Below are 72,089 nucleotides of genomic sequence, written 5' to 3'. Positions count from 1 at the left end.
GATTTTTTTTTTCTTTTTCTTTTGAAAGTTAGATTTTGGAATTTTGCTCAGTTCTACAAACCTCCACCATGGGGCTGTGCAAATGTTTAATGAGGAAAAAAATAAAAATTTTCAATTTCTTAAAAAATGAAAGGCAATGCATTGTGCAAAAAATTTGTTTTTTCAATTTCTACAAACCTCTTAAATTTTTCAATTTTTCTATTTCTTAGTTGAAGTTATAGAGTGGGTTCACAGATATAATGAAATATATGTGGGAAGTACTGCATTGTGCAAAATGCTTGTATGATCGTCTATTTTTACTGCATGCAATTTGAAAACTTTAGTAGAGGCATATTCATTTTCTCTAATGCATTTTTTAAGAGAATTATCCCCTTTACTATATTTTAATTTTTATTTAAAGTTTGCGATTATTCACATTACACATTTTATCACGTTTATGCTTGGTGGAGTGGGTCTGATTATTGATATGATTATTTTTGTTATTGTGTTTTGCTCATGTCATCATTATTAGTTGATAATTGAGAAGCTGTTGTTCAACTTTTTTTTGTTTTTGGTGGCCTGATAGTGGATATGTTCCTTAAACCGCCAATGGGCCTATATATTACAAATAGAGGTTTCTTGCGTTTGTTGATGATGTGGTTTGAATTTTAAACAGCTGCTTGTCGCTCAATCCTTAAACTTTTGTGGCTCTCTTGCATTATTGATTAATCAGATTTTAAAATCATAATATTTATAGATGCTAGTGCTAGTGGTTCATTATGCTTTCCATTTGAATCTTGGATCTATTTTCATTGATATGGTTCATTTGTTGCATCAGCTTAATGGATTAAATATCTTTGATTTAGCCAAGATATTTACCAAAGTTCATCAAGCATCACAACCGTAACCATTGATCTGGTCGTTAGCAATTTCCCTGCAGCCACAATTGATTTGTTGTTTTATTCAAGTTTATATATATTTTCTGACCCAATATCTTTGATGACTCTTTGAAACATTAAATAGATTGTAGAAATATAGTTCCCTTAGAGAGACGAACATTAAGGTTTACCAAAGTTTTCTGTGTGATGCTCATCCACCCATCTACCATGATTCACAAGCCATGTTTCTCCAGCTACTCTCAAAGGAGTGCATGCCTGCACTAATTTTACTAACACTCTTCTTTGAATATAGAAACCCCATATCTATTAAATGAAATAGTGTTGTCAAGAATGGACCAAACCAGCCGGGTCCGATTGGTCAAATTGCCGACTATAGGTTCGTTTGGTCCAAAACAAGACCCAGGTTTCATTGAAAACTAGCCAAAACCCATGTTTGAGAAATCGGCCTTGGCGGTTTGATTGTTGGACCAGCAAAACAAGCTCAGATAACTTTTAGTTTTATACATTTCATGTTTTTAAACTATTATTCCTGTTTCTTTTTAAATTTTTTTAAATATCCTGTCCAACTAATGCAAATACTAGTTGGAAGGTTTTGGCCGCAGTAACCCAAACAGGTTGGGTCCGATTGGTCAAATTGCCGCATTGGTTGGTTTGGTCTAAAACAAGAACCAGGTATCGTTGAAAACCAGCCAAAACCTTTGTTTGACCAATCGGACTTGGTAGTTTTGATTGTTGGGCCAGCAAAACAAGGTCAAACAACTTCTTATGTTATATTTTTAATGTTTTTAAACTATTCTTCTTGTTTCTTTTTTAAACTTTTTAAAAATACTGTCCAATCAGTGTAACTGTTAGTTGGAATGTTTTGACCAGATTAGACCCCTGGCCAATTTGGTGGCCAGTGCGGTTCTAATGACACCAATATGAAGGTTCTTCATATTCTGGACACTTTATGTTATGGATGACTGCTTGAATTACTTCAAATGGTTTGATTGTTTTACCATCATCTATGGAAAGTTCCACACTTATGTTGGTAAAAAGTTACATCAATCTTTCGTTAATTAATAACTTATTGTGAATAATCTTCAGACTTGTTTAATTATTGGTATTGATTTCATGTGTGTCCATTGTTGTACTTAATCCCATAGGTCAAAATGTTACTTCTTTTTCAGAGATCTTTTTAAAGAAGACGTTGTTTGACGTTGATCAAGAGCAAAGATCGAGGTCACATAATTCCTATTAATATAAACTAACTCAACACTGGCATTAAATTGTTTAATGCCATATTTATGTGGACATCTAAAGGATGTTTGGTGCTCTGCATCTGTCTAACAAAAAATCATGCCTGTGCTGGCTTTGAACAATCATAACTGTCGTTTTAATTAAGCTCCCAAATAGGACGGGCGACACAATGGATGGCTTGTTGCCATCTCAAAGCTATTCGGGGAAGAATTTTTTGGTGTTCTAGGTTTCTTGGATGATGCAAGTTTCTGAATGTGTTAGTTTGCTGTTGATCTGCTTATTGGTGAACAAGAAGGATCTCGTCTTAATCTCAGTTGTATTGCAAAAGGTTGTCCCGGGAGGAAGAGAAAAACAAACTACATTTCAGTTGAAATCGCTAGGGGACAGAGGTTCCCTCGTTGTTACTTCATTTGTTTTTGTTCATCCTTAATTGAGGTTCAGAATTTTCTTTTCTTTCATTTTATTCTAATTTGAAAACGAAGGCAGATTTCACGATTTCAACTACCCGGTTGTCTAACTTGGAGTCCTGCAAAATGGCTTGGAGAGTAGTCATCTCCTTTATAGGTCATATAAGCAGGATGGAGAGTAAGCACTTCCTCATTCACATCTTATTAGTATTAGACTCAACCTTGAGGGAAGGAAGATAGATAATGATTGGAACATCAGTTGTTACATAAGTGCACTCTCTGGGTTTGCATGGGTGTTATTTCATTGCGTTCAAGATCCTTAATGTAGTATTGTTTATGTTTCAGGCAAATCATCTCAGGTATACATTAAATAAGTTGGCTTCTCAGTTCAGTCTTAGTTTGGAATGACATGAAAATTTTACCTTATTTATTTCTACAGGCAGCAACCAACGTGCTCTATTCAGATGTCAGAAGGTCCACTTGGTACAGTGAAGCTGGAAAAAGATGAGACCTTCCCTGTGAAGGAGCAGGGACATGATGATCCTCTCATTTCAGTTGCCCAGAGTCAATCGGATCAAACTCCTACAGAACCACTGCAAGATCTGGCCAGAGACAATGAGAGAGAAAAAGAGATGGGGAAGGGCAAAGCGAAGGTGAAAGAGGAGAAAGAGAAAGAGGGGGATATGGAGAAAGGGAAAGAGGAGGAGAAGGAGGAGAAGAAGGAAGAAAAAGAAAAAGAGAAAGAGAGAGAGTCCTCTCCTTCTGATGCGCAAAATCAATTGGTAGTTTATCAGCCTGCGGAGGCAGATGAATCCGATGATAATTTCTCAGACACATATGATGCACCTCCAGAACCTCAGTTCCTAAACAATCGTCGTGTTCGGACTCGAAAGGTTTTGCCCTCTATAGGAGCATTTACTGTCCAATGTGCTACATGCCTAAAATGGCGACTGATTCCCTCTAAGGAGCAGTACGAAGCTATTCGATGTCGAATTTTGGAGGATCCTTGGGTATGTGAGAGAGCTCGAGAGTGGCGCCCAGACGTGTCTTGTCGTGATCCACCTGATATCCGTCAAGATGGAACCAGGCTTTGGGCAATCGATAAACCCAATATCCAACAGCCTCCCCCTGGCTGGGAAAGGATCCTCCGGATCAGAGGTGAAGGCAGCAGCAAGTTTGCGGATGTGTATGTATCTCCAATTTGAGGCCTTGAATTATTGCATTGTGAGCAAATTTGTCTTTTTGTCGTGATTTTCTTTTTCTTTTTTGTCATCTACTCTGTGGTTATTATGGATTGTGTGCTTTTTCCTTATGTTTTAACAGTCTTGACTTGGCATTGTGTATCAAGACTTGGAAATTATTGGATTGCAAGTAAATTGACTCATCACAAACACTTAAACTAGGATTACCATATTGTTGGGTTAGGGCGTAGTTTAATTTACTCAACTAGTCTTGCTTGACGCGAAAATTTGTAGCTACGTTTTATTATTTGGGAAGCAACACATCATCTAGGCCACGAATTAGACTTTATGCAAATTCCATTTGAATTTTTTCATAAATCATTTTTGACCAAAACAGGAAAAGATGCATGTTAGTGGACATCTGCATGTTGGCGATTGTGCCTTGAGCTCCAGCAAAGATCAACCAATTCCTTTATCTTAACTAAAATCTTCATTGATGGCAAAAGCCAATTCATATGCTGTAAAGGAAACTCGCTTGGCGTGGAATCTTAACTAAATAGGAAGGTTATCTATTAATTTGAAATTCAAATGAAATTTGGTCAAATTTCGAGTAGTGTGGCCTTTTCCTCCTTTAATTTATAAAAAATTACTTATGCTCGGAAATAGATTTGACAAACGTACTTTCCTTAATCCAAGCATTTGTTTCTGGCCTCTTTCAAGCATCGTTTAAGAATCCTAATTTTCCGAATCTCAGTATATACTTTAGTGCTTATGGAAAATCTGACCTCCCCCTCCCCCTCCCCCTTCCGCTATCCTCATGTTTGTAGATTCTTGATGAGATTTTTAACATGCCTTTTGATTCAAATATTTTCCTTTTTTCCACACAAAAGTAGGTTTAACTGGCTCAACATGTTATTTATGTTGGTGAAAAGGCATAGTACTTGCTCATTCAAGGAATAATTTATTTTCAGCTAATAATAAAAGTTTTATTTTTCTGACGAGTAGGCAAGTATATAGCAGGAAAGTATAACTTTGTATTCGTCACATCTGGATGTTACCATTCCAGAAAGTGCTAATATTTTGACTATTAGAATAGTCAATTAATATGTTGATATATATGGTTATTATGTGGTGAACCACATTCCATTGTCCGATCATACAGTGGCGATCATTCTATATTTTGGTGATAAATTGACGCAAATTATATTGTTGATCATAAATTTACACACATTCTATCCTTAAATCATCATATAGTGATAGACATTCTATCGTTCTCTTATAGTGCCCCAATTCACTATATTGTTTTCCCTCAAATCCTAAAGCCGTGTGTTTTTTCCTTCAACCGTTCCAAAGTATTATGATGATTCATCTAACAATCACCATGGAGTCGTACTATGATTATCTTTGTAAGTTAGACGAGTGCCTGTGGAGGGAAAGTAAAAAATAAATCCAATTGAGCCAGGGAAAACCCTATTCCATAGGTCCCATCATTGTCCAATGAAATGAGAGATTATGCACTGTTTTGGTCATGTCTATTTTGGTAAATATTGCTGTCCTCTCCATCTCTAATCCATCAGTTTGTCGGACAGTGATCCCTATGGACTGTATTTTTTAATATATTTCTTCATATTATAGTACACATATCCCCATTAGAGAGGAGCTAGTAGAAATGTCACTGCATTTGAAGCTTCAAGGTAACTTATTGCTCCCCATGTCCGTAGGTATTGGAACATGCTAGTGGTTTTAGGCTTTTAGCCTATCCTGTGGTGTATCTTCCACATAAGCTCCTTTCATTAAGATTGGCGTTTATATAGGACAGTTATTAAGCCCGTCAGCTTCGGCTTAGTGGTAGACAATCCGGTTGAGGGAGATCATGGGTTTGAAACCTTGAAGTTTGTCCTAGGAACAGCCAAACAAGCTGACATGGGTTCAGACTTGGACTTGATTGGTCAAGGTGTTGACAGTTCCAATAATATCTCCTAAGTTTGAACCCCACTGCTGAACTACCCTGAAAAGAAGGGAAGGTACAAACATTTTATGACACTTACATGATATCATTTTGGGTCAATTTAGCCTTAATTATGTGGATATTTTATTTGGATCAAATGTACTAATGTATTTAATTTCACTAAATCTCCTTGACTGTGGATTATCAACGTTGATAATTGGTTAGTGGTTTCTGATGAATTATCCATGTTGATACTATGTGATATGGATGTGGTAGGGGATACCTAGGATACTTCACTAACTTCGCATCCTATTGTATCAATATATGTATACATTTATGCATCCTCGTTATGTGCCAAAGAGTGTGTGGTCATATGCCAAAAAATATGTTAACTATGCAATCATAAATTTACTAGTGAATACGGCATAAATATTGTGCATTGGTGTATTGTGCATATATATATCATAGTTTGATAAGTATGCGCATGTGCTATATCGTATTATTTTAAGATGACCTATTTATCTATATGCTGAAGAATATGTCATATATGTAGTCATAAAATTTACTAGTGAATAAATTGTGGGTTGGTGCACATTTATGTGCTTGAATTATACTTTGATTTGCACATGTATATGTATATGTGTTTGTTCTTTTCACATGTGCATGTGTGTTTCTTCAATCTTTCTGTCGGGGTGCTTTATTCATGTCAACATTGGTAATGAATACTCTTTAAGGGAAATTTATCCAGTGACATCTGAATGCGGAACTTACTTTGTTCTTTTTTTAAGATGTATTTTGTTCCTTTCTAAAGAAAAAAACATTTTGTGATATTAATTAACATGATTTACATGATCTTTGTGATATTGCTTTATCATTATTATCACTGTTATTAGTAAAGGGGGGTAACTAAACCCGCAACTGGTGCCACCTTTTTTGGTTTTCTCATTTGTGTTCGCTATTTTTTGGTTTTTTCGGGTTCCTCACCAGTACTTTTGGGAATATAGAGCGACTGACTTGGGGGACACCATTTTTGCTTTCTGCACACATTTCCTCACAAATCTATAAATGTCAACCTTCATTCTTAGAAATAAGAAAATGTTTAGGGTTTGGTATTTAAACCAACAAAAGTGAGAGGTGTTAAAACAAATCGCCTCATCCTAATACTTATTACTGGACTTTACTCCAGATTTTTGAGAATGTCTTATGGGATTTGTCTGTGATGTAAGAACGTTCTTGGTTTTAGCCTCATCCATTATATTTTTCCTTGGATTTGGGTGGTGGGTGGTAGGTGGTAGGTGGTAGGTACAAAAAAAAGACCATCCTTTTATAGGGTAGTTAAATAGCTGGGATTCGAACTTTGGCTGTTCAGTTGAGGGCCCATTACACCGTAGTCGCTAAGCAAAGTATCTGAATCCCTCTCATGGTTTACAGTACCAATTGTTTAAATATTTAATGAGATTATATTGTGTGTAACGCGTGTGTATTGCCTTAATGCCAAGTGCTTGTAGACACCCCACACCTGTGTCAAATGTAAGGTAAGCACATATTTATGCATGTTGGCCTTCAGCCCATGACCATATCTGGACTGTCATGAAATGCCTAGTTGTATCCTTAATGTATATCAATCCATGCTTCTGTCGATTTCCATAGTGAGGTACTGCAGCTTATGATTCTGACGTCAAAGGGCTCTTGGTTAGTGGTTAGAGATTTTAGGCCACAGCACAATGTCCAAGGCTCAAATCCCTCTGCTAACCTACTCAGAAAGAAAATTCACTCTATTATTCATCGTCTTTGTTAGTGGATGTAGCACATTTCCCTGAGAGTGATGCTGCATTAGATATTTTAAAAGTGTTGTCCTGCATATGATCAATTCGTGTAGCTATCATCTTAAGGTATCAAATGTCATTCCTAGCAGATTTTTGCTGGATATGTTATATTATGAGTAGCTTCTCTTGAAATACGCTACTTCCTTTTTGTGGTCTACTTAAGCTTTAAGGGGATCATAAGATGATTCCTTAAATTAGAAACATGCTTATTTTTCTCATGGGAATGCTCTCCATTTTAGTCACCCTTTGCTTTATGGCTACTGGGTCAGCATTCATGCATATATGCTCATACACGATGACTGAAACTGGTTTAATTGGTGCCATTCTTGTTACTATTTTTAACTTGGACAAAGGACATCGACATGAACTATGTTTGTTCTCTCTCTATTCTCTCTCATTTATTTATTTATTTATTTTAGGGTGATACCCCTTTCTGTCTGGAATAATTTTGTACCCTGCAGCCCTGCTATTCTCATTGGCTCGGCAACAGAGATGCGGGTTTTTCTTCCTTATCTTCAGTCAGTTCTCTGGCTGTGCATGGTTGCACACACGTCTTTAAAAGAGAGAGAGAGAGAGAGAGAGAGAGAGAGAGAGAGAGGAAGAAAGTTTTTTTTCTACTTTTGTGTGCAGCACGATAAAACGGGTTTCTAATTTAACTCATTCCTTTCAGGTACTACTCCACACCGACAGGCTCTAAAGTGCGCTCTTTGTGCGATATTCAGAAGTATGCTCTAATATGACATTCTTTGTTAATAGAAGACAATAAAAAGAGTATCTTTTGTTGCTATCTTTAATCCTTGGCAGTAATTTTATTGATCAAAGAACAAATAGAATAGAGACTATTGATGGAAAGGTATCAATTGAAAGAACGCATATATTGATGGAAAGATTATTGTTTGGTGGATTTTGTGATGCAGGTATTTGGCAGCACATCCTCAGTTTGTTGAAGGTGTTAGTATGTCACAGTTTTCATTTCGAGTCCCGAAGCCTTTGCAAGAAGGATATGTCAGAAAGCGGTCTCGTGCTCCCAAACCTGTGCCTATTATGCATGCGCCTTTGAGAGATGATAACAGGCTCCCGCCTCCACTTGAGCCCACTAATGATGGTATGTGAAGAAACCTCTATTTTGTTACCAAGTTTGGCCTGGTTATTGGTGATTGGAAATAAAATTTTCAAAAGAATGGGGAGATTGGACTATATTAGGGATTCCAGCTGAAGTTCATGATCTATCTGCTATGTTTTTTTTTGGGGTGGGGAGCGGGGGTGAGAAGAGAGAGGTGGGCAGGTTTTTTAGGGAGAGAAAGGGGTGGAAAGGCAGATTCATATGTCACACTGCTTAACCTTTATTATTGGACTGGGGTTTTCTAATCTGAAATTATGCCAGATGTAAGGATGTAAAACATATTCGAAGCCATAGATGTGTATATGTATGCATGTGCCCTTATGATTTTCTTTGTATGTTTGCATTCTTGTGTCATTGTGTGCATAAATAGTAACTAGTACATAAAGAACTTTATTAAACGTTAACCGAATATCCTTGTACAGAAAATACTACACCTGCAGATCATTTCTTTCTTATATCCATTTTTATGTTATTTTGACTCGTTATCGTGCTTTATGTGTAATCATGTATGTGTTATTATGACTTACAACTGATTATGTACTATGTTCTCATGGCTGGTTGACATGCTTTATTTTTTCAATTGACATACTTTATGCATATCTTTTGGGAAACTTATCAAAATACACCTATGAGATTAACTATTTAACATGTTACCCATGTGTTTTGTATTAATTTCAAACTGCCCATCAAAATACAAATGATTTTGACTTGGAATATTAGAAAAAATGGTAAAATGTTAAATAGTTGAAATGTGAGGTGTATTTTGATAAGTTTCCCATGTCTTTTTTGCCACAACTCATTTTATATGCCTGATCTTGGACAGTGTTGCCTCAACCTCAACCTCTTGCATGGGCAAGCCCAATGCCACTATCAGCCGTTGGGCAAAATGGTTCCCCTCCCCGTTCTAACTTCTGGGAACCCTCGACTTCATTTATTCAACGCCCATCAAAACGCCAGGTGCCACCTTCAGCTTTTCAACAGCCGGGTTTCAACACTTAGGACACTAAACCAATGCAACCATTGAAGACTATAGTTCAAACACAGGGTTGAAGCCCAAGCAGAGCAACATATATATACATCTTCCTTTTTTGGGTCTTGTTTCTGCTTTTAAATTCTGTTTTGGTAGTTCTTTGGTTTTTCATGTGTTTTTTTAAAGTGTCATATGGTGGGATTTTTGGGTATATGTGGGGGACTTGTTGTGGACTTATGTCTCCATAATTTTACATGGTGGGTGGACTTCAATATAGTTTTGGAAATTCTTGGTGGATGGCTCTTGCCTTGTATTAGCTGAGAGCCTTCCCTTGGTGTCAGTAGATGTGTGCAAGGTTTTGTTGTATCAGACTTGATAAGCATAACCCCTTTCTTCATTTGATCTTTTGATCCTTTTCTATTATGTTTTGTGGTGGCCTCTTGTGATACATCTCTCTCCCCTCTCGGGCAGTGATTTCATGCAATGGTTGTTTCGTATGCAATGGTTGTTTCGTATGCAAGGACACTTTTAGAAAACCTGTTTGTGGTATTTGTATGATCTAAAATTTTGTACATATATTCATCATCTCAATAATAAATCCAAAAAAAAAGAGAGTTCAATTTGAACTTTAGATATGGTCAAAATGAGTCCATTTAAAAACAAATCTAGACCATTCATTTGGTGAAGTTTAAGATCTTAGCCTTTACAAACTCAAAATCATCTAATGACGATAAAGCTATCCAAAAAAATTGGAAATGAAAATATTATTCTAAGGTTTAGATTTAAGCATCTTATCAAAATGAACTGTTTATGTTAATTGGGTCAAAAACATACTTTCTAGGTCGTGTTTGCAATTATTTTTTTTTTGTAATTGTTCATTAGAATGAGAAAGGTTTAAATTTCAAATTTTGGATCAAACAATGGCCATAACATGGTTTTTAATGGTTGTATCATATTACTATATACATGTAATCATATATATATATATATATATATATAGAAAAGATCTTGTGCGCCCAGGTGTGTACTGCTACAGTAAACGCCTATGGCCCAGATTGAATTTGGGTCGATCTGACGATCATGGATGTCCGATGGTGTTTGAATTTTAATTTTTTTTTCTAAAAGTTCAAATTACTTGAAATTTTAGATGTGTGTTTTTAAAAAATAGGAGAATCTACGAAAAATATTAAAAAAATAATTTTTAATGAAATAATTTGACTAAAATACCTTTGAAAAGTATTGAGTGGTATTTTGGCCAATAATGTTTTTGCGAATTATTTTTTGTTATATTTCTATTAGGTGCGCCTTGATGAGAAGAACACACGTCTAAAAGTTTAAGTGATTTGGATTTGTAGAAAAAAATATTAAAATTCAAATACTATCGGATATCTGTAAGCATCAAATTGGTCACATAATGGCTCAGATTCAATCTGGGCCATTCGCTTATGGGCATACAGCAGTGACTCCCATACATATATATATATATATATATATATATATATATATATATATATATATATATATATATATATATATATATACAAGACATATTTGCATTGTTTAATTTATAAGGAGTAGCTATTGTTTCATACAGAACTATTTGTGTCTGAGAAGTTTATTCTTCTTTCTCATTAGCTATTTGTGTTTGAGAAGTTGATTCTTCTTTCTCATTAGGAGTTTTAAATGATGATCTTGTAATTTTAGACTATTTTCAAGAGGATGGATAGAAGTAATCTGTTTTCCTTCTGGTGTATTAAAAATAGTAAATTGGGATTCAAGTGTTTGAAGATTAAATTCTGGTATAGGAATGGAGTGTTGATTTAAGATGTCTTTTAACCATGTGAAGAAACATGTACTTTTGTTTCCTTGTTTACGGAATTTGTTATATTTTTATGAAATAAAGATATTAATTTTGGTTTAAAAGTATCAAGATACCATTATCTTATACATGTATTTTCAATGGATAAATAATCATTAATTATAAATTGGTTATCGAAATTTTCTTCGATTTGTAAGACTTGGAGGAATTCAGATTCATCAGGCTCTTGTTGAGCCTGTTTATATTGAGGAATAATAATATTATCTGATGTTCGTATCAATCCATCAATTTGTGGTCTATTAGGAGTACTAAGTTTGGATGGAAGGGTCATTAGATGTGGACTATGATTATATGTGGTAACCGATTGTCTTGGTGGTTCCAAATTTGGAACACATTTGGACAGAGATATATTGGCTACTGTGTCTGCTATAGAAGTAGTAGCACTATTATTTGTAAATTGGATTTCAATATTTCCATCTGTATGTTCTATTATTTTATCTGGAATATTTTGTATAGATGTTTGGGATGGTTGGTTTTCATTATGAATAGACTATGATTCTGGTAAGATAATATCTGACCAGGATATTGTCTTTGGTATGATGGTATTGGATTTTTCTATATTGGTTTGGAAAAAGATAGTTTGTCCTCGTGTATCTACTTGAAGTACATTGGGACATAGTATCGTCATAACTTTATAATAAATGCGATAGACAATGGCTATATTTTGGGAACCTACCATCATGTCAAATCCCTGGGTTTTTAGATTTAAAGATAAAACATTTAAAATATTCGGATCTGTAAGTGATACAGAATAATTAGGAAAATAATTAAAATAAATAGGTCCACTACATAAACTGGATTCAACCATTCTAAGTAATGAGTCGGAAAATCTATTATGCCTGGTGTCACGTAGGCATACTAAGATAGAATTATTAAGTCTTAAACGAGTTAAGGGTTTAACTGCAATTTGAATTAAACCTATATACAAATATTTATAATTTTTTGTTTTATGGACTTGTAATATCTTGTTAGATAATAATTGGAAATCCTCTTGGTTACTTGTAACAGATAGGGTTTGTTCTACTGTTTTGATGGCATATCCTATCTTCAGATCAAAAGTACCCTTTTTGTACACATCAGATATTGGAACTTTTGGTATGTTCCAATTTTGAATTTAGGCTTCTATATCGTTTATAATAATTTCTTCTTTATTTTTAATTCTTAGAGTACTACTAGTTGAGCTAGTTGCTTTATCTGATAGATTCTTTATAAATTTTTCCATTATTAGGTTGCGGATGAGTGTTATTTGGACTGTACTCTGTGACTACCTCTTATGTCTCTTTGACCTCAGCGGCTCTCCTGGCCTTAACGGTCTTTAGACTGGGTGTCTGAGCGTCTCTAACCTTAATGCTCGGACCAACTTTATCTAATGGATTAATTTATTAAGTTTCGTTTGATACAGTAACTAGTGTCAACTATTAATGCTTTAAACAGGGTGTGGCTCTGATACCAATTTCGACGCAAGATCTACCCTAACTAAACTACCGTAAATATGTAAAGATGACAGAGTTATAAGCTATTAATTGTTGCAGAAGTGTAACATAATAAAGAAAAGCAATTATGATAACAAGAGCAGAAAGCCAAGATATATCGAATACAATCCAAGAAGTATGCGTATAGTCACGAATTTTAAATGTAGAAACAAGTTTGAACTGCATAATACCTTTATTACAAAGATGAAAGTAGAATAACAGTACTACTTACTGATTGCATATATTCAATGACTATTACTTAGACAGGAATTGAAACAAGGATTCATGACACTCTTATTAAATTCGAATTTCTTGATAAACCAAAAATCAAAGAAATCAATACGGTTAAAAATCATATCAAACAAAAAGAAGACTTTTTAGGATCATTACAACTTGAAATCAAACATAAGATTGTTATTGAAAAACTCCAAGCTGAAGATATGATACAAAAAATACAACAACTCAAAAGTCTTATTGAACAAGAAATATGACATGAATTGCCAACTGCTTTATGGAATAGAAAACAACACATTGTGGGATTACCATATGAACCTGATTTTAATGAAACAAAAATCCCAACAAAAGCTAGACCTATCCAAATGAATACTGAACTACTCCAAACATGTCATAATGAAATTAAAGAACTACTTCAAAAAAAGCTTATTCGTCCAAACTTATCTCCATGGAGATGCTCTGCTTTTTATGTCAATAAAAATGCCGAACAATAACATGGAGTTCCACGATTAGTCATAAATTATAAACCTCTCAATAAAGTCTTACAATGGATTGGATATCCTATTCCCAATAAAAAAGATTTATTAGATCGATTAGTACATGTTGTTATCTTCTCAAAATTTGATTTAAAATTAGGATTTTAGCAAATACAGATAAAAGAAGAAGATAAATATAAAACAGCTTTTAATGTTCCGTTCGGACAATATGAATGGAATGTCATGTCTTTCGGCCTAAAAAATGCTCCATCTGAATTCCAGAAAATCATGAATGATGTATTTAATCCTTACTACAAATTTATGATTGTTTACATTGATGATGTTTTAGTCTTTTCTGATTCCTTAGATCAACATTTCAAACATCTTTATACTTTTATCAATAATATCAAACATGCTGGGTTAATAGTTTCTGCAAAGAAACTCAATCTATTCCAGACCAAAATCCGATTTCTCGGACATAACATTAATCAAGGGACAATTATCCCAATTGATAGATCAATTTTATTTGCTGATAAATTCCCCGATAAAATTCTAGATAAAACCGAATTGCAAAGATTTATAGGATGTCTTAATTATATTAGTAATTTCTATCAAAATCTTGCCATAGATGCCAAACCTTTATATGATAGGTTAAAAAAGAATCCTCCACCATGGACGGAGATCCATACTTTGGCTGTTCAACGTCTTAAACTAAAAGCCAAAGAATTACCTTGCTTAACACTATCTAATCGTACTGCATTTAAAATCATTGAATGTGATGCCTCCGAATTAAGTCTAGGCGGTATACTAAAACAACAATGTGATTCAACCGAACAATTAATTCGTTTTACTTCAAAAGCATGGAATCCTACCCAAAAGAATTATTCCATTGTGAAAAAAGAATTACTTGCCATAATACATTGTGTCACTAAATTTCAAAGTGATGTTCTGAATCAACATTTACTCATCAAAACTGACTGTAAAGCTGCTAAGGATATTCTGCAAAAGGATGTTCAAAATCTTGTTTCTAAACAAATCTTTGCCCGCTAGCAAACTATTTTATCTGCTTTTGATTTTTCTATTGAACATCTTCACGGCTCTGGTAATTCCTTACCTGATTTCCTTACCCGTGAATTTTTGCAAGGGGGGCCGTACATTACCACCACTACTTGAGCCAGACAATATTCCTTACGGTTTACAATTGTTTTTGCACAATACCAATATGAATATGAATACATCTCAAAGTAAATCTCATGGTAAACAACGAATGGACTTAGTACCCTGTACTGTACCTGGGTCTCTTATGCTCAGTTCTCCTTCTTTACCACTTACACCCATGTCACCTATGAGATCGACAAATGTGCCAGAATTCTTTATCCAGACTCCTCCGTAAAGTCCAATACATACTCCTAGTCCTGCATTCACTCCAGCTACTTACCCAAATAGACAAACCTCCTATGCTCCAAAATCAGTTTATATTGAGACTGCATTTCTAGCCGATATACCAATATGCGATAAGCATATCAACATCGACCCAAATAAATTAGCTCCCTTGTATCTAGCCAACCACTTGAACCCTTTGAATGGTGCCAAAACCCGTGAATCGTATGAAGCAGTCCTAATGGAAACTGGTTTAGTTTCCATTGTGCATTTTTACCAAGGTAATACTAAATTATATGCATATTCTAAATTACAAATTAAAAAGTGATTATCATATGAAGATTGTGGATGTAACCCCACGCAAGGCAAAAAATTATCCAATCCTGAGTTTCAATATAAATACTATAAGTATGCTGAGTACATTGAGGCCTGGCACAAGGTCTTTGCATATCAAAATCCCAATAATACTCATTCCTGGTATATCCAGTTCAAATTCCCTATTCTAGAACGGTTCCCCAGTTGGTTTCGACATTGGTTCCTGCTATGGGGATCACATACTCAGATTTTACCAGACACATTTCAAGCCTTCCAAGACAAATTTGCTATACATAATACTTGTACTGCCTAGGATGATTATCATTTGTATTTTATGACCATTTACCAAATCCCATGGATTCTTAAATGGGATTATACCCTTTCTGAAAATAATACAAATAATTTTGAATACATCCCTCGACTTGGTAAAACCATTAAAATAAAATGGTAGGATATCTACAGTACCGATCCCTCCACATTCACACTCAAACGAATATCCCCTCCATGTGAAGCACTTCATCCTCAAGACAATAATACTGTCAGTCTTCCTACTTTTTCTACATATCTAAAGAAAATGCGTCTCTCACACCCCAATGCCACATTAGAAGAACTCGAATAACACCTTCTTTATATCTTTGCAGCACCAAATATAGGACCAACTACTTCAGAAGAAACTGTACAGTCAGGCAACCCACTTCTCGAAGATTTCAGCCAAAACCCCGATGCATAGCCCGGCCCAATCGAAAAGGTTGATCTGATATGATCGAATAAAGTTGATATGACTACCTCCACAGTAAAGATTCCCCTTTTCTCTACTTTTGCTGATGACAATACACCTTCACAGTGAAGATTCCCCTTTTCCTCTACTTTTGCTGATATGACTAATTTGGAGTCACATCAAGGCTACAGTATAGATTCCCTTTGCATACGTGTCTCGCCACTCGACCTCCACCAACGCACGAAAGATGCTCTATCCCTCTCACCGACGCACGGCCCCATCCTGAGCCATCCACGCGTCCTTCTTCGTGACCCATGCCGTGACAAGACGTCCCATCTCACCCACGCAGTTTCCTTCTTCACCAAGGCATCCCTTCTCTGCCACACAACTTCCTTCTCCGCTAAGGCATCCAGATTCTTCCTCGCCTATAAATACCTCCTCCCTTCTCCAGAAACGGCAGACTTGGCCAAGGATACCACAGCAGCAGCATCAGAAGCTCATATTCCCTCATAGCTCTCATATTTTCTCAATCTCATATTCTTCTCCTTTCTTCTATTTTGTTTTTTCTCTCTTCTTCTGTAGATAGTAGGTTAGTTTATACAGTTGCTATCCAGTCGTCTGTACATCGTCAAAAGTCAGTAACTTCTGTATTTCTTTATGATTTCATAATGTGTAATTGTAATATATCTACCTTACTTTCCTATTATCCCTCTGAATGGAAACAGTTTGCAAGTCTCTGTATATGCAATCAGTAAGTAGTACTGTTATTCTACTTTCATCTTTGTAATAAAGGTATTATGCAGTTCAAACTTGTTTTTACATTTAAAATTCGTGACTATACGCATACTTCTTGGATTGTATTCGATATATCTTGACTTTCTGCTCTTGTTATCGTAATTGCTTTTCTTTATTATGTTACACTTCTGCAACAATTAATAGCTTATAACTCTGTCATCTTTACATATTTACGGTAGTTTAGTTAGGGTAGATCTTACGTCGAAATTATAAATATATATATATATATAAGGAGTAGATTCTGTACGCCCACTAGTTGACCGCTACAGTAAACGTCAATGACCCAAATTGAATCAGGGCCGATCTAGCGGTCATGACCTTTTTTCGTGTTTGAATTTTAATTTTTTTTCTATAAATTCAAATCATTTAAAATTTTAGTTGTATATTCTTCTCATCAAGGCGTACCTAATAAAAATATATAAAAAAAAAATACATAAAATAAAATTGACCAAAATACCCCTGAAGCTTTACAGGGGTATTTTGGTTAATGTTTTTCATGTAAAATATTTTTGTTTTTGTTTTTCGAAAATGCACCTATTTTTTATATATACACGCTCCAAATGATAATTTTTCTAGAGATATGTATCAAATTTAATGATGATCCTTTAGGGTCCTACACACATAAGTGTAAGTAGCGTCTCATAGGATCATTACTCGATTATTATTTATCATAAAAAAAAATTAAATGTTATATTAATTATCTCACCAATAGTTATTGACATAATAATTATCTCACTCTAGGAAGTTTAGCCAGGCCTCTGTTTGCTCAACTGAAGGTGGGGATGATGATGATGATGGGGATGACCATGACGATGATCAAAATACTCCTTGAAACTTTCAGAAGTATTTTGGTTATTTTATTTTATTGAAAATAATTTTTTTATATTTTTTGCTAGTGTGAGTTTAATATAGGAATGGACGTCCAAAATCCTTGTAACGTTCTAGAAAGAGATCCCCAAGTCACTGCTCCACCGGTGCGAGAGGGTCTCTCGACACAAGACCCGGGTAATGATGATTCAGATCCTGTTGAACCCTCAAATTCCCAGCCATGGATAGTCCACCACGGGCGGAGTTTACTGTGACCTAATTCAATTGCCTATAGTCTATACAAAGTCTCATGGACACATCTTTCTTCTTCACAAATAGAACAACTTTACAAGGGTATTTTGGTCAATTTTTTTCAAGTAAAATATTTTTATTTTTGTTTTTCAAAAATTCACCTATTTTTTATATACGTTCAAAAATTCACCTATTTTTTATATACACACGCTCCAAATTTCAGATCAATCCGATTTATAGAAAAAAAATTAAAATTCAAACACTACCGGACATTCAGGATCGTCAAATCGGCTCATATTCAATCTGGGCCGTTGGTGTTTACTGTAGCAGTATGATCTTTTTTCATATATATATATATAAGTATTGTTGTTTTGATGATGAAGTTCTCTCTTTCTTTCTCTCACGCACACTCAACATAAACCTCTTTCTTAATTTTTCAGTTCCAAAAGTTTAATCTATTTTGTTCCTTTTGTTTTTTCTTTTTTTTTTATTGTTTGGAGGTCTCTCGCTTATACAAAAGCCTCTTTCCTCTCTCAAACATAAACCTCTTTCCTCTTCTACCTCAAACATAAACTTATTTTATCCCTATCGAACGTTTTCTTTAATTTTTTTTGATGGAGGTCTCCATCGAAAAGGGTCATTTTGATGTTGAAAAACCCTCTAATTAATCATCTTGGATATGTAAAAAAAGGAAAAATATTTCGAGTTTTTTAAATAGTACATTATGTAATACATTATTTGGACCGTCTATTTTCAATATTTTCATGTGTTCATAGATCTACCTGATTTGAGCTATTTTTTGAGGGACCCGGTTTCTATGCGGCCAAGTCTACATATGTATAAATGCGAGCCTGTTAATAAATCTATTTTTTAGATGGATTTTAATAGTTAATTTTTAAATACATGTAATCTCTAACATAAAGATCATGAATATGAATAAATAAATAAATTTTAAAAACAATAAATAATAATTCTAGTAAGAAAACATTTGGACCGTTAGTTTCTATTATTTTTAAATGGAACACCTACTTGCATCCATCTTTATGATGGATGCTTTACATTTTTTGGACCGCATATGTAAAAATGCAGTCCACCCCACATGAAACAATTTTCTTTTTTTGAATTTTTATAATTAAAAATGAAAATAGAATTTTGGGCCAACCCAGGAATTTTTTATACCAAAATTCCATCTTATGATAAATTTGAAAGTGCATCTCAATTTTATTGTTTAAGGTTCCAAACTTATACAAACCACACCCTTCTTTTAATATATTGCTCTCTACCTCACACACGTGCAGAATGGCCTTTGATGTAAATTTGTGACCTTGAATGAGACTACGGCAGTGATGTCTACAGACAATTATCATTTTTGGTATGTTTAATGTGAAGTTTATAGAGGGAAGGTACACCATGCTCTATTGGTGCATATGTATATTTTATACACCATGAGGTTTATAGTAAGAGCTCCAAGGATGAAGGGGATATTTGAAGTACTAAGTAGTGCAGCAACTATGAAGCAGTTAGTTTTGGAAAAGTATACAAAGAGGCCCTTTAATTATTTTTCGGATTGTATACAATGAGACTATTTATCTCCGGTATTTAGGTCACAATTACTTACAACCATCCAATGTGAAATGCGTGTTTTGAAAAAATTTCTTTTGAACTTAAATGCAGCCATCGAATTTTACTTCCAATAGTCAAGATTAATTATGAACATCTTGTATTAAAGGTCAATTATCTCATTATATTTTTTTTTTTTGCTTTTAGGACAAGACTATCATGATTACTCTTGTCTAGAATTAAGTGGTTGTGAACAATTAAGTGTGTAATTGACTAAGATCAAAGGTTTCCAAAAAAAAAAAAAAAATTCTTGAAATTCGTAACACACCCTAGGCCATCTTATTTGACATTTAATGGCTCTAAGTAATTCTGACCTCTTTATAAGGTCTTATAATATATAATTCCATTAGATTTTCTTTTGAATAAAGAAAAGCATTTAGTGGGGTTGCGGCTAGGAAATTGTAGTTTTGCTATTGAAAAACTTCCAAATTAACCATATCGACCTTAATAATTATAAATTTGAAAAAAAAAGGATTTCTAGTTCTAAAACATTCTTGTAGAAATAGAGGGTCAGTATCAAAACCTAAAGAGCAAGATGTATCGTTGTGTATCAAAAAACCTAAAGAGCAAGATGTATCGTTGTGTATCAAAACATTCTTGTAGAAATAGAAGTGTATTGTCAGTATCATAATTCTATTATGATCAAAGAGTTGGGGAAGACAATACCATGATCTCAGAGTTGGCGAGCATTATGCACGAAGGACAAAGTCATGAAGCGTAACACATTTTTTGTCACAAAGTGTGACACATTTTTTGAACCGTCCATTTCAATTGTTGACAGATAAGCCATATTTGTGCCATATTTGAAGCTACAAATTTTATAGCTTAATGAGGAAATAGATTTAGGTCATCGCAAGGATTTTGGAGCTGAAACTAGCACTTTTTGGTGGAGTTTTGAGGTACAGATTATCCAAAGTTTAAAAAATAAATCGGTGACCCGGATCGTCCACCTTAAAAATCCATCCGGATTGGCAGTTCGGATCAGCATCAGCCAAATTTGCTCTTACTAGCCTTAAAAAAATTTCAAAATTCTCTAAAATTTCCTAAAAAATCTTGTTTTCTAGGTTTCTAAAAAAAAAGGTACAGAACTATGGATTTTTCAGTTTTTTGACATCAAATGTCCACTTCTATCAAAATCATAGATCATGTACAAATCTGACAACACAGTCCTGTATTTGGTTGTTTAGAGAGTAAAAGAAACCCATGGGTTTATTGTAGCACTCAAGGTGAAGACATTCGGGAGAATGTTTATATGATAACAAACACCCCACATTTGTTGAAGGAAAAAGTTTATATAAGGATGCTACCTTATAATGTGGAGCTACGGATGTCCCTCAAAAATCCAACCAACAAGGTAGTTTTAATGCTGAAAAACTCTTTGATTGCTCATCTCGACATCGAGATGTATTACTATGAAAAATAAAAAGATTTTAAGAATAAAAAGATTTTAAGTAGCAGAAATAGTGCATTTTACAACATATTAATCATCTCGACATCGAGATGTATTACTATGAAAAATAAAAAGATTTTAAGTAGCAGAAATAGTGCATTTTACAACATATATTATCTACACCATCCATTTTCAAGATTTTCATATGTTTATATATCTATTTGATTTTAACCATTTTAAAATTTAAAATTTTATAATTAGATATAAAAATTGATTTTGAGATAATTCTAAAAACATTTTAGATCAAAATTATATACCATGATAAAATTAAAAGTGCACCTTATGGCCCTCAAATATTGGCACTTTGTGAGAATCAGCTCTCTGATATCTGATGCCCCTCTTTCATCTTGCAAGGAACCTCCAATCAGAATTTCAGCATTGCAAGTTTCCTTAACTGATCTAATAGATGCTCCTCCTCTACCAATAATGCACCCCATTTTGCCTGGAGGAACATTAAGAACTGATAAAAATTCCTCTTCAGGAACATTCCCTTCTCTGATGCACCCCATTACCATTGATGCAGAAAAATCGACAATATAATGCAGCAAGGCGCCATAGTGAATATTCATTTAATTTTTCCATCATGTTAGGATAGATGCAAAGCAGAAATAGAACATCATCTGGTGCAGTGCGAATCGTCAATTCCGATATAACTTCTTCCTTCTCAACATACGATATGCCACAGTAACGTGGATCAGCAAGGAGGCTAACAAAAGATATGTAGTCATCTCTTGCTCCTCTGTCAAGGTATAGGCAATCTGAGTGCCAACAACATTCCAAATTGAAAATAAAGAGCCTCGCTTTATTATCTCTTTTCCAATCGTGAACAACTTTTGTGACTCTAGTGCAGCCTTGCAAAAGCATCTGCCCACCGCGAATAGCATCTACGAGATAAACAGCATGCTGAAATGCTAGCTGCATCATACAAAGATCAACACCTTCACAATCAAATCCAATAACCAATTGGCTTATGCTGCTTGAAAGAACAACGAAATGAGAGTCTACTATGAAATAAGATGAAAAATTAGGAGCCTATACGAATTTTTCTCATATTTCTATTTATATTTTCAATAGAGAAAGGTTTATATACTTCCCCTATACAGTATAGAAGATCTATGCTTCTCCTACCATCCATCCAGCCACTCACCATTTGATCTTAGATCCGATGTCTTAAAGTATTTTATTTTTAGTTTTTTTAATACAAATTGTATGAATATGAAATTTGGTACGTGTCTTCTTCTCATTGAGGCGTACCTATAAAAAAATATTAAAAATAATTTTTCGATAAAATATAATGACCAAAATACCCTTTGAAACTTTCAGGGGTATTTTGGTCATTTTATTTTATCGAAAACATTGTTTTTATATTTTTTTTGCTAGTGCGAGTTTAATAGAGGATTGGACCTACAAAATTTGGTGTCAAAATAGTTTATGGAAAAAAAAATTAAAAATAAAGTAGTGTAGAGACGTGAACTTGTGATTGGGACAATCTTAACCCTCCATTCAAAATGGACGGTCGAATAAGGAGAAGTAGGGAAAACATAAAAAGCTTGCCCTTTTCAATAATTTTTTGTTTATCTAGATATATACTATTTGATCTTTCTAGAGTTGTTATATTTATTTCCTTCCATATTTAATTTATCTCTTATTATTTACTTGAAAATATCGAACACACCTGCCGTCCGTTGATTTAACTTATAGATTTTCTTGCATAAGTTAGGCCACAATCACGTTAAAATTTTTTTTGAAAGAGTTGGGAGGTGCACTCTCTCATCCCCACATTCTCCCTCTAATGACGACACTCTCTCACTTTTCATTGTTACAAATTTTCTCATATACTCGTATGTTCCCTCTAAGTGGTCTCCTCGTACCATATATTCATATACACTCTTCCCTTGCTCCTAAGCAAATCATTTGTATATAGATTCTCTCTCTCTAAACTTTTATATACCCATATCGCCTCTCTAAAAGGTCATGCGATCTCTCTCTTATACCAAATCTAAGTAATCTTCTCTCGTCGTCAGGTCTCACTCTACTCCTCTCTTGCCTAATGGAGAGAAAATGAGAAGAGAGGACAGTAGTGGTTATAAAAATATTTTGAAATCAACAAATTTCTTGTTTTCTTTTTGTATCTAGGTGCATAACTATGCAAGTTTTCCCTCTAAATGTTCAAATCTCTTTGAACTTTTTATTTATAATTACTTCCAATCAAGCACATAAAAGTAGATATACTTTTGTTTATGTACCCGGTTACCATACAGTCAAGCCCGCATATGTAGAAATGCGAACATCTTAATAAATCTATTTTTGAAATGGATTTTAAGACTTAATATTTGAGGACATGTAATTTCTAACATGGAGATCATGAATATGAAAAAATAAATACATTTTAAAAAATTTAAAAAATAATTCTAGTAAAAAAATATTTGGACTGTTAATTTCCATTGTTTTTAGATGGAACACCTACTTGTATCCATCTGAAAGATAGATGCTTTACACTCTTTGGACCGCATATATAGAAATGCGATCCAACAGACATGAAACAACTTTCCTTTGATTATAGGATGATTATTTTTTGTCATTTTAAATAGGGCCCACAAAAGAATATATATATATATATATACTAGCTATAATGAATAGTATAAACTCCTAGCTTCCCGTTGTCAAATCTTCATTGAGTAGTCCAAAATTCATATCACTATCTGAATTTTAATATATTTTTTTAAAATCAGATCATAATGTGTGTGTGTGAGAGAGAGAGTTGCTCATATCCCACAAAAGTTTAAGTTTTAAACTTTAAGATATTTATCTTTCATTGAAGCATTGGTGAGGTTGAAGAAAAATTGGGCACCAATGAATAATATAATATGAGAAGAAGGCATGTATACTCCGTTCCACCGAGTCGGTGTGGAGCCATCCATATGAAAATGTAGTACTTAAAGTAAATAATAAAAATAAAAACATAAAAATTAAACAAGAAATGTGGGGCCTCTAGTAAATAAAGAATAATAAATATACATATAAAAAAAAGGAAAATGGTTTGATAGGACTAACTACAACCCTATCAAAATAAATAAAACCTCACCTCATAACTCATCAAAAGTTGCAATTCAAGCATTGAAAAACTTTTACATCGATCATCTCGACTTGAACATTATGGTTGTGAAAAAAAAAAAAGATTTCAAGCTCTAAAAAAAATGTATATTGTAACAAATTATTTAGATGATATATTTCACCCTTAAAGTAAGTATTCAGAGATCCGCAATATTTGTACCATTTTTTGGTTTTTAAATTTTATTTTCAGTATTGGAAATTTATTTTAAAACTATCATGGAGATTTCTGTTGCCGAAAGTGTTTTTCAGACGGGGATTTTGGTGAGGCTTTATTTTGTTGTTTTTTAAAGCCTAGGCCTTATGTAAACTTCATCCAATAAAAAATTATATGGAATTGGCCAGTTCCAAAGCAAGAAAACAACCAGTTCTCGATATTTAGTGGGAATCAGACTGGTTCTCCCGAAGATTGATCTGGATCTGCATTTTAAAACCCCAATTTTATCAAATATCATTAAGAAACCGCCCCCTTTAAATAATTTCTTTCTACCTTCCCACCATTATAATTTAATCGCTGCTCGTATCCAATATTGTGATTCTCGTTTGTATTGCTTCTTGTCATTCATTAACTAGAATACGGAAATAATGTTTCAAAAAATATTATGAGACGCATTTGTCATTCCATTGCAAAATCATTAAAATGATCAATGGGTCTCAATTAATATTAGATAGTTTACTTCATGGCGTCATTCCTTTAAATGCCATCTAAGAGGTCTGGACCACTTACAAAATCATTAAAATGGCCAATGGGTCTTAATTAATATTAGATGGTTTACTGCATAGTTATCAAGACTGGATTTGACAGATAGTCTCCAACCTGTTCATGTTTTGATTGGTTTGGTCTAAAGTAAAAATCAATTTAGTAAAAAACAGATTAAAATTATTCTTGTACAAGTTTTAGCCGATACGACCAACCGGTTTAGACCAACTCAATTTTGGCCAAAACAAAGTGGGCCAATTTTATTTTGACACATCACATTTTAAAAACTATTATTCATTTTTTTAATATTTTAAATCTAATTTTCAATTGGTGGTTAGACAAATTTTGATTTGACTAGATCCCTCACTGACTCAATGGCAAATCCAATCTTGATAACATTGGTTTACCTTTAAATTTCATTTTATTTTACCTCCTCAAATTAAAACTTTAAAGTTACCTAAATTGCTCTTGTTCAAAAGGTCGGAACCAGAATAAACAAGAAAGTTTAGCACTTAGACCCATTCTAAACAAGTAGCGGTACTCTCACTATTTGGTTCGAGCTTCTTAGATAGGCAAATTACTGAAATGGCCATATTCATTTAGGAGTTTCAATCCAAACCAGGGGCAATTGAGTATTTTTTTAATGATGATTAAGATGTTTGATTCCCTTCATGATTTTGTAAAGGGTTTTAACATCTTGAAGTATTAAATTTAATATTTGTACTGGAAAATGAGAAGAAGTTTGAATAAAATAAAAGCTTAAATAACCGGGAAAACGGATAACAAAAAGTGGTTGGACCATTTTAACCATTAGAAGAAGTTTATACATGGCCTAGGTTTTACAATAAAGTAAGCAGCATTTCAAAACTTAGCTAGAAAATGCATTTCTTGACACCTGAAAATTATCAAATTCATCATTGCCCCCCTTGCGCTCGCAAAAAAAAAAAAGAAAAAGGATTTCATGCTTCGTCAATTTTTTAAGTATTTATAAATCAATTTATACTATTTTTGGAGGAAAAATAGATGTTCAAGTTATCAAGTGCACATTTTTTATCTAATTTATTTCAATAAATCTATTTGATAGAGATAGATTTCCTCAAACCTCTAATACTATACAAAAAAATTCCCAAGAAATGCTAATAATTTTTGTAGCAGCGTTTTGGAACTCATTTCGAAACAGATGGTAGTGCGTCCACATGCTGTGGACGCTGAAAAGGTCCACAAGCACATTTCAATGGTTTGGATTGAACCAGCCTCATCTAACGACCAAAATAAATATAGTTTTTTTATTTAAAAATGATATTAAGTTGAATTTTTTTATAAGAAGCATTGAATAAAAATAATTCAGAAATATTTTGAATAAAAAATAATGATCAAAATAGTTTGGAGGTATTTTGGTTTTTTTTAAATATTTTTTAATTGTTTTTATTTTGAGTAATGATACTATGAGACCTTCCCACACCCATGTGAGTAGGACTTTAAAGGATCACCATTAAATTTTAACACATATCTCTAGAAAAATTATTACATGAATGTGGGATTTGAGTGAATAGGTTTATTGATAACTTTTTTTAGAGATCTATGTAAAAATTTAATGGTGATCGTTTGAGGTCCTACTCACATGGCTGTGGGAGGGTTTAATTATATTTATAAAAATAAACCCTTACCCTAAAATTTAAATAAATATTTTATTTAAATAAAAATAAAAAATAAAATATGAGTAACTTTTTACCATTAAATTGGGCCTTGTCAAATGTCAACCATTCCAAGGGTGCTTGTGTGCCCTTCCACCCATGCATATGATATTTTTCCTTTTCGTGCACATGATACTTTTCCCTTTCGAAAAGGACTCGGGTTCTATGCACCAAAGTCTGTTATGTAAAAATGTGGGCCTCTTAATAAATCTATTTTTTTTAGATGGATTTTAAGAATTAATTTCTAAAGACATGTAATCTCTAACATGGAGATCACGAATATGAATAAATAAATAAATTTTAAAAATTATAAATAATAATTCGAATAAGAAAACATTTGGACCGTTAGTTTCCATTGCTTTTAGATGGAACACCTACTTGCATGCATCTTTAAAATGGATGCTTTACGCTTTCTGGACCGCACATGTAGAAATGTGTCAAGCCCGCATGAAACAACTTTCCTTTCGAAAATCGTATTAAACTACTTTCCCATTCCGAAACACTTAAAAAGCAACTGGTTTCTCAAAAGTCTTTGTTTGGAGGAAGTGTTCGACAAACAAACATGCCCTTAAGTCATCTCCCTAGTGCCCAAGCTTTACTTGAGCAGGCATGTTACTTCTTTTTTTTGGGGTAATTCAGTGGGGATGATGAGCCCTTACCTCTTTTTATGAAATCATTCGTGGTTTTTAAATACCTTAGGTAAGAATGAAAGCCTAGATCTTTGTTGAGGCAGAAGTGATGCTACCACCACGACCTCAACTCCATTCTCAAAAGTTGTAAGTTGTAAGTCAATGGGGATTTGAGCCCCTACCCTTTGATGAGAATAGAATGATCATGGGGCTCGATAATACTACTACTAAGGCCCAAGTCATTCTCAACAATGAGGAGAATAAAATTACACCCACTTTTAAGGTTCACTAGGCAATCAGGAGAAAGAATGTGTAGTCATAAATAAATTTAGAAAATTGAATAAAAAGTTACACAAGACATCAATTTATCCTGTAAAAGTAAGACGTACCTCAAAAAACTGCTGGAGAAAGTTCTTCTTATGCCAAAACAAGAACCATGAAAACCTTTAGTCGATCATCTCAACCTCAAGATATAGAAATGAATAAACGGACCTTGATGAATGGATATTAAAAAATAATTTTAATATCCTAAAAATAATATATCTTATAACAAGTTATTTAGACGGTCCATTATAAAATTTTCAAAAAATGATATATATCGGATATCGTTTTTCCAAAATCGAATGGTCCGGAGAGCTGTAATTCCAAAATCAAAAGGTCCGTAGAACTGTAACGGTCCGGCCTACGCAAAGTCCCGAGTGAGGAGAGCTCGAGAACGGTCTTAACCTTTCGATCTCTTACCATCAACCAAACCACGCCGCAAAGCATCAGAAGCTGTAAATTTGTAAGGCCATCAAAACCACAAATTTCAAACAAGAAGGTGGTACTTTCCCTTTGATCACAGGCATCCAACTCCTAGGCATCAACAGTACTTGGTCTAATTCACCCGTATGGAAAGCAACATTATCATTCTTCAAAAGATGAACCCACCTGCCGATCCATGGCCATTGATTGCAGCAATAGTGGGTAACCCTAGTTTCATCATTTTACATCGAGGCCACTAGAGAAGTACTTGCCTTCATTTGTGCTGAAACGAGCTTTAGGACCAGGAGCCGCGTGAGCAAAGTTCAAAGCTTTTGTTATGTCGATTGAATGTTCGCCGTGGCCAGTTAGAGTTAGTACAAAGACATTGCCCCCTCTTCATGAGCCAGCAAGTGAAAGAAAGTCCCATGTGATCTTTTATCGGGGAATACATCCATCTTTTTTTTTTTTGGCAAAACATCACTTGCATGTGGTCTTTATTATAATAAGATAAATTTCAAAATAAAATCAACATAGCAATAAAACAAAGATCTTAACAACTTGATGTCATTTAAACAACTATACACTATGCTTAAGAATAAAAGATAAGATTGCAAGAAACAAAAGGAATAGTGTCAGAGATTACCTCAATCGAGCTTATTACGCCCCACACTGAATAAAAGATAAAATTGTAAGAAACAAAATGAATAGTATCGGAGATTACCTCAATCGGGCTTATTACACCCCACACTGAGTCACCATCATCCGATGGCGCGGGATCAACGGTCTAACTTCAATCTTGAACCGGGAAAGCAAATTTCGGCCAAGCCATACCAATAGAACATGAACCCCTTTGATCACAAACTCAAACTATCAAACCTTTGGTGAATTCTCTTAGCAACCTAGTTTGAGATAGATGAATTCTTTTTTTCTAAACCCTAAAACCCTTACCATAAATCCATATTTGAGAGATAGGAGAGAGAAAAACTTCATAACATAAACCCTTAGGTTCTTTCATAATGTAGGAGAGAGAGATCAAACATAACCTAAACCCTTAAGTTCTTTCATAATGTAGGAGAGAGAGATCAAACATAACCTAAACCCTTAGGTTCTTTCATAATGTAGGAGAGAGAGATCAAACATAGAGATAAACTTTCTTAAGAGAGATATAGAAAGATAGGTGTAAAGATTTTGGGTAGAGACAATCCCTTTTTTATAGACTTGAACAAGATTAGAGTTTCTTAGAGTTTTCATCGGCTTGCATATTCTTGTGAGAATGAACATAGACCATCGATCAAGAGTGACTTGTGGGATGAGAGATCTGAGCCATCCATTCCATAAATGGGCCATCAACATTATGAAAGGTGCATGAACTATTATCCCCTTTTTCTTAACCATTTTTTCATCAATAGAAATTAAATAAATTAAATCTAATTAAAATATTATGCATTCCATAATCTTTCACAAAATATTCCAAAGATATATCAAGTCAATATACACTTTCAATATTTTGTCAAAATATCTCATATCTTATTTGACCTCATGCCATAACATAATATTACCAAAATATAAAATAACTTAAACTCCAATAAAGAATCCAATGGGTGAGGCGTGCCACCCATGTGTGGCACATGTGAGCCCCACCCACTTGACACATGGTGGGCTCATGTACACTATGGGCCCCTCCATGATATTTCATATAATTTTAAATTATCAAAAAAAAATTCTAAAACATTATTTGAAGTATATAATTTTGTAAAATCAATATCTTCATTTTTATAAGTCCAAAAAAATTATAAATAAAATATTAAATGACTCATAAAAATTTAAATAATAATTCTAAAATAATTTATATTATAAAACAAATATAATTAAATTAACTTGATAGGAAATGGATCCATATAGTTAAAGAATTTAATCAGCAATCATGGGGCACTTCACCTTCAACTGTGGACTACAGACCACATTTGCCTTATCGAACCGACCCAGTATTTCCCATGACCCACAGTCCAAGCAGGGGCTCATTAGCGGGTCACCAAAATCTGACAGATGAGCCAAAGGGTCACAATCTCAGTTTGTGGACTACAGGTCCTCCCTTAGAGACAAGTCAAGGTTACCAAGACCTTATGCGACCACAGCTCTATGGCGCACAGGGGTATCTCTCGCGCATGCATACGATTTACCTTAAAAGGTGGATTTCTGGCTTTTTCGAACGATCTATCGATATGCATGCCGTGTGATGGTACAAGGATGAGGTTTTGGCCCCTGTCTCTATAAGCCACCATCACACAAAACGGTCACACAGTCCCTCGGCTCACTCATCCGGGCATTTTCTCCGACCTCATCAAGGGCTAGCCCATAAACCCTCATCAATTGTTCTTCATGCCCATGTAGCATGGGTTTTTCCCAACCCACTGACCTAAATCGTTAAGCACATATCGATATCAGCAAACCATCATTTGCTTAGTATGGTCCACGAGATACCATATTTCCATTGAGTTCATGTTCCATTATATTATTTCATTTTACAAGCACTCATAAAGCCTTTAAAGGCCACATAAACCCAATAGCAGACCTTTAGTTGCAAGAGAGTTACTGATTGATCCATGGAGATTGATAGTTGTTTTCCTCGTCCTTTATATAAGAGAAATGGGTTTCTTTGTAATAGAATAATAGACTTTAGGGTTTATCCGGAGAAAATATATAAAGAATTTCCAAGGTTTCTCTGCAAATTTATAGAGTTTCTCTATAACTCAAAGGAAGAAGCCAACAAGAACAATCTTTCAGGATTATCTCAAGAGAAACCTGAGAGATTTAAGGTTTATGTAAATTTCGGTTTCTTGGTAAAATCAATGTAGAAATGAACTTCTAGGGTTTCTCGTCTCTCATACGGATCCACTCTTTCTATGAGAGAGAAGCAGGGGAATGGTTTCTCGTCTCTCATAAGGATCCACTCTTTCTACGAGAGGGGTTTAATACAAGAAATTCAGTTTGAGTATCATTTCAATTTTTGAAAAACTGGAAAACAAGCATTTTAAATTTTTTTAAAATTATTAAGGTGGAAAAAAAACGGGTACGGGTGTTAACAGAAACTTAAAAAGAAATTTTGTAATAACATTAAATATAATATATATATATATAAGTATTTCCAACGCTTATAGGCGAAAATAAATAGTGATTCGCCTACTCTCATCACTGTCGAAATTTCATCGCACGGTCACGAATGTCTAGTAGTGTTTTATTTTTAATTTTTTTCTTACAGATCGGAATGACCTGAAATTTGGATGGTATGTACATCTTACTGAGGCGCATATAATAAAAATATAAAAAAAATTATCCGTAATAAATTGACCAAAATACCCCTAAAACTTTTCGGGGTATTTTGGTCAATTTTTTTCATGTAAAATATTTTTTTTTATAATTTTCGAAGATTTCCCTTTTTGATGAATACACGCTCCAAATTTCAGGTTATTCCTATTTGTAAAGAAAAATGAAAAATAAAACACTACTAGACAATCGTGACTGCGCGATGAACTTTGGACGGCGATGGGGTAGACGAAACTACTGTTCATTTTCGCTTATAGATGTTGCATTGTGTTTTCCTATATATATATAATTTATTATTATTATTTTATTATTATTATTATTATTATTATTATTATTATTATTATTATTATTATTCTACTTAATCTACACCAGTTTTCTAAAATTTCAAGTTAGGGGTAAGAGTTTGATGATGGAACTGCGTAGGATTTGGGGATCCACCTTAGTGTTTAGGGTTAATGCCTTATATAAACCACAACAAAATGATAATGAAATTTTATGAAAGGTGCTTAAGAAAAAAAACAAAAAACAATAAACATAATGATATGACTTAGTATAAAAGAAAAATGTAATAATAAAACCAAGGTTTGAAAATTCGCCAATTGGATCCTTGTCGTGTATTGGGAACCAATCGTGCCTTCTAGAGGTTCTGACCGATCCGTACCGATTCTCAAATAGAATTGACGTCAGTAAAGCGGTTATGACTAGGGGTGGCAACGGGTCGGGTATCGGTCAGGTCCGATTGAACCCGGACCTGGACCCGAAATACCACTTATAGACCCGTACCTGGACCTATACCCGACAGGTCCAAAGAGCCCCAAATCCGCACCTGTACTTGGGATATGGATTAAGACTAGTGATCCGGACCCGTACCCAAGACAAAAATGAGCATATCCCCTTTTTAATGCATAATTCTGTAAAAATCCCACAAATTTCATTAATGCCTTAGAAAACTTCTTTCATGGAGAAAAAGTTCATAAAAAAAAAAAAAAAAGCATTAAAATGTATAAAAAAAAAAAAAAAAAGCACGAAATTCAAATAGACACTTGTCATTTTTGTTGATCTTCCACCTAACATCAAGATGCAAAAAAAAAAAAAAAGTACTAAAATCAAATAAAAACTTGCCATTTTTTATGATATTCTACCAGAGCATCAATATATAAAAAAAGAAAGCACGAAAACCAAATTAAAACTTGCCATTTTTTATGATATTCTACCAGAGCATCAATATATAAAAAAAGAAAGCACGAAAACCAAATTAAAACTTGCCATGTTTGCTGATATTCTATTGAAGCATCAAGATGCCAAAAAAAAAAAGCAGAAAACCAAATTAAAACTTGCCATGTTTGCTGATATTCTATTGAAGCATCAAGATGCCAAAAAAAAAAAGCAGAAAACCAAATAAAAACTTGCCATTTTTTCTGATCTTCCTTTGAGCATCAAGATGCAAAAATATAATGCATGAAAATAAATAAAAACTTGTTATTTTTGCTCTATGCAAAAAAAAGAAGGGTGCAATTTGTATGGAGCCGAGGATCTAAACAATCAAAATAGAGCTCACCTTCAAATTGTGTCGAGAAATGTGGTTTCAATACTAAAAATCTTTATGATAGCCTTAAAATATACTTTTGTCTCTAATTATAAAATTTAAAGCATAAAAAATGGTATAGATTGAACAAATCTATGAGAATTTGAAAATCTTGAAAATTGACAGTAAAAAAATATGTTACAAGATATATTATTTCCAAAAGTTGAAATCTACTTTTTTAATGTCTATCATCTTGATAGTGAGATGATCAATTTGAGGATATTTGAGCATCAAAACAACCTCTTCTAATGAAATTTTTGAGGTGGGCTCTAATTTGATTGTTTAGAACTTCGGCTCTATATAAACTTTTTCTAAAAAAAGCACGGAGAGAATTGGACTTTGGGTCACCAAGGAAGAGAAATCCGGAGAGAGAGAATTGGATTCTCGTAGTTACAGGGAAAGAGAGAGAATTGAGCTTTTGCATAAAAGAGAGAGAGAGAGTTGGGCTTTTAGGGACCGAGAGATAATTGAAATAGAGCTTTCACATGGGAAGATAAATAGGGTTTCGGAAGAGAGAGTAAAATAGGGTTTCGAAGAGAGTGTGAAGAGAAACATAAAACTAATAAAATTAATATGGGTAGGCAACCTTCATCTATTTCGGGTCCTAAAGATGGACCCGGACCCTACCAGGTCCAAATGCTGGACCATACCCAAACCTATGGTGGGTCTACCTTAGGGGTTCTGGTCGGTTGCCACCCTAGTTATGACGTTAGGACTTGACGTTTTATCACAGAACCGGATCTCTCTCAACCTGTTTATGTTTTGTTTTACTTTTCAAACACTTTTTTTTATGGTTTGTGTTGTTTTCTTTTTCAAACACTTTTTTTATTGCTTATTTGAAATGTCCACATTTTTTTAATAATGTGGAGTGGTATAGGGGCCCCCTCCATATTTTAATACTTTAAAACATTTTGTCCACAAGCAAACCTTTTGCCCACGTGCTATTAGAATTGCCACGTATGTCTTGACTTAAGCTCAAGTCAAATGAGCTGAGTGGGATTGAATTTAAGTAAGTGGTTTCATGCGTGGATTGCATTTCTATCATATGCAGATTATGAGGATAAAGTATTTATTTTAAAAATGTTTGTCAATAAGTGTTTCATTTTAAAACAATAAAAATTAATTGTTTAAATATTTTTTTATTAAAATTATTATTTTAAATTTTTAAAATTATTTATTTTTGCATATTCATGATCTCTATGTTAGAGATTACATATCCTTAAAAATTAAGTCTTAAAATCCATCTCAAAAATAGATTTATTAAGAGGCCCACATTTCTACATATACAGGCTTGGCCGCATAAAAACCAGGTCCTTAAATTTATAGTGCCACTTGCTTTTTTAAGTTTCGGGGGGCTATTCTTTTAATTAATTAATTAATTATATATATATATATATATACAATCAATTTTATTGTAAAAAGACAATCAATTCCACTAAATTTCTCTCTATACTAACAACATATTCTATTTGTATTGTTTTATACAACTTATTTTAAAAGTCAAAATTCTTAAGTTAATACAAAAATAAAAAATATATTGAGTTAGAGATAATCATTTATTGTCATGAATTGCATTTTAAATTTCATTTTGATTATAAAATAAACTTAATAGACAACAAACACTCAACATAAGACAAATTATCAGTATTTAGTTAAATATAATAATGAACAACTAACATAATTTCTACTATTTTTTTAGAAACCTAAAAATTAGATTTTTAAAAAATTATAGTGATTTCTTTAAAATCTTTTTGTGATTGAGATCGACCGATTCTCTGATCCATATCACCGACCCAACGATTCAACATGAATTTTAGGTGGCGGATCTAGGTCTATCAATTCGTTTTTTAAACCTTGAATAGAACCATTTACTCTTTGGGGACCATTTCATATAAAATAAAGTGATTAGAATGTCTTTATTCACCGAGCTTAAAGTTTAAAAAAAATTTATTTGAAATCAGTGACTCATTTCAAGTCTTTGTTGGCAATAAAAAGTTAAAAAAAAAACAGGAAAAAAAAAAAAAACGATATTTGAACGGACGTGTTCGTTTTCAACATGATAAGCGCCAAAGATCTCGCCTGGCGTCCTTATCTATACGCTTTTACAGTTGACACCGAATAAGATAAAGAATATCCAAATTCGAAAAATGAATAATTCGAATAAGATAAGAATATCCAAATTCCAAAAATAGAATAATCAGAAAAGAACGGACCAGATCTCGACCTTTTGTTTCACGTATAAAATCGACGGCCAGAAGAGTTCATGTGGCGTTGAGTCAAAAGCACGCCAATGATAGGACTAGATTGGAAATGTCGTTTTCCTTTTTCTCATTTTTTTTATTCTTATTTTTTTTCAGTTTTTTATGGGGATAAATGTCCCTCTTTTCCTGAAAACGGGGAGGCCCGCATCTCTCTCTAAACAATGTGATATCTTTCTCCCTCTCTAAACCTCGCTTGTCAAAGTCTCTTCCTCTCTCATTTTCTTCTCTCCAGATTTTCTCTAACAGGTAGCAGCAGAGAGCAGTCGATATTTTTCATTCTACAAATCTCTCTCTTTCTCTCTTACTTATAACAATCTGCTTTGAATTTGAAATTACTGCACTCCATTTTTGCTCTCTTACTTATAACAATCTGCTTTGAATTTGAAATTACTGCACTCTATTTTTGCTGTTTTATTGGTGAAAGTTCATACATTTTATTGCTGACGATCTCTCTCTACCAGTCTCTCTTTACAATCTTCTGTCAATTTGCAAGTATCCGTCTCTGTCTTGGCTTTTGACTGTGTTTTATTGGTGACAGTTTCTGTGGCTTTCTGCGATTTCGCCAAGGTAATCTCTCTCTCTATTCCTTTCTATGATCTTGGAATTTGCGTCTCTCTATTATATATGTTTGATATGTTTTTCTTAGTCTTACGTTTTCTCCTCTTTCTCCTCTTTCTCCTCCTCCTCTCTCATCTCATCTCATCTCGACTCTCTTGTGCATCTTTCTTTTGTTTGACATTTCTCTAACTCCTAGTTTTAATCGGATTATCAAAAGAAGTAAGTTTTTATGAAATTTATATGTATCATCAATTGTTTCATGGATTACTGATGGGGAAATATTCGACTGTGATTTCTAATGTTTGTGGATTGTTTGATTATATAGTTTTTTATTTTTTTTGGGTAAATTGATTATAGAGTTCAGCAATAATCTGAATCAGTTCTGTCAAAAAAATTTAATTTTCATGAAATTTCAAATTTAATGGATTACTTATGAGAAATTGTTTGTGGACTTGTTTTGATAGTAGTGTTTTGCATTAATCTTTTAGCTACTTTGGATGGCTTTAATAAGAATATTGTTTCTAAAATCAGTGTAAAATGTAATTGATGATATTTTTTTTTTTGGGTAATTCAGTGGGGAAGACAGGCCCTACCCATTTTTCAAGTAGATTTTTTGAAGGTACTAGTGGGGTGGTGTTAGTGGTGGGAATGGAAACTACCATGGGGACCCCATAATGGATAGTTGTAATTGATGATATTCCAATAGCTGAATGCACATTTCTATTGTTCATGGATTATCCTTTTTTTGCCTTAAGTTTCTGCATTTTATAGTGATGTATGTCCGTAAATTCTTAAACTACATATCCATGCTCTTCTTTACTTGCCATTTGATAGTCATCAGCTCGGTCATGATTTCTATCATTATTTTCTCTGAAACCCAAACCATAAAAATAGAAAAAAACAAAGTGTCCAAATTATTTCGTTGGGAATAATTTTCTTCCTTTTCTTCGTATTCATTTGCAGTTGAAGTCTTCAACTATCTCCAATTACTAGAGTTTTAAAGAAGACATGGGATCAACAGAGGACATAGCACCAGTCCCTTCAAAATACCTTGTATTTGCTTACTACATAACTGGCCATGGCTTTGGTCACGCTACTCGTGTAATTGAGGTACTGATCTTGTTTCATAATCCCTTGATGATCACGTGATTTGGGACACTATGATTTTTGTATATTTGATTTGGTATCCCACTTATTTATTTGAAAGTTGGGAATTATTGTTATGGTGCGTGGTGAGCTTTTACTCGCCTTTTGTTGGATTCCCAAGTGTTTTATGTTTTGTGTTTTGTGCAGGTTGTGAGGCATCTAATTGCAGCTGGACATGTTGTTCATGTAGTTACTGGTGCCCCTGATTTTGTATTTACCACTGAGATACAATCACCAAATCTATTCATTCGCAAGGTTAGTTGAAAATGAAAATGTCACGTGCAGTTCAGGCAGGCTGAGGCTCCAAGTGCCCTCTAGGGCAGAAGGCACCTGCGCCTCGTCCTCTGTGTGTGTGTGTGTGGAGAGAGAGAGAAAGAGAGGAAAATGTCATATGCAGTTCAGGTAGGCTGAGGCTCCAAGTGCTCTGTAGGGCAGCAGGCGCCTGCCTCGCCTCGTCTTTTGTATGGGTGTGTGTAGAGAGAGAGGTTGTGCCACCAAGCTCTTAGGCTAAGGGTCAAAGCTCAAGGAACACATCGAGTCAAGTGCAATAGAAAGTGCATACTAATGGGTTGAAAATTTTTATAACTGAATTTCTAAGGGAGTTTTCAATTTTCCATATAGAAATCCTATCCAAACTCTGATCCTTATCATTTTTTTCATTTTTTATTGTCGCTTTTTAATATTTATTTCATGTGCTCTCGCCAACTTATCTTTGTGGTAGCTTTTACACTAATAAGGTTCACCTCACATGCTCAGAATCAACTGAAATCCATTTCTGGTGCAGAGAAGCTCTCTCTCTCCCCCCTCCCCTCCCCCCCTCTTGCTTCTTTTGGTGTGGAGAATATTTCTCTCCTGCCACGCCTCATGTGTTTAGAAAATTCCTACCTAAGAAGTCATAGATAGTGACATTGTTGTTCCTACTTTAAAACAAGTTGCTTTTCAATTAAACATTTTCAATCATAGTTGATGTGTGTTACATGGGTAGACTTTGTTTGGTGTCACGTGTCAACACTTAGATACATATTGGCACTCCCTAACACAAAGTAGACATGTCATCCATATGTGCCTGCAGCAGAATGTATATGTTTTGTGTACCGAACACGGATATTAGAAGTGTTGGTTTACAAGACACTCCATGTCATATGTGTTTTTAACTAACAAAAGAAAGGCAATGGTGGATAAAACAGTCTACCAACCCACTACAAGTAACCATGTGAATATTTTTTGCAAAATTATAATATTTATAGGTGTCTTGATATTTATTACCAAAACAAAAGAAAATGACATGGTCTCTGCTTTGAAGTTTTCTTGCAACAAAGCATTTTAATTCAATGTTTCAATTTTAATTTTCATATACTTTTTATAAAAGAATTTTATAAGAAATACATTTATGACACTTTTCAAGTCTGTAGTGGCTTTTTAGCTCAATGTACTAGACACCTTACACATGTACTGGACACTGAAACTTGTGTTAGTGCCATTTAGCACTGCACTACACAGATTTGAAGAGTAATCTTTGGGACCGCAGGTGTTACTTGATTGTGGAGCTGTGCAAGCAGATGCTCTGACAGTGGATCGTCTTGCCTCCTTAGAAAAGGTATTGAAGCCCCATAGTAGATCAAATATGTTTTGTCTTTTTCATTTATAGGTTGGTATTGTCTATTTCAGTTCTTAAGTCTTTATGGCCCATTAGCCTATAACCCAAAAACAGATGTTGCGTTTGTCCAATTTGTGGACTTTAGCATACTTTTCAGAACTCGTTGATTTGCTCACCATGATTTCAACATGGAAAAGTACCTACTTCTTGACCTACTGATGTCTTTAGATATTGAACTTGAAAGTGCTGTATTACACTTCCAAACTTACAATATCCATAATACCTTGGTGTCCTACTCTTAACACAATGTGTTTATATCTTGCCTATCGGTATGTTTATTTGGTGAAGTGGGTTTTCTGCCTTGGATTTGAAGATTCTTATTTCTTTCACCATGTTGTCATTTACTGATTGATCTCTTCTGGATTTTATTCCTTTTTTTTTTTTTTTTGAGATATGTCGGGTTAATCTCTTCTGGAATTATAAACAGTATTCTCAAACAGCTGTGGTACCTCGGGCTTCTATATTGGCTACTGAAGTAGAGTGGCTAAACTCCATAAAGGCTGATTTGGTGGTACGTCATTATGCCCCTTTATACTTCTAATCGGTTTATCTATATGTTGACTACAAGTTTGGTGTTGCTGTATTCTGTCTATTAGTTTTTGAAGTAACCACCATCTTATATTGCATGTTCTTTGTATGTATGTTTGGTTTGCAAGTTCAAGTTATAAATCCAAAGCTGTATTTATGATGCCTCAGTTTGGGGCTGCATTATTTACTGGACCTGCACATTATTCTTTTGCTTCTAATTGCAGCCTTAAATATGTTTTAAATGGAAAAACCCACGTTTTCCCAAAACAGGTTTCGGATGTTGTACCTGTTGCCTGTCGTGCAGCTGCAGATGCTGGAATCCGCTCTGTCTGTGTAACAAATTTCAGGTGAATGTTCTACACTAGTAAAGGGCTTCATATAAATGGAGATTTTATATACAGTTCTCCTTTCAGTGACCAGTTTGACTGGTTCATTGGTAGTTTACTTTTGGGTAAAGAAACATCTGGAGCGTTTGAATTGATCTATAAATGATTTAGGTTATTGCTTTTTCCTGGTAACTTCTTTGGGATTCTTTTGCTCGATCACCTGAAGGCTTTCTTATCGTCCAGTCATCATCATTTTGGTTTCTTTCAGCTAACACAGTTTTTTTACATATGTTATCCTTCCTTCTCGGAATTATGTGCCATATTTTGTTTTCTAGGTTTCTGGCTTGCAGTGTCATGGTTAGCCAATTTCTTTTTCTCCCTATGTGATAGTTTCCCTATTGATGATAACCAATTTGATACCCCCTGATGCTTGAATCCCCAAAATGTTTTTAGCTGTTTGTGTGTCTAATTCTATTCTTGATCCTTGTAGTTGGGATTTTATTTACGCCGAATATGTAATGGCAGCAGGATACCATCATCGTTCAATTGTTTGGCAGGTGATTCATCTTGTTTACTTGTGAATGGCATAATTTTGATCATATTGGTTTGCCAATCTAATTATCTTTTGTTGATCATTTGGAAAATCAAATACAAATGATTGAGCAACAGCATCCAGTAAAAGAAAAAGTTTGGTTAAGAAATTCTCTTTAAATTCAGCATTAGTCTTAGCCTTGCAGATCTATGCATCTCACTTGATTATGTTTTATGTGCCAAGTGACAACCTTTCCCTAAATATCTGTTCTTCACTAGTTCATTAGGAAAAAAATTACCCAGATGGATTATGTAGGTACTGCTTCTAGTGTGCATCAATAAATTTTGGCACGGGCCCTCACTGCTGGTTTGGTTGATGTTTTTAATGTAAAACGTGGATTTCATGGCTCCTGGATGGAGACATGTAATCCAAACAAAACCTTTTCTTTTAGATGTTTATAAATCACACAGGACAAGGCATACTCGAAGTGGAATATCAATAAATCTAATTGAACTCTCTAAGTTTCCCTTCACAAACAAAAGGAATTGCTGCCTAGTTTGGTTTTGGTCAACGCTTTGATGGATTTAGCCCGTTCAAGCAATGACTAAAGTTACAAATTTATGAAAGAGTTTTTTTTTTTTTTTGGTTGGAAGGGGGGGGGGGGGGGGGGGGGGGTGTTGCATCATGGACTGTCATTGTAGAGTAGTCAAAAGCAGAAATTGATATAGGAAATCATTTGTTTTGCATATGGGGTTGGTCATATTGTCATTTTTTTTTGTGTTTTCTGCCTTAGATCTTTTGAATCTTCTCTACCAGAGAACGTCACTTGTATTTCTTAACTTAAATGAAAAATGGATTTCTTTATGACCTGAGTACTGCAGTTTTAGAGTGAGTTGTAACCTATTCATCATTTCTTTAGCATTAACCATGTTCATCAACCTAATTACAGAATATTCGTTGGCTTTTCGTGCTTTCCTCCTTTTCATTTTGTTGACACATCCCCATTCTATTTTTTTTGTTATTTAATTGATAGAAGTGTAATTTTTTATTTCTGTGACATCTGACTGCAGATAGCAGAAGATTATTCTCATTGCGAATTCTTAATCCGCCTCCCAGGATATTGCCCAAGTATGTGTAACATTTATTTCATAATTTTTTTCTTTGTTAGAACATACTTTCTTGGCATGTAAAGCCTTTTGCCAGATCCTGTTGGGACCTTTATTCTGGTCTTTGTTTTGTTTCTTTTTATTTTTCCAAACTGCAGTGCCAGCATTCCGTGATGTAATTGATGTGCCACTTGTAGTGAGGAGATTACACAAGGATAGAGCTGAGGTGTGGACTGTCTGCCTCTAGAAGCTGACTAGGATTTAGATGCTTATTTGACATTGTGTTCTTGTGGTACAGGTCAGGAAGGAACTCGGGATTGGAAATGATGTTAAACTAGTTTTGTTTAATTTTGGTGGACAGGTCAGGACCTTCATCTAGCGTTTTATCGAACTTCTATTGTTGAATAGAGAGAGATGGTAACTGTGGCTTCGTACATAGGAACTGTGGAAAGTAGGGAAACACTCCATACATGCATCCCGTGATACTTACTTTCTTGTCCGAGAAAATAACCGATGTGTTGGCTGGAGTGGGATCCTTAAACTGCCACTGATCTGCAGGATCTCCACTATAAGATAATAAATAATCCAATAGCTGTTGTACTCTTTTCTACCCTGTCTGGTCACCATTTTTCTTTTTGTAGGAAATCTGATCATGTTATGACGTAGATCGAAACTGTTAAAGGGATCTTTGGCTCTCCCATTACACTTAAGTGCACCTTCATTACTTCCCAACCTCATCCCTGATTGAACCCCTGATCCTTGCTGGACCTTGGTTGCGAAAAGAGTTGTCATCAAAGTTGAAGTCTAGTTTCAATTACCCTCCCAAATCCTATATCTGATGCCCCTCTGAAATACTATAAACCAACCCCCTGATGCCCCTCTGAAATACTATAAACCAACCCCCCCCCCCCCCCCCCCAAATACTCCCAAGTGTTTCTTCATCCTAGTTGGATCTTTGTTGTGAAACGTGTTGTCTTCAAAGTAGAAGTCTGGTTTCAATTACGCTCCCAACAATGTTTCAAAAAGCGGACCACCCAGCGCCTAGGCAGTTCTGGGGGCTTGAGCGCATCGCCTAGGCCTAGGCGCCCAAAAAAAGCGGATATCCTGGGCGCCCGGGAACCTGCCTAGGCGCCTGCCCAAGGCCTGCGTCCCACCCAGGGGTGGAAATGCCCCTCGTTGAGGGTATTCTGGGGTCATTTTTTTAATACTAAAGGTGCAAAATTGTGGGTTTTGAAACCTAAAACCCATTAGAGCGAGAGAAAAACCCCCCAAAAAAAACTTTCTACTGGGCCACTCAGGTTCCACCTGGGCGCTTGCCTAGGTGCTGGTCGGCCTGGACCCCCCCGACTGCTAGGTGCCTCCTAGCGCTTTTTGAAACACTGGCTCCCAAATTCTATAGCTGATGCCCCTCTGAAATACTATCCCCACCCCATGTACTCCAAGTGTTTTCTTCAATAGTTATAGCTGTTTGACATGTGAGCGTACCATCAAGCCTTTGGCATTTTCCATGTGCAGCAAGCTGGCTGGACACTGAAGAAGGAATGGTTACCAGATGGTTGGTTATGTCTGGTAAGCATAGCTGTAGCGATCAGTACGTTGTTTTTTTTTCATTGATATTGCGGTAGCTTGGATGTTACCATAATAATGTCTTTCTGTTCTTTGATGAAGGTGTGTGCAGCATCTGACAAGCAAGAACTTCCACCTAACTTTATAAAGCTTCCAAAAGATGTCTACACCCCTGACTTAATAGCAGCATGTGACTGCATGCTTGGTATGTAAGCTTAGTTCAGGCATAAACCATGAGATTTGTGTTAAGGTTCAGGTCTACTTGTAAACTTACTTGGTCGGCTCGATACACTTATCTTTCAGGGAAAATTGGATATGGTACCGTCAGTGAAGCTCTTGCATACAAGGTGCCTTTTGTATTTGTACGTAGAGATTATTTCAATGAAGAACCTTTTTTGAGGAATATGCTAGAGGTATATAACCAAGTTCTCTAGATTATTTTTCTGCGTTCACTTTCTTGCATATGTATTGTACTTATGTTGCTGACTGTATTGGATTTTGTGTACGCACATGTTTAAACAGTATTATCAGGGTGGCGTCGAGATGATCAGACGAGACCTACTGACTGGACATTGGATACCTTACCTTGAGCGTGCACTAAGTCTTAAGCCATGCTATGAAGAAGGCATTAATGGTGGTGAGGTACGATTTCTATTCTTTGTAACTTCTGAGTTTGGAGGCTAATGCCCCTGCTTCTAGTGCAATACATTTTATCCATGAGCTCGGACATTGGTTAACTATTCCCTGGACGGGGGAGGGAAGGGGGGCCGGGGGTAGGTTCAGGTGGTAGGTTGTCTTTTATCAATAAATTGCATTTACTATTTACTTTAATGGAAAATATTTTGCCCTGAAGAGTAAGGTGTTTAAGAATTTCAGAATGCATAATTCTTAAATTTCAGTCCGACTTCAAAGTTTGTTTTTAGAAAAAAAGATCCTGAGATAGTGGAACTGAATTTCATGAATTCTTTCATTATGGTTTCAAAATATGAATTTTAGTTAAAGTCACAAATTTGAAGATCATTTGGAACTACTCACGAATTTTCAATTAGTTGAATTGTCTTTGAAATATTATTTTTATGGACATGTGGATTGTGTACAATTGTAAATGCTCTCTCCTCAAGGGTGTCGGACTCTTTGAACAGAAATGTGGAGTTATGATTCTCATAAAATATATGGAGTTATGCTTCTCATAAAATATATGTACACTGATAATTTGAAGGAATGGTTATCTTGTTGGTTGTCAGGTTGCTGCTCGCATACTGCAGGACACAGCTATTGGGAAAATACATACATCTGATAAGGTAATTCAGCAGGGCGATAATTGGCCAATGTTGTTTCCGTTGGCTGCAATGTCTTAAGCAAGTGATTTTGCCCCCATAAGTTGTCATAAGCACACTTGTTTGATTCATGGACCTTGAAACCCAACGTAATATTTGGCTTTTGTGATTAAACTTGCTATACCAAATCATGCCTTAGTTTTTTTCTTTTTTTTCTTTTTCATCTTGAACTTTTGATATCTGTCATCACCTCCCTTGTGTACACACAATCTATTCTACATTTGTTAAGCTTGTAGCTAGAACATCTCTCATTGAGAAATGGACCCTACAATGAGAGGGGGCTTATGTAGGTCACCTAGAGAGATTTTAGGGTGGGGCAGTTACAAATCATAGGTTATAGCATGAACCCACATTAGGTCTTCCTCTTCCCCATTTTAACCTATCTCTTCCTATATTCTCTCTTTTTTGAGAAGGAACTAAATATCTACTAATTGAATTTATCTATTCCTATATTCTCGCACTATTTGAATAGGGAGGTGATCTCCTAATTCAAATCAAAGGGAATCTACTCTACAGATATTAAGCCATAGTTAAGGGTAGGACATGTGAATATGAGAGAGGGCTTATGTAGGTTACTGAGAGAGAAAGATTTGGGGTTAGACAGTTGAAAATTTTTAAGATATGACATGAAAAGGCATGTTGGTTATATATATTTATAAATTCTCTTTCTTTTTAGATAGGAAAGTAATTATCTCCTAATTAAAAATCAAAGGGAAAGAAATTTTATGAGAGATTACCAAAAGAGATGCAAAAATCTGAGGGAATGTTTACCTAATCATATCTTTGAAATGTCTCCTATGGATATCTTCCATAATTTAAGAAAAATTCAAGTGATAAAAAAAATCTCAAGAGAGAATTGTAAAGGGATGCCCACTTTCAGCCAATAATCATTGTGCTCCATTTATGTTTATTTGAGGATTTATCTATTTAACATTTTAATAATTTACATTTTTCATTTGATGCTTAATGCTTAATGCACTTAACCACATGCAAGAAGTAGCAAGTTCATTTCTGAAACAGGCACCTTTAGGTGCTACTCCATTTTTTTGTCATATCAGTTGTACATTGTAGGCCAAGTAGTACAATTCTGTAACTCAACCCAAAAAATTGTGCAATTATGTAGACATCAGCGACATTATTCTTGACTATAGCGCTTGAAATATGTCTTACAAGTTTTGGCCACTAGTTTCCAAGTTCTTGCTGGTATTATGTTCCTAGAACACCATTCATGCTGACTTGTTTTTTTACTTGGGAGATGATGAAGTATCTTTTTATCTAAATTTATCCCATAAAAGGTATTTTGTTGTCTATTGGAATTCATTGTTACTTATTTTCTTTTTTGTTACCATTATTGGAGTAAATTATGGAGGAAATCATTGTCATTGTTGTAGAGGACATGTTTGTTTGAATCAAACCGTAATGGTGTCATGGGAGATTCCTTAGCACTTTGAGAGTCCTTTACTTACCTTGATTTGCCCCTAAATTCACCTAGTCTCATTTTGAGCCAGTAGTTCTAACTTGTTTCTTGGAGTCCTGTTTACTTTGTTTTCTACCCCTACTTTTCTGTTTTCATATGTCTGCAACTGGTGCAACTTGATCTATGCATTCCTTATTTGATTCAATGCAATGTCTTACTCAAAATAAATATGACCAATCATTTTGTTTTATGTCTCTAAAACATATTTCTAACTCCATGTATATGATATTAGTATATCTTCCAGTCTTATAACTTATACTGCATTTGCAAAAAACCTGCAGAATCCAGTCTGGCATGATGCATGAGAAGATGTTGTTAGTTTGAGATGCACATCCCACTCTGTGATAATGCAAAAAACCAACAATACATGGTTTCACATCATATTTGAAAAGGCATCAGGACTCCCTTTCTTCAGACTGTATTGGGTGTAAGAAAGGCAATTGAGCCCTGCCCATAAACATGGTGTGCCTAAGTAATTACATAACCCAAATTTAAGAATAACTTATTTTGTAGTGGTAGTATATGGGCCGAGAGAAAATGGACTCAGCCTTTATAAATACATACTTTTAAGGTACTTAATTTGAAACTGTTTACTTATTACCATGATATTGACTAAAGGGAAATTTATCCAAATACCCAAGAGAGATTAGGATTTTAACAATATAGCCATATCTTTTTATTTAAAATTTAAACACCCATCAAAAGACACATGATGAAAATGATAAATACTTCAATTCTTGTGGGTATTATGATAAATTTCCTTTAATTAAATATGTTTTGACTTTGTTCCATTCAAATATAGTTTAGTGGAGCAAGAAGATTGCGAGATGCCATTGTACTTGGCTATCAACTACAAAGAGCCCCAGGACGAGATATCACTATTCCAGAATGGTATACACTTGCGGAAAATGAACTTGGTCTCCGCCCTGCAGTACCTAGACCTGAAATTCAAGAGAAAGGCTCTCTTACAGAACCGTAAGTTTAAAAATCTCCTGTAGTATGCTTCCCAGCTTCTATGTTAATTTAGAATTCATATATACTTATCCAAATGGGCCCTCTCCCTTGTCTTGGTTAGATTCATTGAGGAATTTGAGATTCTTCATGGAGAGCTGCATGGTCTTTCCGATACAGTGGCTTTTTTGAAGAGCTTGGCTGGACTAGATTCGGCGGTCGATGCAAACAAAACTACGGAGAAACGCCAAATGAGGGAACGTGTTGCCGCTGCAGGACTCTTTAATTGGGAGGTCCTCTACAAATGCTTTACTAATTGCAATTTGCTTCTAGTACTTATTTTTGTTTTAATGTACTGCATACAAATGATTTATATACATTGTATGCAAGTGTGGTGCGTTTCTGCATGCACCGAAAGAATTCAAAATGGTGGCCTTGACACATCTGCCTTGATAATCGATAATTTAATTAACAAGAGTCCTCGCGATGCAGGAGGATATATTTGTTACCAGAGCTCCTGGGAGGTTGGATGTTATGGGGGGAATTGCAGACTATTCAGGAAGCCTTGTTCTACAGGTTGGATCTTGTTGATTCTTCTCATTTATGGTGGATCTATTTTATATGTTGGTTGCAATTATTATTCTTAAGGTGATATTTATTCTTCTGATCCTTACATGATTCAACATCATAATTCTACACAGGGTTATTGTCAGATATGTTTTTGGGTTGGAAAAGTTTATATAAGGTTGCAACCTTAAAATGTAGAACTACGGATGCACCTCAAAAATCTATTGTAAAAAGTAGTTTTAGTGTTGAAAAACCATCTAATTGAGCATCTCTAGTTCAAGATGTATGATTATGAAAGAAAAAAGGATTTTAAGTTTCAAAAATAGTGTATCTTACAACACATTATCTAGATCATACATTTTCAAAATTTTCATATGTTTATAGATCTACTTGATTTTAACCATTTTTAGAGTTTAAAATTTTATAATTAGATATCAAAATAGATTTTGAGATAATCCTAAGCATATTTTACATCAAAATTATATGTTATGATCAAATTTGAAGGTGCGCCTTAATTGCATTGTTTAAGGTTTCAACCTTATGGAAACCACACCCTTTTATATTTGATGCATAACCTATCAGATCGATGTGATGTCCTTTCTTCTCCTTTTGACTTTTTGAGATTGGCGTAATATTTGTCTCTAATAGATGCCAATTAGAGAAGCTTGCCATGTTGCTGTACAAAGGATTCACCCAAGCAAGCAGCGGCTCTGGAAACATGCTCAAGCTCGACGGAATTCAAGTGGCCAAGGCTCAAGCCCTATACTGCAAATTGTATGTTACCAACCCACTGTTATGTACAAATATGATCAGTTGTATACAAAATATATTGAATGCCTGCTTATGGAGTTCATCCAGGGATACAATGTTGTGTGCCAACCATGTGCCTTTCGTTTAGAAGACCATTATAATTGTTCTAATTCTTGTCATATATCGTATATATCACTTTGGCATTCATCTTCTTGATGTCATTTTGTTTGTATTTAATTAGCATGGAATGTGAACTCCACATGGAGTTACTTCATATTGTATATGTGTGACTTAATACTGTTGTTTCGTACAGGTTTCTTTTGGATCAGAACTGAGTAACCGTGCACCAACATTTGATATGGACCTAGCTGATTTCATGGATGGCAAGAACCCAATTACATATGAAAGGGCATTCAAATATTTTTCACAAGATCCTTCACAGAAGTTGGTTATGCTCCCCTTTTGTTTATTCTATTGTTATTTTTTCCTAATGCCTAGCCAAAAGAAAGGTATTTTTTATTGGAAGGCTCACTAGTTTCGCTTTGTACTCAGGTGGGCATCATATGTAGCAGGAACAATACTTGTTTTAATGTCCGAACTGGGTGTGCGTTTTACTGACAGCATCAGCATCCTGGTAAACTTTTCTTCTGAGATTCTGTTCAACTGTAATTTTCATTTGCCTTTGATGGTGTATCTACCACTCAATTTTGTAAGTAACACTAGTTGCATTCTTTAACTCTTGTTGTGCACCTCTCTCAGAAATTAAGAAAAGCTTTACCATTGTTTAGTTTTTCTAGGTTCACCATAATGTATTGGTTGTAACCCTTTAGAATCCTTGATCTCCTTTAGAAATGTTGATACGTTGCTGCATAAATTGTTCTTTTTATCTGGTCTATCTTCAGCCTGAACCTGTTGCCAGCATTCTTGTTTATTCATGGGCAAGATAAGCCATAGGATTGTCCAAAGTGGCGGGTAGTTTCTTTTTGAATATTTTGTTTATATTTTTGGTACCAATTTCAATTGATGTTTGATTAAATTTCTAGGTCTCATCAGCAGTTCCAGAGGGCAAAGGTGTATCTTCTTCTGCTTCAGTGGAAGTTGCCACAATGTCTGCAATAGCTGCTGCACATGGTATGCTACCTGTACTTTTTAATTTATGTAGGATTTATGTTTGACCTAAGGACTTCTTTTAAAGCTAACTAAGAAACTGCCAATGAATTGTTCCTTTTGAAATAAGCATCCTTCCGTTAGTGATTGTAGAATGTATCACCATGGGCAACTATGATGCTTGTCTTTGTAGAACAGTAATCCCAAATCAAGACTAAATGTAAATAAGCTTTTCTTTTGTAGTACTTTTTTTTTTAGATTTCCAATGAATGAATTATCCCAGACGTATGTGTCACATGTGCTCTTTCGTAGATGATCTCAATGGGCAGTGACTCACAAGAAGACCAAAAGACTACACCTCCCAAAAGCATTAACACAAAGCTGATTACTTTGGAGATGGTTGACAATGAGTAGACTGGACTGAATTGATTTGGAATTCAGATAGAAAGAAATGGTTTACATATTTATTAGAATTGCATCAAATTTCAAGTTTTACTGTGTTGTTGTATTGAATGCTTCAGCCTTCCATCACTTGTTTTATGAATGCTCAAAACTTATAGATTATCAAGTTTTTAGTTTTATTATAAATTGCAAATTTTTGAGTTATTATGAAGTTTTCAGAATCAGATGATTAAATGCTCTCTAAATTTCTTTAGCGAATTTATTGAGAATAATAATATGAGCTGATTTTTTCCCTTATATGCAGGGTTGAACATTTCCCCAAGGGATCTTGCGTTGCTCTGTCAGAAGGTAATCTTTTATTGATAACTTTGGTAGTGTGTTTTTATATTTCGATTTAAGGCTAATTTGGATGCTGGAGCTTATTGGATTTCACTTCGTCAGGTTGAGAATCATGTTGTGGGAGCTCCATGTGGTGTGATGGACCAAATGACATCTGCATGTGGAGAGGCCAACAAACTTCTAGCAATGGTTTGCCAGGTTATTATCCAAATGCATGTTTATTGTGTGACGCTGCTAATCTGGTTGAAGTCTTGTAATATTGACTTGCCTTCTTTCCTTTGTTGAATGGAGCAGCCTGCTGAAGTAAAAGAACTTGTGAATATCCCTACACATATTCGCTTTTGGGGGTTTGATTCAGGAATTCGCCATAGGTATTGCTTGGGGTGTTGGTGGAGACACATTTGCAATTTATTTCCTTTTCTTTTTTAATAGAGATACAAATGGAATGTTCTTTCTTCCTAAGATATACATATAACTTTCAGTGTCGGTGGAGCTGACTATGGGTCTGTGAGAATTGGAGCCTTCATGGGCCGCAAGATTATAAAGTCAACAGCATCAACACTATTCACTTGTTCACTGCCTAATGCCCCTGCCCAGAAGAATGCAGATGGAACAAACTGTGATGAATTCGAAGAACAGGGCATGGACTTACTTGAAACTGAAGCTTCATTAGATTACTTGTGCAATCTCTCTCCTCACAGGTAATAGTCTCTACACTGGCCCAGTCTTAACATTTCAACATTTTATTAGGAACATCTGAGGATCTGTAAATAGAATCCACATTTTGAGTTTGGGTTGTATGTTTTGCTGGAGCACAATGTCTATCATTTGGTAATTGCAAGTGAATACTATTGGCTTTTGAAATACAAAATACCCTCGAATTTCCAAAGAAGTACCATGTAGCTTCTCTTTCCAAATTTGTTGTAGTACCTTTGGGTTGCTTGTAAAAGATCAACTTATCCCAAGTTTTCTTGAGAGTATCACAGCGTAGGATATTAAAACATAATGCATGTAAACCATATCATCAGTCTATGGCTTGTAAAATTTTCCTATAAACAATCTTTTCTCTTTTCTGGTTTCACAAAAATTAAGTATTGTTATAACTGAGTTTTCTCCTTAAAGGCTGAATAGTTTCTTTTCTTTTTTGCAATGGAAGACCTCTCTTCTGTTCGGCTTATTCTAAATCGACATATCCAGGTTCTCCCAACCCAACAGGTTCCCTTTCTTTCGAAGTGGCATGGCCCAAAGTCAAATCAAAGGCTTTACAGGGGAGCTCTTCTTAGCCTAGGAACTTCTTCTAGTTAGTAGCAATGAATTATAGGATCCCAAAGCAATAACCACTAGGCTTGAAAGCCAAGAAGCAACGGCGCATTAGAGCATCCGTTTCTTCGCTGGCTCGAAAACAAGAGGCAACGGCTAGTGCGGCACTAATGCGCATCCGTTTTCTTGCTTGTCTTCACGCCTACGTGCGCGCTAGCCTTATGGGAAGATGAACACAATGCAATCTCCATTTTCCTAAATCAGGGAAGGTGGACCTTACCTTATGGCTAGGTTTACCAGTAAATAAATAAATTATGGTGTAATATATACAGTTCCTTTTGAATTCCACTTAGAACCTCCTATACTTATGTTTGTGGAAGGAAATTTTTGTTTGTTTCTTCTTAAAACAGAAGGACATTTCTTCATTATCTGAAATAACTTTCTGTACTCTGGGTGGTTTCAAGTATCAAGGAGCCAATGGAGATGAACACTGATTTGGAGTTTTTATTTACCCTATTCCTAAAAGAAAGATGAATTTTTCCCTCTTGTTTTAATTGGCTGAAGGACCATTCCTATTTATTTGACTTATAATTTGTTGATATAGATATGAAGCTGTATATATAAAGAAGCTTCCGGAGACGATGTCTGGTGAGACATTTTTGAAGGAATATATTGATCACAGCGACTCCGTAACAACCATTGATCCCAAGCGGACCTACGTAGTGAGAGCACCAACTAGACACCCAATATATGAAAATTTTCGCGTCAAGGTTAGTGATATGAGTTGTTGTAAACTAAATTCAATGTGCACAAAAACATTTATATGACATGGAAGGAGAGACCAGGAAGAGATGTGTGACCCAGGTTTCCATCAGAGGCCCCTTTTGTAACTATTTGATTTTATACATGCTGCTTGATGCTTAGGGTTTACCGCATAGTGGTCTTAATTTACATCCATTCTATAATTCAATTATTTAGATGGGAATATTTGGGGAGAATAGAGTATAAATTTTATGAATCTGGATCTTGGGCAATGTTGAATGTAGTCATACTTAACTCTTGTTGAAAATTCCTTCCCTTGATGTTTCATTTAACAATTTATTTGTAAAGAAATACATTCTGGAGAAGTAAAAATATTCGTCTTTTTTTTTTTTGCATGATTTTGTTAATATGTTCTATTGAATTCCAGGCATTTACAGTGCTGCTCACAGCTTCTAAAACAGATGATCAACTTTCAGCACTTGGGGAGCTTCTATATCAGGTATTTAGGAGGAGTATATATGCCATTTATGCATTCAAATGTATGAATGCTTCTCGATGTATTAGGACTAAAAGTTATAGTTGACTATGAAAAGCAGTAATTTTTGTCATTGTGAAGCTCATGGTTTTAAGTGCAAAGGTGCCATACTTTTAGCAGACTGCTACTTGTGTGAGTTAATGTGATCAACTAGTTAAGAACCGAGTTTGGTAACACTTTGTTTTTATCGAGAGAAACTTAATGACATAGAGGACAAGTTTGGGCAGGTTTTCGTATTTCGTGAGAAATTCATACTTATTTTCCCCCTAAATGTGAAGATGATTTGGTTCGGGAAGTATGAACTTATACTTGCCCAAAAAATAAAACCTTAAATAGACCATATATGACCACTTGCAAGGAAGGAAAGGAACTGGATATTTGGCCTAGTCTTATCTTTGTTGATATCTGGTGTATCCTTTTTTTTTATATATAGTTAAGTATGTTATCTTGTGTATCATATTTTTATTAGATAAATGAACCCTTTTTCTTTTTCTTGAGTCAATAAAGATGACTTTGTCAGAATGAATATTTACCTTAGGACTGATGAAAACGGGCCCCCCCTACTAATCCTTCCTTGCAATTGGGTTGTCTACATCCTCCCTAAACTAGATTCATTGTAGTTTGAGAAAATTTTGTAGCATTTCACAAATTTGACGTGATTCAATTGTAATTTGCCTCTGCACAGTGCCATTATAGCTATTCAGACTGTGGGCTTGGCTCAGATGGCACGGATCGTCTCGTAAAACTTGTTCAGGAAATGCAGCACCGTAAAAATGGCAGGGAGCATGGAACCTTATTTGGTGCAAAGATTACAGGAGGGGGGTCAGGTGGTTCAGTTTGTGTCATCGGACGCAACTGTATAAGGAGCAGTGAAGAAATTCTCGAGGTAATTTTGTTTTACCAAAAGGCCCTTAGTGTTATATGCCATTTAGAAAAAAAAAAAAAAACCATGAGGCCCTGGATCTTCCTTAAAATGAACAACATGCTGTGTTATTTCGAAAAGCACACCATAATCTAATGGAGATTATGGTGTACACTACTGTAAAGGAGCGTCTGTCATCTGCTCATGATGTGCGGTGGCGATTAGATATAGTTGGTACAAATGGACATCTACCCAGATACAATTGACCTCCACCATCTGTTTTTTGGAATGGTTGGTGGCTTCCATCCCCTCTTGAGTACATTTTAGTATGCCCTCCCCTCTCTTTTTGGGTCAGTATTCCGTGATCCTTATGATCATGGGAACACTGATCAAATTGATTAGAACTATGCTTTCCATCTTGCGAAATGGTTACAGTTGCTTGGTCATGTTTTCTGTTCTTACATTTTGTAAATAGTAAAAAACTATAATCATTCAAAAGGCAGTTGATGTGAGAGAAATGTTTATTTTCAGATTCAACAAAGGTACAAAGCGGCTACCGGATATTTGCCTTTTATTTTTGAGGGCTCATCACCAGGAGCTGGGAAGTTTGGCTACCTCAGATTGCGTCGCAGGATTAGTGCCTGATTTTAATAGTAACTATTTATTTATTATTCATTTTAGGAGTAGTTTTATCAGCATCCAATTACTTATCCAAGTAATCTGGAAAGGTGGCAGGGTGCCACAATGTGTCATCTTGCGTTTCATTCTTTCCGGGACCCCTTTCCCACTGAACTATTCAAGAAAATAATAATTATTATACAATATTTAACTTTTAGGAATGGACCCAAGGCATAGATGGTCAGAGTGGCAGGGTGTCATAACGTGTTGTCTTAAGTTTCATTACTTACAGGACCCTTATGCCGCTGAACCATCCAAGAAAATGATACAATATTTAACTTTTGGGAATGGACCCAAGGCATAGATGGTCGGGGTGGTGCTGCCATAACACGGCGTCTTGGGTTCCATTCATTTAATTTGATGGTTCAGACTTAGTAACCATTTTCAACCCCGTTTGTCTCTCCAATCTCTCTTAAAATGCGTCTCTAACTATTTTTCGCACCCTCTATTGAATCTAATGATCAGAGCCAACAAAAAAGAAAATTGAAAATCTTGGTCTGGCTAGATTTATTTTTAAAGTAGGTTTGCCCAAAGTTCTTCCAAACTTGTATTTCCGCAAACACAATACATTTTTGTGCAATCTGTGAAATCCAAAGCTGAAATTCAACAAATTATACTCAAGATATTGGAATTTCAGGATTTACTTATGGATATGGCTAATGAGATATTGCTTTTTCTTTGGCTGCTTTTGAGTTAAGATCAACACCTGAAAGTTATGATTCTCTCATTTGACAGAAGTCTCTCTCAAGAGTAATATCATGACTTTTATTAGTTGTGATACTTCTTTTCAAGGCACTAACTATTGATTGATATGTATACGCATAAACATGTTATCAGTCCACCATCACGATTTGACCGATGTGCACTAAATTATGTAAAAGCTTTGTAAAAAAGGCTTTCAACTATTGAATTTAGGTATCGCTAGAGTTAAAGATGTCATTTTCTCTCATTTCCTTCATTACTATTTGCATTATTGTGATATCTATGAAATTGTGGCTCATTTTTTATGCGTTTCAGTGCATTATTGTGATATCTATGAAATTGTGGCTCCTTTTTTATGCATTTCAGTTTTTATTTCATTTAGTTAAAATCTAAGTAGCATAGACATGTGTATGTGGTTTGTTGTACGTGTAGGTGTAGATACATCAAAGAGATGACTCTTATGTCTAACCGTTTAGAAACTTATATATTTTTTATTATTACTTATTCTCCTTGAAAAGTTTCACCATAAGTATTTTTAAGGTTGCCTAAATCTCATATTCCCCATTTAATAAATGTTGTACGGAGGTATCGTGTCTAAAATACAATTTTGATATTAACATTTCTGATACTCATCCGTAGACATGTATTTCGTTCATAGGAAAACGCAAAACGATAAGAATGTCATTTCAAAGCAAATCCACCAAGTATGGCCACTTGGATCACTTGATCTTAGCAAATTAAAAGCACTGAACTTATGTTCATGCTAATCCATCATGCTGACTTTTTAATATTGTGTATTCTCTCAAAAAGGATTACGTTGGACCTAAATATTCTGAGCTATGACATGTTTATTACGTTGGACCTAAATATTGGGCGCTACGTTGTTTATTACGTTGGACCTAAATATTGGGAGCTACGTTGCACCATGGGAGCTATGACATGTTTATTGCACCATTTATTTTTATTTTTTAATTATTTTTTTTTAAATCACCAAACTATGGATTCGTGAGTCGAATTAAATTGGAAACCAAAAGATTCTGGGCCAAGAAACCCTGAAATTGGCCCCATATTCTCGTCACAGTTTTATAAAAAAAATAGCTAGTTCGGTTCAGATTCGCTCGAGTTGATTCGGACTTTTCAACAAACAATTTTTTAGTAGACTAAATTTTGAGAAGATTTTGAGTTTTGCCAACTGCTTTGGTGCCATTTATACACTCACCATTTCATTTTGTTTGTTTGTATAATTTGCTCATGACTTTCGAGATTCTTTATTTCCTGCCAAATTATAACGTTTTTAGTAATTTATTCTAAAGATGCTCCCAAAGAGTTTTGGTCTTAATTTTTGTCTTCAAATTAGTTTTCTTATTTTTAATCAATAAAGAATCTATCACCTTTTAAACACCCAAAAGTGTGCTTTTTCTTGTGGGGTAAACGAATGAGATCGGCGTTTAAAAAAACTTGAACACATGTAAAAAATAAAGGAAATACCTAATTTGTGAAGCATTACATTTGTAAAAGATGATCAGGCGTGGACAATGTAAAATTCATACCGATAACACCACCAACACCTTCAAAAATCTAATTTCCCACTGAAGTACCCAAAGAAGAAAAAAAAAAAACTCAAGTACCCAAAGGAAAAAAAAAAAAAACTGCTCAAACTTGGAAAAGAGGATCGATGTAAGAGAGGCAGAGGTTTTGGCTTTTGAAACCGAAACAGGTGCAACTTCCATTTTCCCGTTATTTTTAGAACTGCAACTCCCAAAATTGGGGAATCCCCATGGAACCTAAGGACTCGTGAGTTTTGGCTTCTAAAGCCTAAACTTCCACCAAACTCAAAAAATCGAATCGTTTCGGAAACGAGTTAAGGTTCTGTACCGAGTAATCGGTAAACCAACCGGTTAGATCGGCCTAACCGTGCAAGTTCTGGCCTAAACAAAACACGTCCAAATAAATTGAAAATTAGTGAGAAAAACGAATTATAAAATATCAATTTGTGGCCAATGATATTTTTAAAATATTTCAAAAAGATGGCAAAATATAAAAATAAATATTAATGACCAAAACACTTTGCAATATTTGCCAAAATAATGAAAAATATTCAAAAACTCATTACAACACCAAAACCAGTGACCGGTTCCGATTTGAAGCGCCCGATTTTGCAAAACACTGGTGACCAAAAAAACAAGAGACCCTCTTATTTCCACTAAAGGTAAACCTACAAAAAGAAAAAATTGCTCTAGTGCCCATAGATTTTGATGTGGTTGTAAAGGCTGACCCACTAACTTCCAAAAGAGATATCTTAGCTTGGCCACCCAAGAAAGAGAAAAATCATTCTGATCCATCCCTGTCTCTCCATCTCCCTCAAAATTGATTAAAATGTGTCTTCATTTAGGGCCAAGGTCTTGCACATTCAAATGTCTCATACAAGACAACGAGGAGAAGACTAATGCCAAAAGTCTTTTAAATCTGCAGCTAAATTAAGCCAAGGATTGAGGACATATTGCCTAAACTTAGGGACATTGAATATCTAGAGCCACACATTGACAATGGATAGTCAAATTTTTGTAAGCATTAACTAGGAATGGCCCTTAGAGAGGCCAACTACCTGACATTCCATGTGAAGGACAAGGAGGGGGGCTTTAATGAGGAAAGCTTGAGGACTAGGATCTTATCTAAGAAGGGGTCCATTTTATCAACAAAGAGGATGCCTTCTCTGGAAAAACCACCTCTTCTGAACTCAAAACATGGAGAGATGCATGTATTATTGGTTGGTATGGGAGGGGAGCATTTAATGCAAGACAAACCACCAAATGCCCCCCTCACTTTCACAGCCTTCTCTCTCTTTCTCTGGCCTTCAATTAATTCTTGTTCCAATGGAGGAAAGAACCTTATCAGCATCTTAGGAATCAACCCTCATGTGTGCACTCATATTAGGAGCTAATAAGGGTTTAGTTTCAACTGTTGTTGTAATAACCATGTCAAGGTTCATTCACTGATTCTCCTCAACGTTTCATTATTAATGGAAAATCATCCCCACCCTTTGAACTCTTGCTTCCACGAAGGCCTTTTAGGTATGTCCTTTTTTTTTTTTTTTAGATATTTATACACACACGCGTGCGCACACACATACACGATAAGACCATTTATAAAAGTAACACTCAGCTGAGAGAAGGGATCATTTGACAGTTTTTTCATAAATTTCATCTTATTGATAAGGCATAAAACAATTCACGGATCAGACGTATGAATAGGAAGCAATAATTGAATCAGGGAAGCATGCATTTACCTATGTTGGTTTGTCTTGTGGGACCTATATCTTCGAAAGCCGATATTTTGGAAGGGGCAATGGCGAGTAATCGTCCATACATAAATGATCGAACCACTATATACTCTTTATTTAATCATAATGATATGAAGTGTTCGAAAATGGTTGCAGTAGTTGAATAGGAGGATCACGATGACTGTAGCCCTGTAGGTTTTCCAAAGACGGAAATGATTTATTTGATATTATGGATGACTGGCTACGAAGGACCACTTCGTTTGTGTAGGCTGGTCTAGTCTATTGTTTTTTCCTTATGCCTACTTTGCTTTAAGCGGGTGGTTCACAGGTATAACCTTTGGAACTTAATGCTACACCTATGGATTAACTAGCTCCTATTTGGAATGATGCAATTCATGTGTATCAGTTTAATATCAGAAAATGGACATCCATGAAGGTAGATACACGTGTAAATGCATTCCATTCACACTGGTTTTCCATTCACCACGTCATGGTTATCATTCCCACTTACACCACCCCTTAACACTTTAAAAAATCCTAAACTATTTCAAAAAATGGGTAGGGGCCTGTTTTCCCCACTGAATTACCAATATATATATATATATATATATATATATATAATTTGCTCCACAGTTGCGTATTATATACTTTTCCCATAGGTGAAAGAGCTTTTTCAGTATACAATTTGGGGATCCACCTAGGAATCACCTGGTGATTATTTAAAAAAACTGAAATTGGATTTGAGTTCTTCAATACTTAAATTGAAAAATTAGATGAACTCTATTCAATCTTCATGTAAATTGCTTGTAGGATTTTTTTTTTTTCCAAGTTAGTAGCTAGGTCTATATTACTAGAAGTTGAAATCCTATAAATACAACTAAATTTGCTTAACAATGTAAATAGACAATATACTCCAAGAACAATAAATCATTTACCCTTTCTTTCTAGAAAGGGAAAACAAAGCAACCAATTTTTCTTTCCCCAAGGCTGTTGTTTGTATTCTCTCTTATCACCATCATCATCAACTTGTCCCAAATCAAGTGTGATGGTACCCATTGCATCTGTTTGTATCTAGCCTTACAAGTTGGATTGGCCCAAATCTTGGAATAAAAGTAAGGGAAAAGTTTATACATAGCCGAGGCTCTAAACCATCAAGTTAGAGCCTACGTAAAAAACTTTATTAAAAGAGGTTGTTTTTATTCTCAAGTATCCTCAAATTGATCATCTCGATATCAAGATGTATGGACATGCGAAAAAAAATGGATTTCAAGTTTTGGAACTAGTGTATTTTGTAATGTTTTTTTGGACCGTCAATTTTTAATATTTTCAAGTTTTCATAAATATGTCAAGCTATTTTTTAAGCTTTAAAATTTATAAATATAGATGAAAATATATTTTAAGACTATCACAAAAAATTTCAATATTGAAATCATACTTCTAGATACTATTTGAGGGTAGGTTCTAATTTGATTGTTTAGAGCCTAGGCTCTATACAAACCGCACCCTAAAAGTAATAATGTGGCACAACACTAGAGAAAAACGTATAATATGATATAAAATAAAAAAGAGTAAAAGGAAAAAGGCTTATCATTTGTTTCTCTTGCTAAATTGGGTAGATAATTATATATATATATTCACTCATCCACTCCAAGCATGCCTATGCCTATCCCAATGGATTTACTTTGCATAAAGTGAAGGATCCGCTTTTTGTGTTTATGGGCCACAAGTATATTATGGTGTCGGCCAATTTGAACCGTCCACGTGTCCCTTCCGCATGCTTCCAAGTCAGCAATTTAGCTTCCAAATGATTGACAGGGGTGGACCATTTTGACGCCCTTTTTATTTGAAGGTGCACCATAACAATCATGTACCCCCGTTTCGCGTTTCAATTTGTAGCGCTACAGTAGATAGACCTAATAAATGTGGCTAAGTCCTAGGATTTTATTTTAGTAGGGTTTTAAAAAATGCCAATCAATATTGAGGTCATCCGATCTGGATAACGAATCAACGGGACCGATCCCCTTCTCACCATATATCAATAACGGGCCAGTTCCTATAGGGAATCGACAGGTTCTCTGATGCAAACAGTTGGTTAGGTAAGGGAGGCAGCCAGAATGGGCCCCGCCTTTTATTTTTATTATTTTCACCTAAATTTTTTATTTTATTATCTGTTTTTTATATTGGGCTATTCACTTGGCTGGATTGTTGATCTAGACCGATTTTCGTTATCAACGATCGATTTTCGTTATCAACAATCTAGGTCACTGATCCATTTCTTTAAAACATTGACCTTGGTGTAGCGAAAGCAAGTTCTCCAAAAATATAACTACTATGTCATTTCTCAAACACTCAGTTCAAGTTTTTGCCTTTCTTCAAAACGAGATTGCAAAGTTTCAGATGCAAGGAAGAGAGTTTGTTGCAGATAATTTGAAAAAGGGGGGAACCATTTTGCCGGGGCTTAGTAGAATCTCATCTCAAATGTTATCGGAAATTGCAGTTATGCCAAAATATTTGCACTTTGATCATCTTGACTATTGGCCTCAATAAATATATATATATATATATATATATATATATATATATATATATATATATATATATTTTTTTTTTTTTTTTTTTTTTTTTATTTTTTTTTTTTGACAATGCTAATAACTTTTATTGATATAAAAATTCAGTTACACATTAGTCAACAAAATCTCAAAAGCAATAAAATATAAGCCACAATTGTATTTCACCAAAGCATTTGGCCATCTGATTTGCCTCTCAATAAACATGAACAAAAGACATACTCATCATTGTACAATGTCTATAATATGCAATCACACAGTCCTTAGCATCCATGGTACCTTCTATTCCCTAGTATACCGCTTTATCGCATTAAACGAGTCTCCCTCGACTATTATGGTTTCCCACCCTCGCCATCTCTGAGCAAGCTTAAGACCACGCGGCAAATAATTAAGCTCTGCATGGTTTGCAATAACATTTCTACACAGACCAGCATAAGAAAGAACAATGGTATATTCGGAGTCTCCCAAGATGCTCCCCACCTGCCAAGCCTTAATTCCCTTGGGAGCTGCTATCAAATTTTAATTTAAAATAACTCATTGGTAGCTTGCAAAAACCATTATTAATCTGATTATCTAAGTTAATAAGCACTCAACCTGCGAAACACCTCTTCCTTCTTTCATAATAAAAAACCACTCCCATAACTAGTGAAGGATTTTGGCTTTAACTCTCTCCATTTCCAATGCCGATCCTTCATAAGTTTTCATATTTCTCTATTCTCATAACTCCCATAATATAGCTCCCGAAAAAATATTCCACAAAACAATATCAGTTTTAGGCAACCCCAGAATATGAAGGGGATCTAAAATCTTTGTTAAGCTTCTCAGTAACATTAAAAATTGAAATACAAGGATTTTACATGCCCAAAGTTTTTTATGGATGAGATTTCGAAATGAAACTTCAAGGCCTAGGCTCATAAAAACTACATCCTTTAATTAATTTTTTTTTGCAATGTCCTTTGAATCGGATTGTATGTTATGTGACTACTTAGTTTTGGCATAAGAAGGATCAAATATACAGTCATACAGCTGGGGTGTCTTAAATCAAGAGAATTTTTCTTGAACTTTAAGCAAAACTAGATTATCCTAAGCACTTGATTTCATATCTAGTAGCTAAAAGTGATTATGAGCTATCTTAGTATATTCCAATTCTCTATTAACAATTTAAAAAGCATTTTAAAACTTTGATCATTAGGCCGGATCAGTCACTATGTGAACTTTTAGTTCAGGGAGAATCAAACCAATTATCCACCATCAAAATAGGTCCAAAATAGCTGAAATAATTTTTTTCAATTTGAATATTTATAGAAATAATAAACAATAAAATGGGTGGAGTTGAACAATTTTATCTGATAAAATCACCCCTGATAGACTCGCTTGATTCTTCGACTGACTTAATCAGATGAATGGGGGTGGGGCACAAGTAATTCAGGGCATGGATGCCTCAACATAACGTCTCACCCTCCATTCTCAATGTTAAAATATTTAGAAAAAAAACAAAAAATAAAAACAAAAGAAAAAACTTACTCAAAATAAGGATTTTGGGATCACACATCCATGACAATAGCAATGACCGACCCCAAACTTGCACCATTAAAAAAAACAAAAAACAAAAAAAAAAAAATTTTGAAAAAACTGCATGTCAAGGAAAAATGACCCAGACCAAAATGTCTGAAAAAATTAGTTAACTTTGGAAAATGGGTGTTGTTATGGAGCAGCATCCACTGCTTGTCACGTCGCACTTCGATCTACGTGTACAGGTGGGACCCAATAGCTAGTTGCCACGTCTCAACCAACACACGTGTCAGGCTTTGGTTCGGGTGTCTCGAGTAACCCTTTCTGTGTCGACACTTTGGGAGACAAAGCTGAAGCTGCCCTTCCCTCTCATAAGACCATTACCATTAACCTACAAAAAGAGTCCTCCCTCTATTTAGGGTAAGGGCACTTTCAACTTAGACTTTAGGGAAAGGTTCCTATACTTTCCCTACGGCATAGGAGATTTATGCTTCCTCTATCATCTAGCTGCCCAACGTCTAGCTGTCAAATTTTGATTAAGATGGTTACTCATCCTTTGATATTAGATCCGACGTTTCAAAATATTATATTTTGAATATTTTTATACAAATTGTATAAATATAAAATTTGGTACGCGACATCTTCTCATTGGGGTGCATCTATAAAAAAATATTAAAAATCATTTTTTGATAAAATATAATGACCAAAATACCCCTTAAAACTTTCAATGATATTTTGGTCATTTTATTTTATTGAAAAAAAATTAGATATTTTTTGCTCGTGAGATTTTAATATAGGATTGGACGTACTAAATTTGGCGTCAAAATAGTTAATCGAAAAAAAATAAAAAATAAAATAGTGTAGACCATGACATTGTGATTGAGGCAATCAGAATAGACCGTTAGATAAAGAGAAATATATAAGTTTTATGTGGTAGAAAAAACATAAAAAGCTTGCCAATTTTTTAACCCCCCTCTCTCTCCAAGCCTACTATCTCTCTCTGGTTTCAACCATTCATTTCTTAATCCTTAGACTGCTCTCTCTCTTGCTTCAATCATTCATTTCCTAATCTCTCTTTCTCTCTCTCTCTCTCAATCCCCTCTCTTTCTATGAGGTGGAGGAGGTGTGTGGTTATAACAAGTATTTAAAAAACAAATATGTTACCCGAAAAACTGGGTTAGATCTCCGAAACAGCGTTTTGAATCACCGTTCTACTGTGTGGAAAAAATAGTAAACCGGTAAAAGAACATGTGAAATAACAATGAATTGGCGTAATCTGTTACCCCAAAACTGGACTAGATCTATGAAACGGCGTTTTGAATCGCTGTTTTACCGTGTAGAAAAAATAGTAAACCGGTAAAAGAACATGTGAAAAAATAATGAATCAGCCTAAAATCTGTTTGAATTGGCAGTTTGGATCACTAATTTACTATAGAAAATCGTCGGGGAACCGATAGTTCTCATCTAAACTCGATCGTTTTCCTATAATTCCATGCGGACCCGGCTTTTTTAAAATCACTGGTTAGAGCACACAAGTTGGGAGGGAAGTATGAAAAGAGTGAGATATGACATGATCGAAAGAGGTGCACGGAAAAGCTGACTGGATATTTGGTAGAGAAAGGGGCCACAAAGTGGAAAGGAGCCCCTCTTTAGTCTTCTTCTTTTTCCTACATGGACATTTTCAAAACTTCACATCTCCTTGTTAAATGCCTCGTTGAAAATAAAAGTGGTGGTAAATTTGAAAAGTTGCTGGCTCATGCATTTCCCCATTTTTCAAAGGATTTAGGACCCAATGTACATCCCAAATTATAGCAAATCCATAGTCCTTTTTGGAGGATTTATAATCCAAAATACATCAAAATTATTGTAGGAATATCTTTCGACGCTAATTGAAGGTGCGTTTTACTTTGATTGTTTAGGGTCTCGACCTTATACAAACCACAACTTTTTCTTTTTATGTGTCAACAATGGGAATGGATCGGCAGGACGCTATGTTGAGACGTCTACCCCCAAGCTACCTCTGCCCCATTCTAACTCCTACTCCCACTCCCACTCCCACTCCCAGTTCCAGTCCCAGTACCTTTTACAAATTCAATTTTTTTAGGAAAAATTATCAAAATACACTTAAGAGAGGTACTATTTAACATTTTATTCACATGTTTTCAACAAATCTCATCATAGTACATATGAACTTGAGTTAGAATAGTTGATAGGTAAAATGTTAAATAGTTGATAAATGCAAGCCAAAAGATTTTATAATTCCATGAAAGTGTATTGTCCATTTTCTCCATCGGGTAAAACCCAATACATGAGTCATTTTAGGACCTCAAATTTACAGATATAACCTTTTTCAACTTATCATTTGATAAAGCAAAATGACGGAACATGATTTGTATAGTTGAGCCTAAATAGCCGAGATAATGATAGGATGATGATGTGGATAACATCTTTTATCCATGAACTAATACCATCAACAAAAAATTTGGGAGTTGAGCTCTCTATGCACTAGGAAAAAATAATGTCTCAAGATTGAATAGAGACCGTTCAATTTTTGAAGGGCAAGATCCAACTGTTAAAAAACTTATAATTCAAAATTTTCCTTTTGAACATAATTATCTTGTGATTTTTTCCCACATTTTCAAACCCAAAAAAGTCTCCTAGGTAGGTCTTCTTACGGAAGGAATATATGCACAGTGTGCTCCACTATAACATAGTGAAAATTTATCATTTCCTAACAAAACAATCTGTCAATAAAGGGACACTTTCTTTTTCTTCAAGAAAACCGGTGTATCTATCATATGCGAATCTCAATGAAAACATAGATATCAATCAACACTGTTTTAAGGCTTAGGTCAAGAGAGTTGCCGACATCGAAAGACTAGGGTTTTATGTCCAAACATTCAAAAACATGTTTTTTACTTTTTGGGACCAAACTTAAGTTGGCAATGGGGCACATTTTGTCTAAACAAATTCACTTGTCATGCAATAAATCAGCCAATGATCTGGACCATCTACTTATTTATGTTCACTGAGGTCAGGCTCTCTCTCTCTAATTAGCAATGTTCACCAATGCTCTCTCTCTCTCTCTCTAATTAGTAATGTTCACCAATGTGCTGTCTCTTTCTAATTAATAATGTTCCCCAAGGTTCTCTTAATATTATTCATCAAATCTCTTAATAATGTTCCCCAAGGTTCTCTTAATAATATTCATTAAATCTCTCTCTCTAACTAATTCATCCACTATCTCTCTCTAATTAATGATGTTCACCAATTCTCTCTTAATAAAATTCATCAAGTCTCTCTCTCTCTCTCTCTCTCTCTCTCTCTCTCTGGTGACCCATTGATTTAATTTGATTAAAATTGTAATGGAGAAAGAGAAAGAGGGGGACCCACCAAATGGAGTGGGTTGTTGGTGGATGCCAATTGAGCCATGTGAGCCTCACCTAACCATTTTCCTTATCCAAAACATATGAAAGTCTTTTTTCTTTTATTTTCACAAGAAATACATTTACTTTTCTTTAATTTTAGCGCCTGTACAGTAACTTAATTACATTTTAGGAAAATTCTTTAAAATACATTTGGAAGTTGATTTGTTTAACAATTTATTTTGGGTATGCTTTGATAATGCTTAAAGGATGTAGTTTCTATAAGGCCTAGGCTTTACAAAAACAAAATAAAACCTCACCTCAAATCATCGTCCAAAAAGCACTTTCAGCAGCGGAAATTTCCATGATGGTTCTAAAATCAATTTCCAACACCGATAATGAACTTCGAAACTCAAAAAATGGTACAGATCGTGCGGATCTATGAACACTTAATTTTTAGGGCAAAATGGCCGATTTAGATAATTTGTTACAATTAGAGCTTAAAATCTTTATTTTTTCACAACTATAATGTTCAAGCCAAGATAATTGATATATAGGTTTTCTAATGCTTGATATGCAATTTTCTAATTTTAAAACCCATCGTGATATGTGATGTTGTTTGAAATTTGATCAAAAGAGCAATGGGCTACTTAAAATTAAATCGACAATTATGACCAAGATGTTAATAGATCAAATGTTAGATGTAATATGATAAATTTCCTCACATTTTATACACTAAATCATTCCAAAAACTTCAGGGATCTAAAATGACAGCTCCTGTAGCTCAAGTATGCAAATTATAATGCTTCATTTTAATACCCTATGATATATATAAGCTCATATTTATCTCAGCTTCTAAGATAAGGGAAAATATCTCCTTATCCTTTATTTTTAACTTTCGTATCTCATGAGACTCAAGATATCTTACAACCCCTTAGTCCCTTTTGAACATAAATTTTTTACTTAAACAAACACTAAAATGATACCCTATTCGAACTCCATCTCTTTCTCTCTAAAACTTCATCTCTCTCTCTTCACTTCTCGGTGAGTTTACCAGCGAATGGGTTTAGCTTTAGCTCGAACACGAGCACACCTTCTTATGTGTTTGAAAGAGATAGAGTTTGGGTTTTAGAGAGAGATGGAGTTTTAGAGTGAGAGAGAGAGACCAAGTTTTGAAAGAGAGAGACAATGATGTGAGAGAGAGAGATGGAGTTTTTAAAAAAGAGAGATATAGTCATTTCATAAGTTGTTGAGATCAATAATACATGGTCAAAAGGGTTTAGGGGTTTGAAAAATATAAAAGATGAAATCATTTGCTTAAAAGTAATATTTTCAATTTTTAAGTCTAATGAGATATAGAAGTTAAAAATATAAAAAAATAAAATATTTTTCCCTAAAATAAATATGAGCATAAAACATATGAGTATCAAATTTTGCTTTTAAGACATGACATGTATATTGATCATTTCAAAAAAAGGAAGATGTCAAATTTTAGATGATATTAATAATGAAATTTTTAAAAAATTGTTTGAAAAAACATATCTAAATTCTTAATTCACACAAAAATATATGACCACTTGGATATAGATCTCTAACAACTCACTCTCTCTCTATAATGATATTCATGTGTTTATTCTCTCACCCCTTATAATTGCTATCCCAATAAATTAATAATAATAATAATAATAATAATAATAATAATAAAAGAAAGAAGATGCACGTTATCAATTCGTTTGGCAAAAGACAAACCGTACGGTGCTGCGGCATTTTAATGCCAAGTACCACAGTTACTTTTGAGGAATATTGAGAAAGCAAGATACATTTTGACTAAAATAAAAGCTATGCACGTATGAAATCCGAATTTAATAAATCTAAAATCTGAAGCATGTGCATTTAAAGAAAAAGGTTAGATGAATTTTTATTCAAATGTAACCCCTTTTAAAAAATATAAGGAAGAATAATCTCGACCACCATGATCATAAAAATTTAAAGAAAAATAATCTCGATCACCATGATCATGAGTATTAAAAAATAAAATTTAAAATTTCAAAATATATTACTTCAAAATAATTGAAAAATGAATGGTCTAAAAATAGTTTAAACAACAAAAAAACAAAATTTAAAACGATGTGCATTAGAGATTTGAGAACTTATTTATTTATTTAAAAAAATACATAATTATAGTGGTCAAAATTATCCCCCAACTAAATTTTAGATCCAAAATCCATCTCTAAAACATATTTTGAGATGAGGCCGTACTAATCTACACAGAACCGGCCCACATTTAAAATATCATTTTCCAACCCGAAAAGTATTTGGAAGGGAACGCAGGCGTGCTATTGACACGTGCGGGCACAAGTTGTGTGCATTACACATGTGAAACCACCAAAATCGTCATTGCTAACTGCCCCTTTCTTTGAATGCCCCAATCATCACACATGATATCTCCCATGTCCACTTTTAGACCCACTTTACAACATTCCCATCCTTTTTGTACACCTCTCTCTCTCTCTACTTTTAAGTTTTTTTTGCACCAAAGGCATGAGCAAAAACTCTCTCTCTCTCTACTTTTGAGAGCCATTTTCTAAGGTTCGCATGCTTTTTGCACCAAAAGAACTAACAAAACCTCTCTCTCTCTCTCTCTCTATGTGCTTTTGTGTGCCATTTTCCAACCCTCGCGTGCTTTTTTAACTAAAGAAATGAGCAAAACATCTCTCTCTCTCTCTCTCATGCTTTTTACACCATATGCATGACCAAAAACCTATCTCCCTCTCTCTCTCTCTCTCTCTCTCTCTCTCCATACCCGTGCTGGTACCTTTTCCGTATTGGGTTGGTGGTCGTGGTCCTAAAAGTGTTTTGACATAATACGTTGATCGGGATCCTCTCATTGATTGCATCTGGATCGGTAGCTGGACAATTTTATCTCTTGAAATCAACTTAATATTTCTTATTTTTATCTTTTACGTATCTTTTACCTATTCAATAAATCTTGGTTGTCGATTCAGCCGATTCATATTGGTACGATGGAAAGGATGGAGAAACAATCTACACAGCTTATATGTCTTTTGTAGCAGTATTTATAAAATTAGACCCGTCACTTAACCGTTAAACGGTTTGATCTAATCAAAGCGAGTCCAAGACATTTATCTGACCGATTTTCAAACAAATTTGATAATCAAACTAGCTAAGATACTAATCAATAGCTTCATTGATCGAACCATCAATGCGATCCTCTCTTAATAACTACATTTTGAAATCATTTTGTCTCTCTATTTTACCATGATTTAGTGACAAGACGCGGAGAACTAATGGATTCTCTCAAATGCTCACTCTTTTTATTCTTCAGCATAGCAATTGGAATGTGATTTCATCTCTTTGCCTTTGTGTCCTTATTCTTTTACACGGTGAATTTTCTTCCCACTTGCTAGGTGGCATTCAAGTTCTAGGGCTTCTAATCTACTAACATTAAATATCATTATTTATTGAACCTTTCTCTCTCTAACTCATGAAAATTCTCAAATGTTTATATTTTATATTGGGATTATATACTGTGAGACTGTTTATCTTTGTCACATAGAGGTCGCAATTGCTATTAACTATTACATGTCATATTGGATGGCTTGAGTAGTATCACAAAATTCAAGAATTTTTTTGAAGTTCGAGTCTAATCAACAAGACACTCACAAGTCACAACTACCTAATTTGAAATCTGACAGACTATTTACCTTTGGAATAAGGATGTCACAATTACTTACAACTATCCGATGTGAAATCTGGTAACTTGGATGTGGCACAAAGTTTGAGAAACTTTCTTTTTGACTTTAATCTTGGTCAATGACATAAATACAGCCGCCTAATTTCACATCTAATGGTCAAGATTAATTGTGACCACCTTATAAAAAAGGTAAATGATCTTATTATATACTTTCCATAAAAATAAATGGTCTATTTGAATACTCTTCCTATTTTATTATTCTATTGTCGTACCAAATTCGAGAAACTTTAGTAACTTGAGTTTTAATTTTATGCGCTTTTTATTTTCTTTGTCTAGGAAAATATATATTTTTGGTTATGGTGATTAAATCAATAATTTCACCGATGAAGGTGTCACTTTTTAATATTCATTTATTGAAAGAAAACATATTCCTTGTGTGTCACATGATCAACCAGGAGTATTCCTTTCATTTGGGTCATTATATGTGACACACCCGAGCTATCAAATTTCACATCGGATGGTTGTAAGTAATTGTAACCACCTTGTATCAAAAGTAAATGATCTCATTGTATATAACCCCTTACTAAAATTCTTTCATTATTCAGGGTTTCAAATTCAATAAAGACAATTTAAAATTTTTTGACAAATAAATTGAAGATGCACATTATTAAATTTTAAAAATAACCAGTTTATTGGTAAATTAATTTATTTAACTACCCCATTTTTTTTTGGGTGTGGTTTGTATATAACCGAGGCTCTAAACAATCAAATCAGAGTCCACCTTCAAATATTGTCGAGAAATGTGGTTTCAATACTGGAAATATTTAACTAGCCTTAAATTATATTTTCATATTTAATTTTAAAATTTAAAGCTTAAAAAATAGTATAGATCGAGCAGATCTATGAAAACTTAAATCACTTAAAAATTGACGGTCAAAAAATGCATTACAAAATGCACTATTTCAAAAACTTTGAAATTCATTTTTTTTCAAATCCATACATCATGATGTCAAGATGATCAATTTGAGGACATTTAGGCAACAAAACAACCTCTTCTAGATAAATTTTTGAGGTAGGCTCTAATTTGATTGTTTAGAGCCCACGCTCTAGATAAACATTTTTTTTTATTTTTATTTTACAATTTTAACCACCACCATCACCATCATCCGAGCCTTATCCCAATCATTTGGGGTCAGTATCATGATAAAAATATAATAAAAGTTTTCCACTAACTACCTACTAAACACAATCCTTTTTTTTCTCATGTGAACTTGGGACCCATAATGGCAGAATTTTAACCATTTAGTTTTCCTTTTCTCGATAAAAAAACCTCTCTTGTTAACCATTTTCCTTACTTGTAATCCACTCTCAAAACTTCTTACCTACCTCTCTCTCTCTTAATGTGCCAATGTGGATGACTGTCGAGAAATAAATTTCTTATGAAGCATTATCTACTCACCGTCACAACCCCCAATCTATAGTATATTCTTACTTGGAATTTATGGAACAGATCACATGTTCAAGAGAGAAGAAGCCAGTTATTTAATAATTAAAAATAGGCACATAGCAAATATAGTGTTGGGCTGTTTAACCTTCGGATCTGAATCCAAGTCTTGCTGGCCTTATTAGTCAACATAACTTTAAAAGGTATGTCCCTTATGTTCATGTGCTAGCTAACTATAAAATTGTTGGGGCACAAGATGGTTTAAAATATATTAAAATGCTAGCTAAAATATAAGGTTGAGCCTTCTCTCAAAAATTCACTAGAAAAAGTTGTTTCGATGATGCTGAAAAACTCTCAAATCCGATCATCTTGACCATGATATACATAAACTTAAAAACAAATAAACTTCGAGTTTTGAAAATAGTGCATCATGTAATGCATTATATACATCATCAATTTTCAATATTTTTTAGTATTCATAGATCTGTTTGATCTACTCTATTTTTAAGCTTTAAATTATATAATTAGATATTAAAATAAATTTTTAGGTCATCATAAAGATTTTCGATACTGAAACGACATCTTTCGATACTATTTAAAGGTGCCTCACTTTGATCATTTAGAGCCTCACCCTTATACAAACCACACCCTTTAAAAATTTGAAAATGTAGATCTTTATTGACTATTCAAGCTATCCATAATCATCAATTAGTGTTTCTCTGTCACTTCCTTTTTTTGGCAGCGTGATGCTTCAACGCGTTATTTCTTCACTATTTAATCAAGGTCCCAGCAACAATTGATGATGATAATAATGGCAGTAATAATAACAATAATATTAACAACCAAGCCAAAAGAATTTGACAACTACCCTAGAGATGATATGAATATTATATGCTATAAACTAAGATTGATGAATTCTAAATTCTAAGATGTTTAGTACAACATGAGATGTAACCACTCCTACATGAATTAAACAAGTATTAAAATATGAAATATGAAATTAAAATACTAAATATGAAATTGTGAAATATCATGGAAGAACATGCACCTAAGATAAAGCTAAAGCAACAATATTTAGGTCCAACCAAAGATATCAGCCGCAAGGCAAAAAATTATTAATCAAATAACTGCTCTATTATTTTTGTTTTTTTTATGAATGATATTGACAAAGAAATAAAATGATAAAGCTAAAAGAACAAATTTTCATGTTATTGTGGTAATGCAATAAAATGAAAATGCACTTCTAGATAAAAATCATGCCATACTTGAGAGATTGCCAATCGCGATGTCACAACTAAACTATGTTTTATTTTTAGTTTTTTTATGAATGATATTGACATCAAATTTGAGGCGTCCAATCCTTTCTTAAACTCGCAACTACAAAAAATATAAAAAAGATATCCTTGACAAAATAAAAATAACTAAAATACCCCTAAATTTTGTAATGGTAATTTGGTCTTTTTTGAAATATTTTTTAAGGTCCACCCCGTTGACTTGATGCCACATTCTAAATTTCAATCTCTTATTATTAGTAAAAAAATTAAAATAAAATACTCGAAGATGCCAAGTCTATATCAAATGGTCGATGGCTTTCTTGTTACATTATGATTGAAACCATCCCAGCCATCCATCCAGATTGTACAACTAGGAGATGAGCCATCCCAGCCATTCATCCAAATTATATGTTTGGTCTTATTGTATCAAATCTCAAAATATATATAGGTGGAGATGTATGATAAGTTTTCCCCTTTTTGTTTTCATTTGGAGTACCTGGATGAGTCCAACGTGCGCTGCAAAAAAATTTAGCCCTTTTTTCAAAAAAAAAAAATACAAATATGCAAAGCCGGCCATTAATTGGTCTCTCCTTCAATCCGAGCTATCCCACACTCCAAATTGGGACGATTCATGTTTGAAATGCACTACTATAATTAGTTGGTATCTAGATTTTGATGTAAAGTGTGACGATAAAAGGCTCTAGTAGACAGCAAACGAGTGCGATATCGAATCTTGAGAGCGGTCACTTTGTGCATAAAAAGTCAA

General features: G+C 34.4%; 2 protein-coding genes and 1 non-coding gene across 7 annotated transcripts in view; 2 read left to right on the top strand and 1 right to left on the bottom strand.

Moving 5' to 3' along the window:
- MBD02 (methyl-CPG-binding domain protein 02) overlaps positions 1–9,990 on the top strand; it is an 11,036-nt gene extending 1,046 nt beyond the window's left edge. For both annotated transcript variants that reach the window (XM_006850890.4, XM_011627465.3), the window contains exons 2-5: positions 2,964–3,710; positions 8,150–8,203; positions 8,397–8,584; positions 9,426–9,990. In XM_006850890.4, the coding sequence (XP_006850953.1) occupies positions 2,989–3,710; positions 8,150–8,203; positions 8,397–8,584; positions 9,426–9,601 (1,140 nt within the window). In that variant the 5' untranslated portion in view covers positions 2,964–2,988 and the 3' untranslated portion in view covers positions 9,602–9,990. The remainder of the gene's footprint in view (positions 1–2,963; positions 3,711–8,149; positions 8,204–8,396; positions 8,585–9,425) is intronic.
- Positions 9,991–15,955: 5,965 nt separating this feature from the next.
- Positions 15,956–28,089, bottom strand: LOC18440753 (uncharacterized). Its single transcript, XR_002282035.2, has 4 exons — positions 28,035–28,089; positions 27,846–27,878; positions 21,250–21,971; positions 15,956–16,082 (listed from the first exon to the last, which is right to left on the bottom strand). It is a non-coding gene; the product is annotated as an uncharacterized LOC18440753 (transcript).
- A 6,935-nt stretch (positions 28,090–35,024) lies between these two features.
- On the top strand, positions 35,025–53,625 carry LOC18440754 (L-arabinokinase). Of its 4 annotated transcripts, none has more exons than XM_088848090.1 (31): positions 35,025–35,181; positions 35,557–35,585; positions 36,540–36,686; positions 36,870–36,977; positions 38,251–38,319; positions 38,807–38,890; positions 39,178–39,254; positions 39,724–39,790; positions 40,836–40,893; positions 41,030–41,097; positions 41,170–41,232; positions 42,387–42,440; positions 42,540–42,642; positions 42,741–42,850; positions 42,960–43,079; positions 43,682–43,738; positions 46,054–46,226; positions 46,327–46,495; positions 46,695–46,778; positions 47,418–47,543; positions 47,833–47,963; positions 48,072–48,153; positions 48,563–48,650; positions 49,333–49,376; positions 49,470–49,565; positions 49,662–49,738; positions 49,850–50,068; positions 51,232–51,397; positions 51,817–51,888; positions 52,610–52,810; positions 53,318–53,625. In XM_088848090.1, exons 3-31 carry the CDS (start codon positions 36,585–36,587, stop codon positions 53,429–53,431), a joined length of 2,982 nt encoding a protein of 993 aa, XP_088704216.1. In that variant the 5' UTR covers positions 35,025–35,181; positions 35,557–35,585; positions 36,540–36,584; the 3' UTR covers positions 53,432–53,625. The 4 variants fall into 4 exon arrangements, with proteins under 4 accessions (XP_088704216.1, XP_006850955.2, XP_088704222.1 ...); XM_006850892.4 differs by having other exon boundaries at positions 35,123–35,264; XM_088848086.1 differs by having other exon boundaries at positions 35,153–35,264; positions 35,480–35,585.
- The last annotated feature ends 18,464 nt before the right edge of the window (positions 53,626–72,089 follow it).

Source organism: Amborella trichopoda, chromosome 1 (genome assembly GCF_054954075.1).
Source record: "Amborella trichopoda isolate Santa Cruz 75 chromosome 1, AtrichopodaSantaCruz75HAP2 v2.0, whole genome shotgun sequence".
NCBI lineage: Eukaryota > Viridiplantae > Streptophyta > Magnoliopsida > Amborellales > Amborellaceae > Amborella > Amborella trichopoda.
Note: the sequence above shows the minus strand (reverse complement) of the source record. Positions and strands in the feature narration are given on the sequence as shown.

Excerpts from the sequence above, each read along its gene's own strand:
- LOC18440754 (XM_088848090.1), top strand. The coding sequence starts at position 36,585 with ATGGGATCAACAGAGGACATAGCACCAGTCCCTTCAAAATACCTTGTA. Across the intron at positions 46,779-47,417 it reads CAGGAAGCCTTGTTCTACAG|ATGCCAATTAGAGAAGCTTG; the intron begins GTTGGATCTTGT and ends TGTCTCTAATAG. Across the intron at positions 50,069-51,231 it reads TGCAATCTCTCTCCTCACAG|ATATGAAGCTGTATATATAA; the intron begins GTAATAGTCTCT and ends TTGTTGATATAG.